Raw genomic sequence first — 72,089 nt, 5'->3', positions numbered from 1 at the left:
ATGGCGACACTACCTGTACGGTACCAGGTGCACGATTTACACCGATCACAGGAGTCTCGAGCATATTCTTAAGCAAAAGGATTTGAATATGCGTCAACGACGATGGGTTGAACTACTGAACGAATACGAATGCGCTATCAAGTACCATCCAGGCAAAGCCAATGTTGTGGCTGATGCCCTCAGTCGGAAAGACACTTTACCTCGGCGCGTGCGAGCGCTACAACTTACGATTCAGTCTAGCCTTCCTACACAGATACGAGATGCTCAGGTAGAAGCATTGAAACCTGAAAATGTCAAAGCTGAAGCCTTACGCGGCTCACGACAACGAATGGAACAGAAGGCAGACGGTGCCTACTATGTAACGGGGCGTATTTGGGTCCCACTTTATGGCGGTCTACGCGAACTTGTGATGGACGAAGCACACAAGTCTCGCTACTCGGTACACCCAGGGTCGGATAAAATGTACCACGACATCAGAACTACTTATTGGTGGCCTAGCATGAAGGCCCACATCGCTACTTATGTTGGCAAGTGCTTGACTTGTGCAAGAGTCAAGGTTGAATACCAGAAACCAGCGGGTCTACTACAGCAACCCAAGATACCGCAATGGAAATGGGAAGAAATTTCCATGGATTTCGTTACAGGCCTACCTAGATCCCAGCGGGGGAACGATACCATATGGGTGATCGTGGATCGACTCACCAAGTCTGCACACTTCCTGGCTATAAAGGAAACGGATAAGTTCTCCACTCTTGCAGACGTCTACCTCAAAGAAGTTGTTTCAAGGCACGGGGTGCCCACCTCCATCATTTCGGATCGCGATGCACGATAACGTCAGAACTATGGCAAGCGATGCACAAATCTTTCGGCTCACGATTAGACATGAGCACAGCATACCATCCTCAGACGGATGGGCAGTCTGAGCGAACGATTCAAACCCTTGAAGACATGCTTCGGGCATGCGTTATCGATTTCGGCAACGGCTGGGAAAAGCACCTCCCTTTGGTGGAGTTCTCATACAATAACAGTTATCACACCAGCATACAAGCCGCTCCATTCGAGGCATTGTACGGGCGTAAATGCCGGTCACCTCTCTGTTGGGCAGAGGTGGGGGATAGTCAGATCACGGGTCCAGAGATTGTAGTGGACGCCACAGAAAAGATAGCGCAGATACGACAACGCATGGCGGCAGCACGCGACCGTCAGAAAGCCTACGCGGATAAGCGTAGAAAGCCATTGGAATTTCAGGTTGGGGACCGGGTTTTACTAAAAGTCTCACCCTGGAAGGGTGTGGTTCGTTTGGGCAAACGGGGCAAACTAAATCCGCGGTATGTCGGACCGTTCGAGATCATTGAGAAGATTGGCAAAGTAGCATACAAGCTAAACCTACCAGCTGAACTCGGGGCAGTTCACAATGTCTTTCACGTGTCGAATCTGAAGAAGTGCCTATCAGATGAGACCCTTATCATTCCTTTCAAAGAACTCACTATCGACGAGCGGTTGCAGTTCGTCGAGGAACCAGTTGAAATCACGGACCGGGATGTGAAGGTCCTCAAAAACAAGAGAATCCCTCTTGTTCGAGTACGTTGGAACTCCAAACGTGGTCCAGAGTACACCTGGGAACGCGAAGACAGGATGACAGAAAAGTACCCCCAGTTATTCGGAACCAATACAACCACTACTGAGGCTGAAGCTACTACTGCGGAATTTCGGGACGAAATTCCAGATCAACGGGGGGAGGATGTGACACCCCAGGAAAATCAGTGAACGAATGATTGAACTTACCTAGCTTCCTCAGTGAGTGCGTACCAAATTTCGGGACGAAATTTCTTTTTAGTTGGGGATAATGTGACAACTCGTACTTTAGACTTATCTTGTGTAACGTCATATGCTTACGTGAACTATATTATTGATATGAATGCATGATATAAATGTTATGTGCTATATGTGTTACGTATATGTATGAATATTTATAAACAAACCAAACCGCACAACACTAGCTCATCGCACAAGCCCATTTGGGCTACACTTTGCATTCGGATCAGTGAGTAGCTGAGTTGGGCTCGGCCCACTCCCCTTTCGCGCAAACAAACACCCTTAGAGGGGGTTGTTCTCTCATTTGTTACAATTCTCATAACACACACACAAAACCCTAGACGACCTTCTCTCCCTCTCGTTTTGCTTGGAACCCGACGTCACAAGATCACCCTTTTGTTCGGATCATCCTTGTTCCTTCTCGAATCCGGTTAGTATGTTAAGTGTTTGTTGTTGTTGTTTGATGTTGTGTTATAGCTAATGTCAAGATGAATCGGCTTATATGTGTTTTGCAATAAAAATCGGATTGTTTGATATATGAAACCGAATGATTGTAATCGGCTGTGATATGAATGATAATTGATGGATAATCATGTGCTAGGATCTAGTATGTTCATGATCGGATGTTGTGGTTAGTAGGAATCATGCTCGAACTAAGGGTTTTGGGCCGATTGTTAATTGTGATAGATGCCATGTTGTCATTGTTCATATGATCATGTTAGAGTTCATACAAATTCATGAATTATTTGCTTGTTTTGATCGATATTAGATTAAGTTGGAAACAATTTGGATGTTAATTGGTGATCATAAAAATAGGGAATTGGTTAATTGTGTTGACCGAATAATTGATAATATGGAAACTATTAAATGGGTTGTAACTAATGTACATAATTTCCGGATTTGTTAACCGGTCGCACAAGACCCTTAGTCGCACAAGGGGTCTCTTCGCACAAGAGGACCCGAACGCACAAGCAGCCCTCAGTCGCACAAGATTGTTGGCTGATTTCTAATTTGGGCCGTATGTGTATCGGATCGCATAAGCTGCTTCACTGTTGGGCCTTAGGCCCAATCTCAACCCCAATCGCACAACGATCCGTTCGCACAAGAGGTTACCAGTCGCACAAAGGAACCTGACCGCACAAGTCATGATCAGTCGCACAATAGGGAATGTTGTTTAACTGTTTGGGCCAAATGATACGTTGGGCTGGTTAATTTAAGCAGATCGCACAAGCAACCCGGATCGGGCCAGCCCATCCGGATCGCACAAGATTGTTATTAGGTTAATGTATTGGGCTGTTATGTTATTGGGCTGTTATGTGTTATTATTTGGGCCGGTCATTGTGAATCGCACAACCCATTGAGGAGCGCACAAGCATGCAGATCGCACAATGGGTTGGGCCATTATCATTTGGGCTTCATGATATATTATTTGATTTCTAAGATGTTACCATGATCAATACGTGTTAGTAACGTGTTAACTTGTATGACTTATACGTGCATTACTTGAAGTCAAAACCTGACTTGTATGGTAACCCTGTTAGGACGTGGTTGACCTCGTTAGTTCAAGAACCTTATATTGTGTATCTGCCGAGCAAACCAAGGTGAGTTCACACAGCCAAGGCATGGGATTCCCGGGTTGGGAATTGGGTTGGAATGTTTGATATGGAATGACTACTCGTGCTTACGCAATCAGTAGACTATAGACCATCGTCCTCAGGATAGTCAGGACACTTACGTAAAACCTACGTAAACTAGTATCTACCATTGTCTCCCGGGTCGGGAGGACACTTACGTAAATCCTGCGTAACCTAACACCCACTACTGTCTTCCGGGTCGGAAGGACACTTACGTAAATCCTACGTAAACCCCACGCGTACCACTGTCCTCGGGGAAGGGCACTCACGTAAATCCTGCGTGACCTAGTACGTATTCCTGTTCTCGGTTTAAGTAGAACACATGGTTGCAAATAGTCTAGTAAGTACCAAAATGGGAAGCCCCCATTGTAAAGGATAAATGTGAGAATCCCTCACCAGTAGTATATACTTGTATGGGAATCCCCCACTAGATGAACATACGCATTATTAATACGAACTTACTTTCTGTGAACTCGCTCAACTAGTTTGTTGATTATTTGCTGCATGCCTTGCAGGACCTTAGGTACTTTATGGAGCTTGCACAAGGAGGAGCAGGTCGTTGTGGGCAAATGGATCGTGATTACTTATGTCATTTCATACATTAATACTTATGATTGGGTTTTTACATTAATGCTTCCGCTATACTTAACTATGTTGGTTTTGATAAACACCTTTCGTATTGATGGATAACTTTTACTATATATTTACATGTTCAATATGATTGGTGGCTTGATCCTGGTCAGTCACGCTCCCAAGCGGTGATACTCCGCAGGTGGATTTTGGGGGTGTGACAATAGGTAAAAAAATTCTCCATTCTATAAATTATATAAACACACGGTAAAAAATTTGGGATACCCCTAAATATTTCTTCTGGTTCCGCCACTGTCCTAAGTACCAGTTCGGTACTGACGTTTGGCGTTCCTAGTACCGGTTCGCTACCGGTTTTTACCTTCATATACCGATACCGTAACCGGTATTTTCGGTACCAATACCGATTCGGTATCAGTTGGCACCGAGCTCATCCCTACCCCTGAAACTAAAAAAAAGTTGTATGATACCGTTGGTGTTCGTACGGTACCCCTGATTAGGGATGAGCAAATGGTACTGGGTAGCAGTACCAAATTTCTCGAACTAAAAGATTATCAAACTCAATCCAGTATCGACTTTTGGCGTTTTATGTACCAGGCTGGTGCTGGTTTTTACCTTCATGTACCGATAATGAACCGGTATTTTCGATACAAGTACTGGTTAACACCAAACTTATCAGACTTAAAAAGTAAAGAAGATAACAATTATTATAATAATAAGATAATAAAAGTATAAAAAAACTGTATATAATATTTTATTATATTTATAGTTTACTGTTCATTTTTGCTTCACCTTTTAATATATAGGAGAACTAGGTTATCACCCGCGAACTTCGCGGGTTGAACCATTTAAATTTTATCAAACACAAGTGTATATACATTTGTAAAAGAGATATTGGATTAAATAACCTGAACTTTCATCAATTGGTCGATAACACTCTCAACTTTCAATTTGTACCACACCACTCTCAACTTTTAACCTATTAGCTGATAGCACTCCCAAACTAACCTAGTTTGCTAACATCATGGATTCAGATATTTAAAATTTGTTAAACACAACTGTATATATAATTTAAAAGGCATAGATATCAATAACATGTTTGATAGGAACATATGTTGAGAAATGATATGTTTTTTATTGTTTGAAAAAAAAAATTATAACGAACTGGAGTTCCCGATGAAAATACAACAAACCACCGTACTATAGATCTAAAATAACCGAAAAGATAAGTAAACGAAGGAAATACGTTTTTGTGGTTTGATATATAAATAGAAACCTATTGCTCTAGTACTTTTGGTTTTTGGAGCATTGCAACTAATAACCTCGCATTCGTTGTTGACCAATTGAAAAAACAATCATCACCTAACGAAATATGTTCGAGTTGAATCAAACCATATCATCCAATAACTTTAAAATACTAATTAGTATACAAAATTGAAAGTTTATTTGTAAACTTGTTAATCACTATCTAAGATATGATGTTATTTAGATATCGTGCGTCACATGTTTGATTTGTGGATTTAGTGTTTACATAGTTTGATACTAAACAACAAAAGGTCCAAGCATGTTAGATCTTCGCGCAAAATGCTTTACTTGGTGGTGTCGTAACACCTTCTTCCTTTGGTGACTCAAGGTGGAAACGAACGTTGATTTTTTTATGTGTCTATCATCTCCGCAAACCAAAAAACCTACATTTCAACCGGGCTCGCATAGTGCCTTTTACATCCAAAAGGAATACTGTCATCAACCATACATGACAGATTGTCTAAACCCATACATAACCATCTTAATTATTGTCTTCATACAAACAAACTTAAACCATCATTAAATACTTGAACATCATCAAACACCTGATCATTCTTGTCCTTGTATTAGAATTTAGAATATATGTTAACTATTTAAAAACAAAATACAAAAGCTTAAACCATCCAACTTATAAATTCGTTCTCAAATATAGTCATGGATGTTGGTGCACCTACGTCTGTCAACTACGTCTTACATCGAGTCTTAGAGATGAAGCGATCAGACATGGCACGGAATCCTAGAAATAGTGATTTGTATAGGTTCGCTTATGTATACATAGCCTAGGTTCGCTCATGTGTTATGTTTAGGTCTAGGTTCGCTTATTAGTACATTAACAGGATCGCTTATAGGTTAGTTCGCTTATATGGTCGTCCATATAAGCGAACCATGCACTAGTATATATAGTAGGTTGGTATAAGCGATCCATAGTGATTTGAAACACATAGTTGAAGGTGTTTGTTCCGGTATGCTGCCGAAGTGCTGTCAAATCTTGTAATCGAGTTCAAAATCAATACAACAGCAAGTTTAAAGTGTATACAGCTTCAATAGCACCGAATTATTAGTTTCCGCCTCTTAATTCGGATACGAACTTCTCTGAACGACTCAAACAGGGCCGAGAACGATCCTACAATTGGTATCAGAGCTCAGGAGGAGGAGTTCTTGCCATTTTAGCTGCATTTCTTCTGATTTTCTACACTTTCTTCACGTTTTTCAAAATTTTTTACGGTAAAACAAGCTCAAAATCACACAGTGCACTCGGAATTATGAATTAACAAATCCTTGAAGTTTTCAGATCTAAAATCGACATAGAAAGTTGATTTTTAGGGGGTTCGCTTTTACGTACTCGCACAAATAGTGACGTCATCACTCAGGACCGCTCCAAAATACCTATCTGGTTCGCTCCAAGGAACATTTTTGAGTTGGGTTCGCTCGAAATTTCAGCTTGGTCCGCTTTTAGTGACAGTTTCTGGTTCGCTCAAAGGTGCATCTGGTTCGCTTATTTGTAAATCAATTGGTCCGCTTATTCGGTAAATTGATCGGTTCGCTCGAAAGACAGTTCGCTCGAAGGGATTAGTTGTTTGGTCCGCTTATCTGGTCAAGTCTATTGGTTCGCTTATCTGACCAATAGTTGGTTTCGCTTTTGTGACAGTTTCGCTCTTTTGAACAGTTTGTATAAGATTTGGAATTTTTGTAATCTTTGGACATTTGAACGATGGATACTGAATTTTATAATGCTTTTGCTACTCCAACCTCGATTACTCAAAGTGCTTTGATCGACAATGAAACCGGAACATCTCAAAGACCACCTAAACTCATGGATATTGATGATTATAACGTGTGGTCGGAACGGTTCGGAAATTGGGTTGAAGCTTATCATCTAGATGCTTGGGAACATACTGAAGAGCCATATGTCAAACCCACAAAGAATGATGTTGTGAATGGTACTCCATTGACACTTAGAGAGATGAGTACTGCAGATAAAAAGAAATATCGCGATGAAAAGCTTATGGTGAGTCTGCTTCAGCAAGCTATAAAGGAAGATATCTTGATACTGCTTCAACATGACGGAACTGCATATTCAATGTGGACAGAATTGGAAGCAAAGTTTACGGGAAGTGATGATATGTTAAAAAACAAAATGTCTCTCATGAAGAAAGAATTTGATTTGTTTCGGGGATTGAAAAGTGAAAACACTAAGCAAATTATTGATAGATATTGTAACTTGGTTAGAAATATGACGAAACTTGGTGTTAAGAAAGATACTGATGAATTAATTGAAAAACTTGCAGATGCGCTTCCATATGAAACATGGGGAACATTTTTGATGATGCTAAGGTCCAACAAAGAGGAATATAAAAAGATGACACTAGGAGACTTCATAAAGCATCTGGAAGCTCAAGAGATGGAGCAGAGAAAGATCGCTAGGATGAAGAACTACGATGGAGAACAGGATATTAGTTTGTACTACAAGCATGGTGCTACTGATTCAACAAAGTATTCTCCTAAGATCGAAACTGCTTACAGTGTTAAAGATTCCCCTGAGAAGACAGCATCTCAAGGATCAAGCAACAGCACAAGATTGTCATCTTTTGATCCTAACATCTCTGTAACAAAGAATGGTAGAAAACTTCAGTGTAACATTGTGTTAAGCCTTGAAAATGATCAAGACTACACTGAAGATATTGCAAAAAATCAAATGTCTTTGTTAGGGATGATTTTAGAGTCTTATAGTTGTTTTGTTGCAGGAAAGATCGGTAATCCAATGCTCACAAAAGAGGATTACGATCAAATTGATGCTGAGGAAATGGAATTGATGGACATTAAATGGTGTATGGTAAGTGTGATGAGACGTGCTGAAAAGTTTAAACAAATTACTGGCCGTGATGATTTTCGTGATACAAACATTTCAGCTTTGGGTTTTGATAAATCTAAAGTTACGTGTTTTCGTTGTAGAGAGAAGGGGCATTTCAAGAGGGAGTGCAAAAATCGTGAAGCTACCGGTGCCCAGAATCCTTTCGGAAACAATGATTATCACAAAAAGGCCATTTATCATCAAATCACATCACCAGCACAGCAGCAGGCACAAACAGCTCATGGGAGAGATGTGATGGATAATTCGAAAAGAGCATGTGTTGTTAGTCAGGGAAAATATGATAATTTTACCTGGGAAAAGTATCTTCCGAAAGACAGCAAAGTGTGCTTAGCTGAACAAGATGATGAGAAGTTGGTAGAAGGCTTTACTTGGGATGATTTTTGTCCAGATCAAAATCTTATGGCCAAAGAGATGTCCAAAAATACTTCTCATGCTTTCTTTGCTAATGCTTATGATTTGAAATGTGCAGAAAGGTGCAGAAAAGTCATGGAAGCGGCTGAAGAAAAACGAAGAAGGAATAAAGAAGAGGCAGAAGAGGAAGAGAGATTGAAGGAAGAAGCAAAAGCTGAGAAAAGAAGAAGAGCTGAGTTTTTATAACCGAGTAGAAATGTCAAAGAAATTCCAGAATATGAAGTGAAGATTGATGCAGAATAAGTTGAAGTTACTGAAAAGTGCTTAAACTGTGATTCGCTGATTAAGCAGAACAATGAGCTGCTGCACAATATTCACAAGTTGAAAGAATCGTATGATACTATGAACAGAGAAATCAATAAATATACAGATTCTGATGGTGAACAAGCTGAAGCTATGAATACTTTGAAGATAGCTTATTTGAGACAGCTTGATACGGCGAACTTTAACATAAAGAAATGTGCAGATCTCGAGCTGGAATTGGCAACACAAAAGATAGAAACTGAGAAAGTTAAGAAATTATTAGATAGTTACTCATGTTCTACTTTTGTGGTTGACAGGATTTATCCGGTGGTGAAGGATTTGAAGACATTCAAAGAAGATGAGACATCGGATGAAGAAAAGTGTGTGACAAATATTGAAGAAAAGTTGAAAGCTTCTGGTAAGAAACCGAGTGTATCCTACAATAGATGTCCGCCCCCGGTCGAAAATGGATATTCACCTCGAAAACCAAATTCAGAAAGAGACAATAAAGCGATCAATTTGAAATGGGAGTCTGGGTCGTCGGATAACTTACCAGAAAGTATTGATGTCACATATACGTCATCAGACACTGATCATGAGTCAAAGTTGATAAAAAGTATGGTCGATCAGGTGTTAGACAGCGATGACAATGAGAAGCCAAAACCGGAGTCCAAACCCGAGTCAAAGTCTGGGTTAAATACGTCAAAGCCGACAAATAAAAAGGACAAACGGGTTTATGATAAAGAGTTTTTACTTTCGAAATCTAATTTGAATGATGAATCGGTCAAAGTGGCATATACTTTGAAAGGTTCTGACAAATTATATTCAGATGAAAGTTTTCCAATAAGAAGTGTCAGACTTGAAATGATTCAAAAGGCTTTCAAAATAACAGAAATTAATATTTCTGAAATAAAAGATTTAAATCTTAATGGAAAACCCAAACAATACACTTCAAGAGATCAACAGAGAATCAACAAGAAAATGGGTTACAATTGTGGTTATAGTTTCCAAAAGAAACCAAACCATAATCGTAATTACAAAAAGAAAGGTCTTGGTTTTGTTCCACAGAAAAACTATAAAAATGAAAAAGTTTATAAACCAAAAACAATGTTTGTTGCAGGAAAAACAACAGAAGCTGAAAAAGAAAAAACATTCAGAAATCAGACGAATCAAGAATTCCTTGCTAAGAAGCAAGAGGACATGAAGAAGAAGGAAGATCCGAATAAGGTTGAAAAGAGATCTTGTTTTCAGTGTAAAGCTGTGGGTCATGTTGCGAAAGATTGTCCAAAGACATTTCGACCAAAACAAGAAGTTTCAAGAAAAATGAAAGAAAAAATTGTTGAGAAGACTGAACTGTCAACCCGGAAGTTCACAGGTTTTGAGAATTCAACTTATGAAAAAGGAGAATGTTCAAAGAGTGCTTCCAAAAGAATAGACAATGCTACAAATCAGAAATGGGTTGTAAAAGGTTCAGATAAAAAGTCTGGTAATGATTCTGATTCCATAAAATCAGAGGAGCCACATGTTGAGAAAGAAATTGTAAGAAAAATTCCGAAAGTGGACGATGAGAATTTTCCGCCACTGAATGCTAAAAATTACAAATCTAAAATTGGAAAGGTTGAAATTTCAAATCAATTTTATTCTGACAAGAAGAAAATTGATGTTGAAAAAACTTTCAACGGAAATGTAAAACGCATCTTTGGAAAAATGGTCAGTGGTAAGGCCCAAAGCATTAAGGATTTTTATGCTTCCAAAGGATGGGTTTACAAGTCGGTTGAAAGGAATGATGAAAACAATGAGGTTACACCCAAGGAAGGTCAGGTTTGGGTGGATATATTTTTTCAAGAATAAAATCCTGACTTGCCGGAGATCCCAAGATGGTATCGTGGATCATGAATCGGCATCTTTCTAAATCTGTTTGTGAGGTTTTTGCAGGACTTGCCGGAACTCCCAGGTTTGTAAGCGAGGAGTAGGAATCGGCACCTTGAGAATTCAACCAAAAGATGGTAATTGGTTGAAAAACAGGTTTGAAATGTTTTATTGCAAAACCTACAAGTGGTTGTATGGTTGTGATTGTTGTAAATCTTACATATAGTTAAATCAAGGTCATTAAATTGAACTTGACATTAACTATCATTCATGAAATTGGTAAACAATGTGATGATTTTGCCCCAATTTTATAAAAGATAAAAGCATCTAAACTTATTTTCCGGAAAAACCATTCTGGTTAAAACAAACTTAAGTGTTTTGAAATCATTATGGGAAAATAGTTTTGTTGTGAGGGGGAGTTCTGATTGTTTAAGCCAAATGGATGGAGAATTGAAGTGTTTCGATATCAGTTGTCATGTTCTGTACAGTTTGTTTTCAATTTTCTTTAGATGTATTTGAATTTTAGGGGGAGTAAGAATTTTTTAAGAAAATCCAAAAACATCAGAAAATTTGAAAAAGACAAAAACATGATAAAACTGAAAAATGAGTTTTTGTTGCATAAAAGAGGAAATGATAGTACATCAGTGGACTATCACAGCACGCTAAAGAATTGTAAAGCCAAAATGTGATAAACGATCTTACTGCGGATATGCCAGTAGATTTTCGCACATTTAGTAAATTGAAACGAGATATAAACCTAAATCAAACTTGCTTGATTCGTGGGTAACTATTCTTGAATATATGGGTAACCCCCGAAATCTTGTTTGAAAGGTCCAGTATTCTGAGATACTAGGTCTTTATGCTCAGTGATATCTGGGGTATTATTCTAGGACTTCTGCTGTATGGAAATACTGACCTAGTCCCCGAATAATACTTTCTGCTAAAAGCTTTGTAATACAAGCTCGCCCTCAGCAATCTGATTAAACAATAAAATTGATAATCTTTGCTGTTGTAAAAAAAAGATCCTCTAAAGGGGACCCACCAAAAGTCGAGCCGTCATCTCTCTGCTGAACGGAAGTTCTGACCTGAGCTCTCACGGTTTCGCATTTACCCCTTTACAGATATCATCTGTGGTATATTCACCTGTAAGACTGAATATTTGGGATCTGGATACGGGAGTATATTCAAGTGGAGTGATACACAATTAAGTTTAAGTATCTAAAACATTAATATCGTATCTCGAATCAATTGAAATCTGTGTGAAAATTTAAGTGGACAAACATACTGACAATCTAGGTAAATTGTTTAGAACTTAATATGTAATCAAGCTTAACGGTGTTGGTGATACGTCTCAGAAACTGATATGATCCTCTTGCACAAACTCACAAAAATATTGTCTGTAAATAGTTGTCTTCTGCTTTTCTACTTCTAATTCTGAAAATCCAAAAAGAGTTTTGGTGTGTTTTAGCATAAATTTTGAAAAATCATAAAGATTTTCGACAATTGGTGTTGAGATGTTGATTTTCGAAATTCAAAGTGCTAGACTTGAAGAACTGGTTTGGGGAGTGTTTGTGTGTAGATGGTAAAGTTATTTTGATTAGAACCAGTAATAAATTCTTGAATGCAAAATCATTATTGTTTTGGTTCAACATAGGTTCTAAATTGTTGAAAAGTTTTAATCTTTGAAGAAACTTATAGTTGGGTAGAGATTGTGCAGGACTTGAGCCAGATATTGATCCTGAGAGAGAATGGAGCCAGGTATCGATCTGAAACCTGATGGGAGCCTGTTAACAATCTTAGAACGAGTGAAAGTTTGAATTCCAAACTTCGATCCCAGCTGTGTGAGAGGGGGAGTCTGAAGACACCATATCAACAGTCGAGAGAGAGGAGTTTGGTGATGATGAAGATAGAGAACGAGGATTCTTGGAATGACAGATATTTCAGAAGCAGATTGTCGACTGATAAAGATTGTAGTTTGACATGTGCGAAGACTCTATGAAGACTCCGTCAACATCCGAGGGGGAGTCTGTTGGTGCACCTACGTCTGTCAACTACGTCTTACATCGAGTCTTAGAGATGAAGCGATCAGACATGGCACAGAATCCTAGAAATAGTGATTTGTATAGGTTCGCTTATGTATACATAGCCTAGGTTCGCTCATGTGTTATGTTTAGGTCTAGGTTCGCTTATTAGTACATTAACAGGATCGCTTATAGGTCAGTTCGCTTATATGGTCGTCCATATAAGCGAACCATGCACTAGTATATAGTAGGTTGGTATAAGCGATCCATAGTGAGTTGAAACACATAGTTGAAGGTGTTTGTTCCGGTATGCTGCCGAAGTGCTGTCAAATCTTGTAATCGAGTTCAAAATCAATACAACAGCAAGTTTAAAGTGTATACAGCTTCAATAGCACCGAATTATTAGTTTCCGCCTCTTAATTCGGATACGAACTTCTCTGAACGACTCAAACAGGGCCGAGAATGATCCTACAATGGAAACATGTTAAAACAATAACATAACTTTCATAAAAGTAAACCTGGGCCATTACGTACCAAAATTCCTTTTGTCTTCACCAGAAACCCTTTTGAGTACATTAGATTATCAAACAACTTACTAAAAAATCACTAAATCTACTACCCATCTACAAATAAGACAATAATATCAAAGAAAATCTATTTTCTCCGGCGATAACCCAAGCCACATACTAAACAACCAACAAACCTCCATTTACACCATAAATCTTCATATCCATACAACAAAAAAAAACAATATCATGAAATTAAGGTTCGCTTCGAAAGCCCTCCATTACACAAATTAGCAGTGTTGCCATAAAACCTTAAAACCTTAACTAAAAAATGGAGTTAAAGATTAGAACTTGAAATTGCAAATAATTAAAGCATCAACATGTAGCAACTTCAAACAGAAAAGAGAGAAGAACTCACCCGGAAATTTTCCGGGTAGGAAAATTTAATTTAAAACAAATAAAAGTATAAAAATAACATTTTTAACCTCTAAAGTATCCTCTTTCCCTTTTCTCCACCATAAATTTTTTATTCGGTTTGTAAACTTTTTCTTGTTGTAAACTTCATATCGCTATTATACTATTTCCAATACACAAATATTAAAATTTTTATTTCATAAAAAAAACAAAACAATGGAAACGTCAAAAAAGTATTCCTCATAGCCGATGAAACCATCATAATTATTTAAATTAAACCATGTTGTTGTCATCGTTCCACTTCAGGCCACCACTACCATCATCATATTCCTCATAGCCGATGAAACCGTCAAAATTTTAGAAATAATTGAGGTGATGAAACGAAAAAAAAAAGTATAAATTCAATATCAACCATACTTTAAGAATCATCAACCGGAGCTTTAATTCATCGAACATATCTAAGTTACTGTTCTACCATTTACAAATCACAAAAAAAATAACAACTTTCAACATCAAGATTTACCAGAAATGTACTCAAACACAAACGATATAATCAAGAAACTACCAAACCCACATAAGAATGTAGGAAATTTCCCATATGAGTTTTCAAGATATGAATCTACCGTTCTAAATTTCTCAAAAGTGATCAACTTTATGGATCTTCTGAAAATAATAAGAGTGATTTCAAATATGATGATCAAATATAAGCCTATTACCACAATTAACAAATCACAAAAAAATATATAACAATTTGCAGCATCAAGATTTATCAGTAATGTAGCTCAAGCACATAAATCAATAGATAATCAAACACGCCCAAATAGGATTTCAAGAAAATGTCAAGATTTATCAGTAATGCAACTTAAACACATGCAACATGATCAAGAAACTACCTAACCGACATAAGATTTAATAAAAATTCCCAAATGGGTATCCAAAAAATGGCTAGGAATTGAGCATTTAAAAATGCATTAAATGCAGTATTACCGAGCAACATGGATCTACGGGTAATTCCTTGATAAGTCCTGAGAATGCCTGAAATTTTAAAATGCAATAATCGATTAATACTCAAAAGATAATATGTATTTAGATATTTCACAGTTATACTACTTATATACAGCTAAGGTTTAAAGAAACAAAAGAATGTAACACCAAATTTAGACCACCTTAAGTGGTTGCTTGCATATGCTGCTTTTTTCAGGTTAATATTTGGAAATTTATTTAAAATCAAATTAAATTAATAATAAATAAATATAAGTAAAATTACTAGGTATGCCCTCCCATACAAGAAAACATAGACTGTAAGAACTGTCATTTGCATCCAGAAAAAGAAAGTCGAATCATAAAATAATGAGGACAAACGGACACAAATAATAATTTAATAAGATTAAGGAAGAAATATCATACCATTGTGCATACATAGTAACCAACTGTGGTAAAGTAGAAAGTGAGCATTCTAAAAAAGTCAAAGAGTTGACCAACTCTATACATATCTCTGCTTAAAACTTGCTCCCCAATTCCCACCAGCAACTTTACCTTCAAACAAACAGGGCAATTTGATTTAAACCCACATTTCTTCCTTTCCCCACCTATAGATATGGAAAGATTTAGGCATTTATTTAAAAACGTTTAATATTAAAAATATTCAAAAGATTTATTATAACCTACCTGAATGTATTCATGGTGTGTGATGTTACCCTGTCTCAATGGAATTGAACCCTGCATATATATCTTCGCTAATATTAATAACACGTGATGCCTTACTTATTCCACCTCGAGAAATATGAAATATTCGGTCAAAGACATCGTGATGTCCATAATGCATTCGCACTCTGCAATATAAACCAATAAATTGAAATATTAGAATATCACTTTCATTAACTGAAATTTTTAAGAGACAAAAATACACAGATGGTCCCTGTGGACTGTGGTTAACTAAATTTTAAATTTGGCCCCTCGCTTTTCAAAAGTATACGAATGGTCACTGTGGTTCGCACTTTGAACTCATTTAGTCCTTGCTAACAACTCTAAAGGTTTTAGTATGTCTAAGTTAGGGACTAAATGCGTTACAAAGTGCAAACTACAGGGACCATCCGCGTACTTTTAGCAAGAAATAAGTAATAAAAACATGCATTTGACAGCATACCCTAGCTCAGATGACAGGAGATTGTGAGTTACTACATCATATAACTCATACATAGCTTTCGCAGCTCCTTTTGCAAGCTGAGGAGTTTCATCCATGATCTGATACAACAATTTGAAGTGAACAACGTCACATGATATACACCTTACCAGCTATAAAGATTATGAGAAATGGGATTTAGTTGATATAAGAAATGCTATAAATATCAATCCTCCGTTAACCTGGAATAAAAAGAAAAAGATAAAAATAAATTATAAATTAAATAAATACTCACACAGGATTGCACCATAATAAGTAAGATCATACAAATCTAAAATAGGATTAGAACTCACCTTGCCATTTCATACAGAAGGCCATCAATACATCAACTTTTAAAATTTACACTCAAACAAAAAAAAATTATAATATTAAGGATTTATCAAACTAAATAGATAAATTATTAGGAAACATACCACCTCAAGTTGATATTTGTCAGCTCAAATATAAGGACCGTAAATGTGTAAGGCTAGTCTTCCCCATGTAAACATGGAATATGCTACTAACAGCTGGAAATAAACAATTTGCAAAACAGAACAATTAAAATTTAACAACAATAATACCATAAATGCCCCCCAATAAAAGAAACACACAACATTAAAAATTAAGAGTTCATGAAAACACAAAGTATATATGAATGTACATTTTCTCTTTTCATTGGTCAATGTATAACAGTAAGTAACTAACTAATTACGTAATCTCTTTAATATTTAACTTGTTTTCCTCATGTGAAGTGATATATTAGCATCATGGAACAAATTTTATCACATTTGAGTTCAACCACTCGTCTAACTAATGTACAGGTAATACACCATTACATAATGCAATCTTAGTTTCAAGATTTTTAAGAATTTTACCTTATGTTGCTAGCACATGAAACCAATATCATATATGTTTAATGCATACCTATTTGCCTTATGTTGCTAGCACATGAAACGAATATCATACATGTTTAATAATCCCAGCAAACAAACCAATATCAAATCAGAACTCATCATCAGCAAAAAAGATACCTGTGTACCAGCAAATAGTAATCGTTTCCTACAACCAGTGAATAGACTTGCCCAACAGGTCCATTAAGACTCAACTAGACAGAAGTTTGCACAATCCACGCCTATGACGTTGCAGTAACAATAACAACAGTAAGATAATCAGAACATAAATTGATGCATAAATGACACCAACGGGCTTACATTGACAAGGTTTGACAGACCCACAAACATCCATGGGCCTTCACTAAGCATGCAACCCACTTCACCACCCACTTTAATAACCCCTGCACACTGCAACCAAACCAAAAGACCGCGATAAATAACAAAATCGAGAGTTCCCGTACCTCTTAAACTAGTTCGAAGCACTTGGGTCTAACCCTAGTTTGGACAATCATATCACCGTATCTCCCTGTTTGGCTATGGCAGGATTCAAATAAAGAGGCTACACGAAGAAATTTAAGGCCTGCTTCTATAAAAAGAGCTCGACTTTCGAGGCTTGATCCAACATTCTACAAATACTTTCTGCAATTACGAAAACCATTATGGAAGACAACAAATATAAAAAAGGAATTAAAGCAAAATAATGAAGCAAAACATGAGTATGACCTTAACACGATCAGCCATATGCTTAAGATTAGTCGCCTCTCTTAACGCATTTGTTATATCTTGATTAGATACTTATTAGTGCTAAATTATTAGCTGAAAATTTTGATATGATCTTATTCAAGAAGTTAAACACAACACGAACTGACCCGTTACTAAGTAAATGAAATTAAGCTATGAATGAAACAAATGAAATTAAACTATGAGTAAAACAACTAAACCATCCTCATCCTTACCTGTGCTTGTGCCGTCTCAATCTGCCACCTCGCAAACAGAAGAAACTGCTGCAAAAGCGCACCGACAATCAGCTTTGCCGCACTCCAATCCTTCATCCTCGCATAAACCCCCAAAATTAGGTATTAGTTTCACCTTCTTCTACCTTAACTACACACTTCTCACTTCATAACCAAAATTATGATCTTGGAAATCAATCAACAACATCAATTCTACAATTAAAGCATGCCATAATAAAAAAAAAATTTAAAAACCCCAATTATTCATAAACCTAATAAAGTACCTTCAAAGGCCCAAAAATAAGAGCTTATACATTCTGTTGAAACATCAATGCTGCTGCAACTGAATCTCACATTCGATATAAAAAATTAACAAACAAAAGAACTATATGTATCATAAGTGAAACATAAATGAGAATTCATACAATTATCGGTTATGATTCACAAAACTAATTTGAATAAATACGACGAAATTCTGAAATCATACCAAGTCAATTGATTTCAACAGCAAAGTCAAGATAAGAAATCGGTGCAGACTTCAACTGAAACTGTAGGAACTGTAGAACAAACATTTTGTGCTAAAAAAACATGACAAAGGAAAAAATATATGAGATGATTTGTTTTTTTTTTAGAATGAAGCTTGAGCAAATAGTGGAAATCTGAAAACACAAAATCGTTATATTATGTATCGGATCGAGAACTGACCTGTTCTAATTAGGGCTTCGAATAGCAACAACATGATAAAGCCGTGAATAACGAAGATTGATGGACGAAATAGTTGCAGAGATTGAGCAAAGATGGCACTAAGGTACCCTACTTGTAAGCTGCCGCTGGTTACATCTCGTTGCAATTGACGAAAAAAACAAATCGATGTCCAAAAAATAGCCTGTGCGCCTGTGCACCTACAACCAAATTCCTTCGGCTGCTGGAAGCCCATAAAAAGCAAGTTAATCCACCATGTTCCAGTTAATATTACACTTCACAACCTTCTCCTGAACACACACCCACAATTCTTATTAACTTCAAAACAACCACAAGATGCACACACTATTAACCTAATTAGACTAACATCAACTTCAAAATCGATATCGTTGTTCAAAAATCATAAAAATGCAACCTCAAACTACTAAAAATAAATGAATTAGATCGATGAAAGAAGATTGCCATTAGTTCAAAAATTATAATAACATAAAATCACACTACTGGAAAAAAAAAACAAATCAGCTTGAAAAACGACAACGTTTTAAAAAAAAATCATAGCAATTAACCTCAAACTGCTGGAAAAGATGGAATCAACTTAAAAAACGACGTTGTTTATTCATAAAGCATAAAAACATAACATCAACCATTCAAGCTACCGGAAACAAATGAAAACACAAAACATATATCAATCTTACAATTAGAGCATATACAAATAATTCAAGATATATCAATATACATCGAGATTGGAAACAAAATCAACCTATTTGTTCATCTCCATGGGTTTCGATTAGCGACGTTCCGGACTACTAACATGTATGATCATGCAGCAATAACAACATATTTGAAGTGGCGACAATTAGGAAAGATTGTTAGGGTTTGCGACCAGAACCTAACAATCAGACCATATGCATTATCAAATCGGACAAACCCAATTAACATAGCCTCAAACTTAATCGTAACACAAAACAACAAAATAATCAAAACTTTGAAATAAAATATGTTAGGGTTTCAAAAAAAAAAAAAAACCTTGATGAAAAAAAAATCAAAAGAAATGTAAGCATTAAACGGATTGAAAAAAAAGAATAAGAAATATTAGAAGGATTGCTAACTTGATCATCTTCTTGAATCAGAACGGGTAAAGTAATACAATTAGATTTAGAGATATTCGATTTTACATAGCTGTGTTACCAATTGAAGAACTGTGAAGGGTTTATGAGATCAAAAACAAAAACAAAAAATATGATCAATACGATTAGATTCAGATAACAAAAACATCAAATATTAAAAACAAAGAACATACATGTGATGAACATTGACGAATCGCTGAAGGAAGAACATCATCTAAATAATCTCATAACGGTGATGAAGTTGTCTATTAGGGTTAAAGTGAGTGAAGAAAACACAGGGATGGATCCAGAAGAATGAAAGCGACGATGAAGTTGTCTATTAGGGTTTACAAAGAAAAAGGTGATAAAGTTGACTTTTATATGGATCCGAATTCATGGTAATGGATGACCCAAACTCAAACGGATCCCACGTCCAAATTTGTGTAGGTTAGAAATTTAGAATGATTTCCCTCCTAAACTCAACACAATTAGTTGCCACATCAGCAAAAATGGCCAAATTCAAATGCCACCTAGCTAGGGCTGTAAACGAACCGAACGTTCAGCGAACAGTTCGTGAACCGTTCGGCGGGAAGTTCGTTTATGTTCGTTCGTTTAATAAACGAACGAACACGAACAAGAAATTTCGTTCGATTAGTTAAATGAACGAACATGAACAAAGGTCTCGTTCGTTCAATTGTGTTCGTGAACGTTCGGTAAGGTGTCCGTGAACGTGTTCGTGAACATTCGTTCATTTGCGTTCGTTTATGTTCGCATGTTTGTCTTTTAATGAAAGATTTTTATACTCTCATATATTTTATCGATATTTTTTTTATATAATTAAACTTATATTAATTTTATTACCCTAAAAATTAAACTAAAAAAACCATATTTAACCTTGTTTATGCACCATTTCCCTTTCATTTCTTATTATTTACATCGACGAATACGATTGACAACCGTTCCACAATAAGGAATTCAAGTTCTAGTGCTACTCTCTAGGCCATCCACCTTTATCCTTCGTCACATTCGCCAAATTTATTTGTGTTCGTGAACCGTTCGCGAACACACTCATTTCCTTAATGAACGAACACGAACATAAATTCTCGTTCGGTAAGTATTCATGAACCGTTCGTGAATACGTTTATTTCCTTAACGAACGAACACGAACAAGGCCTTGTTCAGGTTCGTTCGGTTCGTTTACAGCCCTACCTAGCCCACATCACATCTCATTTATATATATATATATATATATATATATATATATATATATATCTTTCTATACTAATAAACAAAAATCTTTTTTAGACACGTGTCATTCTCTGGTAATTTCTCACCCTTATTTTTTTATTTATCTCTTTTATTAAATAATAATATTAAACATCAATTTAACTAAATCTATTTATCTCTTTTGTTTAATTGATTTCTTTTTTTAACTCTAGAGTTCCAGTCTTTGGCAATTTAAGTCTAAAGTTTCGATCTTTGGTATTAGAACCCCTTTGATTAATTTGATTTTTCACTTCTAATTCAAAAGTTTTCATCTTTTGCAATTTAACCCCTTTATTTTTTTTTACTTTCAATCGAAAGCTTTTCATCTTGTGTAATTTAATCTCAACATTTTTTTACTTTCAACTTTAGTCTCTTATATACTTTTCATCTTTCATAAGTTCTTCGTTTAACGTGTCATTTTAATAACTAGTAGAATCCCCCGCGCTTCACAGCGGGCATTTAGTCGGTAACGTTTCTGTTCGTAACGTAATGGCAATTGAAAGAGAAAACCCGAAAAGCAAAGCCGTGATATACCTAGTTATTAATAAGTATTAAAATTTGTAAAACTTTGTTTTGATTAGAACATCAATGCAAAACTCACAAATCGCCGTCAAAGATTAAAACAATGAAATTTAATGTGTGGTAGAAATAACAGAATGCAAGCTAAATGCAAATGTATGCAGGCTAGTGTTTAACCCCTGTGTTACGGGGCATAGGTCGTAAAACCGTGCTAAGTGGTAAGCAAACAATGATCAAAACCAGAAAAATCGTAAATCAAAAACACAAATTTGTGCAGAAAAAACAAACGCAAACTTATACCTTGAGTTATCGTAAAACGCAGAAAACATCAAATTTATAGCGAGAAATCTTTAAAGTAAAAAATACAAAACTTTAGAGCCAAAAATAAAACAAATAAAACATAGAAGCCTGAAGGACTAAAAACCAAATTCATTCATAAGACGAAGAATAAATAATATCTTGGTTGGATTTAATTATGTGAATGTATAATATGGCGTAAATCTTGTAGAGTTGGCAGACTAAACCAACAAAAAAGAATCACTACAAGACAAAACAAACAAAAAACCACACTCCTAAGTCTTACCATTCCGATCACCTAAGTTACAAAAGAGATGGAACTTAAAGATATGGTATTTTGGTAATTAAGTCTAAAATGATGACTTCTTCTTATACTGTAGCTAATATGCTACGTCAATTGTTATTATACTAGTAAATTCCCCGACACTTCGCGACGGGAATTTTGTCGTATCGGTCTATTTCGTAACAATATTGCTACGGTATCGACACTCGGTACAACAACTAAATGAGAAAATCTAAAAAGAAAAAGCCATGATTTTCCTGAAATGATGCCTACATATGTTTTATGTGTCACGATCGAAATTTATAAAAACAAATATTAATGAGGTTATAAATATATTACAACAAAGATACTATTTATATATATACACACACGCATAACTTCGGTTTCGTTATAAATATGTTGTATAAAGAAAACCAAATAAAAAGGTATTTGATTTGTTTTACTTCTTTCAAGTTATTAACTTGTTAAAAAATATATAATATTATAATATAATCATTAATTGTTTGACAATCATTTTCAAACAGCAACCAATGCATCTCTAGTCTCCTCTCTCCCTATTAGACCAAATAAAGAATGGCAGAAACGTAAATAAGATTCAAAGTTTGGATAATTGTTTTACTGTTTATAAGACGATACCCTAAATGTTAGTATAGATAATATATATATAATATAATATAATAGTAATTGGATAAGCAACATCCATTTTTACTTAATCTCCTTGCTAACATCAAAAGTCGACCTGATCAAAGTCGGTTAAAATGTTGCAATAAATAAGTAGGTTATGATCGACTAATATTCATAATTCAACTTCCCTCGTTAGATACAGGTATTATATTATTCTTCAATTTTTTTAATTACTTTATAAATCTAAAAATCTATATCTATATTATTATTATTATTATTATTATTATTATTATTATTATTATTATTATTATTATTATTATTACTATTATTATATAACCTTTGGGGGACACATGTCACATGTCACCCCCTGTTTCACCCCCGCCTAAACCAACCTCAAATCCGGATGACCCGATTACTAAATGGATATGCCCGAAATCAATTTTTAAGTTACCTAAAATACTGAATCGTACACCAGACTCTTCATTCTAACACTTAACCCTAATTATCATCCTTTCTCTCTCTCTCTCTGAAAGATCATCGACGAATGTTCTATTTCAAGATCGGCACTTGCCGTCACGGTTTCAGGCACAAAAAAGGATTGACAAAATGTTCTATTTCAAGATCGCTCTTCCTTTATTAGAGGGTGTTTGGGATTACGTTTTGAAGTGATTATTTGATTATTACGTTTGTAAAACATAAATAATCTAAAAAAGTGTTTGGATGAAAAAGTGATTATCTGCCTCCAAAATGCAGTTTTGGAGAAGCATGTACCTACATGCTTTTTCAAAACGCAGTTTTGAAAACGCAAAATCTATTTTGAAAACGCATAATCTATTTTGAAAACGCAACATCAAACACCCCCTTACTTGATACTAGGTATATTAATTCTTTATTTTTCAGATTCAGGTTCTACTTTGTATATTTCATATTAGGAGCCATGCCTCATCAACAAAACCCTAAATCGATTTTGTTGATGCAACAAATACAAGACCAACAATAGTGAGTAGTCTGGTTAGGCAAAAGACTTGGAGGGTTCCGGTTTACCTAACGCAGGTCGTGGGGTCCCCCCCCATGTTTGCAAGACGTGGAGAGAGGTTCACTAATTATGTTTGTTGATTGTTCAATATCTTCGGCTGAAGGATGTCCAGCCTCGGAAGCAAGAAATGAAGTGTCATTTGTTGATTGTGTGTGTTGAATGTGAAGAAAAGAGACTTGTATGGAACAAGTACTCGAGAAGGAAGATCAGAGATCCCAAGAGAATCAGAGCTGATTGGAATGTCCTGAATGCACTAAATGAAGTGTCATTTATAGAGGAAGAGATCACCCAAAGAGGAATCCTTGGACTAGTGAAAACTGCTTGCAGTGGAGGACTTACCCTTTTAGGGGTTGAAGCGTTTGGACCTGTGGATAAAAGACTACACTCTGTGCACACGCTCAGTTTTTACGGCTGAGAGAGTCGTCCAAGTAATCAGTGAAATGACTGATTACCGTACATGTGCTGCCTTAGCTCAGTTCCCGGGCTTTAAACCTTTGAACCTTTTAACCCTTCAAGCTGTCATGTATTCTTAGTCATTTTATTGAGGTTTGAGCTACCCCTGTCATGTCATCAGCCCCCCAAGTCAGAGGTTTTTTGGGTGTAAGCACAAATACTTCTGACTTTTTGTATATGTGTTTTACTTTGCTTGAAGGCTTCAAAGCTTCAAAGCTTGAAAGGTTGAAAGCGGTTGAGCTTTTTGATTTTTGAATTTTGACAAGACAGTTGATATAATTTCTGGCTGTTTCTTTTGTGTCAGGCGGCGGTTTTAATAACCTTTGTGTAATTATAACTGATGACGGGGGTAGCCCAAGACTAAATAAAGCGACTAAATATGCAAATGCTCGAATGGTTAAACGGTTCAATGGTTAAAAAGCTGTAAGATGGGAAAAGCGAGGAGGAAACAGTGGCCAGTCACATCCGGAGATCGCTTCACCAACCCATAGCCGCAAAAGCAAAGCAGGTCTGCACAATGCACGCTATTACCCAGGGGTCCAAAGCCTTTAACCCCCAAAAGGGGAAACCCTCCACTGCAAGCAAGGTTACTAGTCCAATACATTCTACTTCGGGAGATGTCTTCTCTTATAAATTGACACTTCATTTACTTCAGAAATCATCTCCTGGCCAGCTCTGATTCTCTAATCTCTGGTCATTCGTGTGGAGTACTTGCTCGTATACAAATCACTCCTTTTCACATTCAACACACACATTCTATTTGCCCACACTTCCGAATCTGAGTACATTTCAGAGAAGGAATCTCCAGCAAATAATAACAATAAACTAGTAAACCTCCTTCCACGTCTTGCAAACGTGGGGGGACCCCGCGACCTGCGTTAGGCAAAGTTGAACCCTTCAACCCTTTTGCCTAACCAACCCAGCTACTACCGTTGGTCTTGTATTTGTTGCATCAACAAGTTGGCGCCCACCGTGGGGCTACGCCGCTATTTCTTCTAAAAAAAAGACCTAGTAGTGTAGCTCTCTTCACTTACAGTCACCATGTCTGAAAGTGGATCCCCGGGAGAAGTAAATCAGATTCCAAACACTTCCACCCCGGGTAGTAGCCAAGCTCACGTGGCTATACCAGCGTCTTTCTCAACTCCGGGGAGCACACCCAAGTTCCTCACCTTCAACACGCCAACTCCGTCCAGATCCGGGGTTCCATCTCCCAATGTTGGTGTCTCTGACACCCCAGCACGTGTTGAACTCACCCCCGAGGGGGTTGCAAATAATTTCCTTGAATTAAGGTCACTTCTCAATCAGCATGTGAGTAAAGAAAGAGAAAAAGGTATAAGGATTCGTTTAGACTATGACGAACCCGAACCAACACTGTCTCCCGGATCACCCCTACCTCCTTTTACCACAAGAAGTGAGGCTGGTCCCAGCAACCCTCCAAACCCTCATCCTTACCTGTCCACTATGACAAATCCTACGGTGCATCCTATCTTCTCTTCACAACCGATTACTAGTGGTGCTCCTTTGGGACACGAGCTAACACTTGACCAGCTCCTACAGTCCCCAGTAACAAGTTATCCAGCTTCGGTAACAACCACATGGGAGCAAGCTCTGTCCGTGCCCCCTTTAGCACGAAGTGCTGTTATGAGCACCCCTCTCGGAATAAACTGCTCGGTTGGTCCAGGAAGCCTTCAAGGCTTCAACCTCGTACCCAATATGATGACCCAGATGATGGCCAACTTCCCGTGGCAACACTTCATTAATCAAGTGCTAGTCACTCAGGGGAATCACGGCAATGGCGACAATGTAGATGCAAGGGCTGAAGAAGACTTGGCTAAACCTTATAAGCCAAGTAACCTTTCATGCTTCTCAAGGCAGATAGCCGATTATGATTTCCAATAAAAGATTAAGATGCCGTCCCACATCAGAACGTATGATGGGACTGAGGATCCTGAGGACCATCTCCAGATCTTCACTGGTGCAGCCCGAATAGAGAAATGGTCAAACGCTGAATGTTGCCTAATGTTCATGCAAACTCTTGTTGGATCCGCCAGAATCTGGTTCAACGACCTACCTGCTCAAAGCATTCGAAGCTTTGACGACCTAAGCAGGGGTTGTTGATGCATATTTTGTCTATCGCCTTCGTCAATCCGAGTCGTAGTGAAAAGCCGGAAGGAATCAAGTGCATAACGTCATATTTAGTTAGAAATGGCAAGGTGGCAAACTTGTAATTAATGTGAACTTTCACTAAGTTGCCTTGACCATATAAATAGGAGATATGTTATGACTTTAGTTAGACTTTTAGATAGAGATTTTGGAGAAGACTTGGAGAAGACTTTCTAGAGAGAGAAAGTAGAGAGAGAAAGTAGTGTAAACGTGAGATCTTGTACCGGATTGTCAAATCTATCAATGAAATCACGTTAGAAGTACGTTATCGTGTGTTCGGTCACGTTCGTTCACGGATTCCGCACGTGAAACGTTCGTTACGCAATCGAACGGCGTCAAAACCGGTCCTACAAGTGGTATCAGAGCTAGGAGCTCGATTGCTTGATCAAACACGTTGTTTTCGTACTGATTTCAGCCGTTTCAAAGCAGATTCAGATCCAATTTCGTCGATTTTTCTTATTCTACTCGTTCTTTTCTGAAAAACGTTAAATTGAACAGGTAAATACGGTCCGTTTCGTCTGATTTTTGGATATGATGTGCGTTTAGACCCGATCTACAACCCTACCAATTTTCAGCTCGAAATTCCGAGCCGTTTAGGAGTTATTGCGAGTTTTCTGTTCGAATTTGCGTCACATTTCAGGTCTGGTTCGCTTTTACGAACATCGTGGATCGCTCGAAGGTATAGTCTGAATCGCTTTTGTGTCATAACTTTCTGGTTCGCTCCAAGAAATATCTGGATCGCTCAAAGATACAAGTCTGGTCCGCTCGTAAACAACATTGTGAACCGCTTATTGTGACAGTTTGGGAACCGCTCTTAAGTCAAGTTGTGAACCGCTTTTAGGACAACTTCTGAACCGCTCAAAGTGCTTTCTGTTTCACTTATGTGTCAGAGTGTGGTTCGCTTTTAGGTCGTCTTCTTCACGTGAACTGTCTGAACATTGCAGGTTGTTTGTTGTTGACTACATGTGAAGCTCTAAACCACTGATTGAATCAAAAACAATCAACATCACCGTCCCACTAAAATTTTGGACAAATAAAGGTTGAATGAATTAAATGTTGTCGGCAAGTGGGTTTTGAGGTTCAATCAGATTGTCGGTTTGTTAATTGGCCCAAGTGCACCGCCCCACTATTTGATAAAGGCCCAATCAACGCCTAGTATACTTGCCGCCCACTTCAGATAAAGTATCAATTTTGTTGTTTGTGCAATCCATGTGTTTTTGATTTGCACACTCAACCACCCAACCCATTTGACTGCCAATTTTAAGACCCAATCTAAAGTGCCGGTTATTTTTAATTGTTGATTTGTATCGGACAGTTTGGCCCAAGCCCACTGGTTTACACTGAAGTCCAGTACCACCATTTGAACATAAACACGTGTTGGATTTGGTTGTGCGAAAAATGACGATGGTATTTGACGAAAAGGAAAATGATTTTGTTGGAAAGATAAATGATTTTGGGAGATATCGTACGAGGATTTTCAATCAAGATGATAAACATGTTTGGACTCTTCGATTTGAAAATTTTGCTTGTCAACAGAATGAGAGTTTGAAAGAGATGGAAAAAAGATTCGATTACATGATAGAGAAGTTAAAATCATTTGATATAAATTTGACAGATACTGAGCAGACATTGAAGTTGGAGGCTGCTTTACCTGCTGAATGGGATGATGTTTTAAAGGAGTTAAAACAAAAACCTAAATTCTCGAAATTGCATCCATCTGATTTCATCAATAAACTTCAAAAACGTTATTATAAAAATCTCGATGAAAAGAAGATATTGATGAATAGAATAAAAGAGAATCTAGAAAAACTGAATCTGGGAAATTTAGATAAAATCAATTTGGATGTGATTACTGAGATTGATAAGAGAATCTGTATATGTTATGGTGCAAAACATAACATGAGATATGATTATAAAAGAGGATGTTATATTGATGAAAATTTAAAACCTCTTGATTTTGTAAAAATTGTTTGTGCAGGTACATACAAGAAGGAAACAAAGGATACTCCAAAGAATGAAGAATTTGTAAAGTCTGAGTATTCAAGTTCTGCATCAGCATGCTCAAAATGCGACAACTTCAAGACGGATAATGACAAACTTGTCAAAGACGCGGAAAGTTTGGCATTAGAAATCAAGAAGTTGAGAGAAGAGAAGCAGGCTGATGAAAAACAGATTCTTTTAATTCAAGAAAGTTGTGAGAAGTTGAAGGCAGAAAATGACAAACTGTTGGGTGGTTTGGACAGTTTGACATTTGAAAACAGGAAGTTGAAAGAAAATATAAAGGTTTTTGAAAACAAACAGAAATCGTCAGAAGATGAGGATTTCTGGATCAAGCTTGAAAACAAAAACCTGAAAGCCAGTGAATCAAAATTTCAAGAACAGATAAAAATTTTGGAAAATGAAAAGACTGTTCTTGAAAATTTGAAAAATGAAAATGAAAATTCAATCAAGTCTCATCTTGAAAGAATATCTAAGCTTGAAGACGAAGCTAAGAGTTCAAGGATCAAGATTGATGAACTTGAAAAGAAATTGATCAGTTTTGCGACTAAATCTGACAAGTTGAATATTCCTTGTCCAAAACCGATCAATTCAGTTCCAATAAGTGACGATGTCACAAACTTTGACTCTGTCAAAGTTGAAGATTGTGATGTAAAATCTGATGATGAACATGTTAAAATTGAAAAACAAAAATTGTTTTTAAATTTAAAAGAAAAATTTCAGAAAATTGTTCTACAATCGACTGAAAAAGGTGAATGTTCTAAACAGAAACCTTTAAAGAAGAAAGTGGAACAGAAACAAAAAGATAATAAAAGTTCATCTGATCGATCATCCAATCAAAAGAAAAAATTACAAAAAGTAAAAAATGAAAATTCAAAAATTGTTGGTAATAAGTGGTGCAGGTTGGACCACAGTGCTTCAAAGCCAAATCCAGCAAGTTTGAGAAAAGAATATCACCAAGCCAAACAATGCTTTGATCTGAGTGTTTGGACTAAAAATGGTGATAGGTACGATAACAGAATGTGCTACAGCTGCGGCTATCATGGACACATTGCTGTTAACTGCCGGAGTTGGAGTTATGAGACCAGAAGGTGCTACAACTGCAACATCAAAGGTCACATTGCCAGAGATTGCCCGAGGAAATCGAATGAAAGATTGAGGGTTAATTCTCAGAAAATGGCAAAGATTCCAGTCAAAGTCAAGCCCCAGGAACAGAAGGCTCGGAAACCTAAAGTTCCAGTACAGTCAACTCAAGAAAAGAAAGTAAAGCTTTCACAGGGGCAGAAAGACAGACTGAGGAAGAAAAGAAAGAAAGCAAGAGAGTATTTAGAGAAAATTTTGTCCTCGGGTTCACGGGACAAACAGATTAATAGTTCTGATGAATCTACTCCTTCATCTGCAAAGTCGAGCAAAAAGAATTCATCAGATACAAATCTGAGGACAAAAGAGGAGAAGAAGAAGGAAAAGGTCGGCGATGAATCTGACAGATCAAAGTCGGACAAGCCACCTGCAGGCAATGATTCTGGTATGGTAAAACCAGAGGAGCCATTGGTTGAGGTAAAAGTTGAGAATTCTAGTTTAGCAATGGATGATGCAAATTTTCCACCATTGTTGAGCAAGAATTCAAAATCACCCAAGGTCAGTCAGGCTTGGGTGAAATTGTTTAAATAGAAAAAACCTGACTTGCCGGAGATCCCAAGATGGTATCGTGGATCATGAATCGGCACATTTCTTGAGAAATTTCACTTTGGTGATTTTTCGCCTCATAAGTGGTAAATCAGGGACATTAATTTGTACTTGATTTTCTACTGATGGTTTATGATCAAACTGGAAATAATAAATCTTTAAAAGGTTTGAAGAAAACAAGATGAAGAGATAACCCCGAATCTACAAATGGTTGGAACACAAACTAATTTTTCCGGAAAAACCATTTTGATTGAAACAAACTTAAGTGTTTTGAAATCATTATGGGAAAATAGTTTGTTGTGAGGGGGAGTTCTGATTGTTTTTGCACGAGAATGGTGAATTGAGGTAATTCACATTGTGTTGTCAAGTTTCTTGTATAGTTTGTTTTCAATTTTTTCTTCAGAAAATCAAAATTGAAACATATTTTGATTTTAGGGGGAGTATTAAAATTTTGAAAAATTTAAAAAAATTGAAAAATGAAAATGAGTTTTGTTGCAAAAAGAGGAGATGATAGTACATCGGTGGACTATCACAGCATGCTAGAGATTTGTAAAGACAAAATTGTTTTTAAACAAGTCTTACTAATGATGTGTCAGTAGGCTTCACACAGTTAGTAGATTGTATTCGAGATATAAACATAAAATCAAAACTTACTTATTTTGTGGGGAACACTACTTGGATATATAGGTAACCCCTGAAATCTCGTTTGAAAGGTTTCTTATTCTGGAATACTAGGTTCTTGTACTCAATTGATGTCTGGGGTATTATTCCGGGACTTCTGCTGAACGGTAGTTCTGACCTAGTCCCTGGCTAATACTTTCTTCATATGCTTGAAACATAGCATAAAGCCCTCAGCTGATTAGACAATAAAATTGATGATCAGTTGTTGTAGCTGAAAAGATCCTCTAAAGGGGACCCACTGCTAAGTCGAAGCTGATATCTCTCTGCTGAACGGAAGTTCTGACCTGAGATCCCTCAGTTCTCGCATTTTTCCCCTAATTTATATACAGATATCATTTGTAGTTATACTTACCTGTAGATCAGAATATTGGGATCTGGATACGGGAGTATATTCAAGAGGTGGGACATTCAAATAAGTTTAAGTGCTAATACATTAAATACGTATCTTGAATCAATTGAAAATTTGTGTAGAGGTTTAAGTGGACAACAATACTGACAATCAGAAGTAAATTTTGTTTTTAACATTTGCTGATTAATCAAGATCAACGGTGTTGGTGATATGTCTCAAAGACCGATATGATCCTCTTGCACAATCTCTCAAAAATAGTGTTCATTTTTGTTTTTCTATAAATTCAAAAATCCAAAAATATTGTATTTTTGTTTGATATTTGAAAACTACAAAAAGATTTTCGACAACAGAGTGTGAAGAACTGATATTTGACATTTCAAGTGCTAAACATGTTGAACTTGTGGTTTGAGAGAGTATGTTAAATTGTGAAGATTTGAAATGCAAATTTGGTTCATTAACTTGATGAATAAGTTGAATGGTAACCTACAGTTTGATCTTCATAATTCTTCTTTTATGATTTGTTGATTCATTAAGTTGAATTGCAAATTGTATTAGTTTGTGATAGTGTATTTGAGTATTGCAGGTTTCTGATCCTGTTGCTACGGATAGCCAGGAGACACATCAGAACCAAAGAAGAGCTTAAACAGAGAAAGCCAGGAGTTGATTTCAATGGTGATAACGATTTCCAGACAGAGATCCCAGCATGATGATAGGGGGAGTCTGATGAAAGTTAGAGCCAGAGAAAGTTTCAGGCATATGATTCAAGGAGGAAGTTCCTGATAAAATTTGATTCCAGGCTGAGTTCCTGAAGAAGACCGAACAAGAGTGAAGAGCTGGAAATGATTGAAGACTCTCACTAAAGATTCCGTCAACATTCAAGGGGGAGTCTGTTGGTGCAGTTGTCTGTCGACTACATCTTCGTTCGAGTCTTAGAGAAAGAGAAAGACAAGTCGTTACGAGTTTCACTACGAGATTGACTATGGCAATATCCAAGGGGGAGATTGTTGATGCATATTTTGTCTATCGCCTTCGTCAATCCGAGTCGTAGTGAAAAGCCGGAAGGAATCAAGTGCATAACGTCATATTTAGTTAGAAATGGCAAGGTGGCAAACTTGTAATTAATGTGAACTTTCACTAAGTTGCCTTGACCATATAAATAGGAGATATGTTATGACTTTAGTTAGACTTTTAGATAGAGATTTTGGAGAAGACTTGGAGAAGACTTTCTAGAGAGAGAAAGTAGAGAGAGAAAGTAGTGTAAACGTGAGATCTTGTACCGGATTGTCAAATCTATCAATGAAATCACGTTAGAAGTACGTTATCGTGTGTTCGGTCACGTTCGTTCACGGATTCCGCACGTGAAACGTTCGTTACGCAATCGAACGGCGTCAAAACCGGTCCTAACGGCGTCAAAACCGGTCCTACAGGGGTTTTCTGGCAAACTTCTCCCAACAAAGGCGATATGTCAAAGACGCGACAATGATCTTCCAGATAAAACAACGTGATGATGAAAGTCTTCGAGCGTTCATTGAACGATACAAAAAGGAAGGTCTGACTTATGTAGGGGCAGACGAGAAAATGAGAGTGGCTGGTTTTATGAATGCCATAACCTCTAAATATCTCACAAGAGATTTCAACAAATCCCTGCCCAAAACCCTGGAAGAGGCCCTTGAAAGGGCCGAAGCTCACATCCGGGGAGAGGAGGCTGTAGACATTAAGGAACAAAGGAAAAGAGGATCCGGCTGGCGAAGCAATAGCCCAGCTAGAAAAAGGGGAAACTTCAACTCCAATGACAGGCGGCCAAAGGGTTCAGACCCTCGAAGGTCTGAAGTCCGGAACCCTTCAAGCAGAGAAAAAGGCATAAGTTTCACACCCCTCACAAAGACCCCTCAAGAAATCCTTGCAACAGAAGAAGTTAAACAAAACTTTCGGCCTCCCAGGCCTCTCCCCAAAAGCAGAAAAAACGAGAACTCCACCCAATACTGTGAGTTCCACGAAGAAAAAGGTCACCACACCAATGACTGCTTCCAACTCACGAAAAGAATAGAAGAGGCTGTCAAATCCGGAGAACTCGCTCATTTGGTAAAAGGAGTCCAAGACAAAATGGCTGAAGGAAAAGGGTAAGGAAGTCAATATGGTGAATTTCGATGGAAGGGTTCCTCATAAAAGACAGCGGTTGGAAGCTTGGGAGCTTCAGTGTGTCTGCTTCCCCCCTACGGAGAAGGACCCACTTTCTAGTCCTCTTGTGGTAGAAGCCACCGTGGGAACGCTGCAAACATGTAAGGCATACATAGATACTGGGGCAGCCACTGAAATCATGTTCGAAAAGTTCTTCAACCGTTTAAGCAATGAAGAACGTTCAAGGCTTCAACCTTCTGGAACCTCTATAAAAGGTATCGCTGACATACCCCTCAAACCTTTAGGGCAGCTGACCCTTAATGTTCGTTTCAGCGAAGGATTAAAAGAACGAACCCAACCATTAACCTTTGTGGTTATCAACATCCCCTCAAGCTATGACGTGATCATCGGGAGACCAGGACAGTGTGCATTTTACATGGCAGTGTCTGTTGGCCATGGCACGGTTAAATTTTCTACCGAAAGGGGCATAGCAACCCTTCAACCCTCTCAGGAAGCTTACATGATTGAGGGCGAAAACTCAAACAGCGAAGAAGGCAGGCAAAGGTTGGTCATAAACCCTAAGTACCCTGAACAACGGATAAGGGTCAATCCAAACCTTTCTCAAGAGACCCTTTCATACCTTGAAAAGCTGCTAACACATTACAGCGATGTATTCGCTTGGTGTCCAGAGGATATGACCGGGATCCCTCGGAACATTGTCGAGCATGAATTAAGAATACCACCGGATGTCAAGCCGGTGGTCCAAAAGAAAAGAAGCCTGGCACCCGAGAGAAGTCTGGCAGCCTGCCAAGAGGTTGAAAAGCTTGTGTTGGCCGGTATTCTCCGAGAAGTCAAGTACCAATCATGGGTTGCAAACCCGATTATGGTCAAAAAACCTGACAACTCTTGGAGAATGTGCATAGATTTCAAGGATCTTAACAAAGCTTGTCCTAAAGATTGTTACCCACTACCGGAAATTGATCTCAAGGTCGATTCCCTCACATGTTACTCGTTTAAATGCTTTCTTGATGCATACAAAGGCTATCACCAAATCCTCATGAAGAAAGAGGATGAGGAAAAAACAGCCTTTCACACGGACAAAGGGATCTTTTGTTATCAAAAGATGCCTTTTGGCCTAAAAAATGCAGGAGCTACCTATCAACGGCTCGTCGACAAAGCCTTCGAAAGCCAAATTGGCAAAAACATGGAGGCATACGTTGACGACTTGGTGATTAAAAGCAAGACGGAACATCAAATGCTTGACGATATTCAAGAAACTTTCAAGAACCTCAGAAAGGTCAACATGAAGCTTAATCCAGAAAAATGCTCATTTGGATTCGAGGAGGGAAAATTCTTGGGTCACATTGTTGGAAAGCAAAGCATCAAAGCCAACCCTAACAAAGTGAAAGCCGTCCTCGAAGCTAAACCACCAAGAACCAAGAAGGAGGTTGAAAGCTTAAACGGGAAGCTTGCAGCCTTGAAGCGTTTTACCTCAAAATTGGCCGAAAGATCTCTGCCCTTCTACAAAACGCTCAAGAACTGCTCAGACAAGAAGGATTTCAAATGGACTGAAGAAGCTGAAGAAGCTTTCAACCAAATGAAGCAACATTTAGCTTCCCTACCAGATATCGCAGCACCAAAAACCGGGGAGTTAATATCGGTGTCCCTCTCAATCGCTGACGAGGCCATCAGTGCAGTCCTCACCATTGAGCGAGACAAGGCCCAGGTACCCGTTTATTTTTTCAGCAAAACTCTAAAATTAGCTGAAACAAAATATCATCCCCTTGAAAAACTCGCCCTAGCCCTAGTTCAAACAGGTAGAAGGCTTCGAAGGTATTTCCAAGCACACCCCATACAAGTGGTCACCGACCAACCTATTAAGAGTGTGCTTGAAAAACCTGAAAACTCGGGGCGATTAGCCAAATGGGCCATAGAACTGGGTGAGCATAACATCACCTATGTCCCGAGAAAAGCTATCAAGGCACAAGTCTTAGCCGATTTCATTGTGGAAGTCCCAAACCAGACAATCATTGAAGTGAATGCTACCACTACTGAACCCTCCAACCCTGAAGCCTGGAAGCTTTTTACTGATGGGGCTTCAAGCGTTGAAGGGTCAGGAGCTGGGCTAATTTTAATCAACCCAGAAGGGCTGGAATTCACATATGCTCTCCGTTTTAATTTTCAGACCACCAATAACGAAGCTGAATACGAGGCACTAATAGCTGGCTTAAGGCTAGCTAAAGAGATGAAAATCGAAAAGCTTGAAGTGTTCACAGATTTGTTGCTGGTTTCAAGCCAAGTGAATGATAGCTACATAGCTAAGGAACCTGATGACGAGGGTAGCCCGAGACCAAATAAAATGACCAAGTATGAAAGCACCTAAAAGGTTAAAAGGTTCAACGCTTGAAAAAGCTGAGGAGATGGAGTAAAACAACACGGGAACAGTGAACAAGTCACATCCCCAAACAGTCTCACCAACCACAGCCGTAAAAGCAACGCAGGTCCACAGAATGCACGCTATTACCCGGGGGTCAAAAGGCTTCAACCCCCGAAAGGGTATGCCCCTCACTGCAAGCGGGTTCATTAGTCAAATGTATACTCCTTCGGGACATGTCTTCCCCTATATAATGACACTTCATTTACTAACAAAGACATCCCAGATCAGACTTACTCTCTCAAACTCTGGTCCCTCACTTCGTACATTCACTTCACTCAAAGTGTCCCTCACTCAAAGTGACATTACACTTATTCTTTCTGTTCCTCAATCCATTTCTGAACCATACTTCAGAACTGGATCGTCAAACAAGAAACATAAACTAGTGAACCTCCTTCCACGTCTTGCAAACGTGGGGGGACCCCACGACCTGCGTTAGGCAAGGTTAAACCCTTTAACCCATCTGCCTAACCACCCCTGACACTATCCTCGGTCTATATTTTGTTGTCTCAACAAGTTGGCGCCCACCGTGGGGCTACGCCGCTTACTTTATCTTAAAGACCCGTTGTGTAGCTCCATTTCTCTTTACATCATGTCTGAAAGCGAGTCTCTCGGTCAGGTACATCAGGTTCCTAACAACACCGATTTAACACCAAGTTCCGGTCGGATCTCACCGGTCAAATCTACATTTCTTTCTACTCCCGGAAGTACTCCATCGGGATATGTTCCCGGAGTTCACTTCTTTTCAAACACCAACCCCTTCTCGGTCAGGGGTTGCACTTACTCAAATCGATGCAATGCATACGCCGGAACGCATAGATCTAACACCCGAGGGAGTAGCTAGAAATTTCTTACAACTGAGATTTCTTCTCAACTAGCATGTGAGCTTAGAAAGGGAAAAAAGGGTGAGAATAAGACTAAATTATGAGGAGTCTAAACCCTCATTATCACCTGGCCGTCCATCTCTTCCTTTTAGCAGCTCACGTTCAGCCACATCTTACCTTGAAGCTGGTCCTAGTGTGACAGACCAACCACTCAAGCCTTTAAGGCTTTGGGAGGCCAAGTACAACCGTTTTTCCCTTATTTACCTCCCAACCCATTACAACCGGTGCACCTATGGGGCATAAAACCACTCTTGAACAATTATGGAAGTCACCAGCTTCAAGTGTTCCCCCTCCCATTGCTACTTCGTGAAAACAAGCCATGGCCACCCTTCCTTTGGCTCGAGGTGCGGTCATGAGGACATACATGGGAACGACTTATACAGTAAGCCTTTAAGGCTTTAACCTTATGACACAGATAATGGCATCTTTTATGAGTACCATCAAAAAGCCTTTAGGGCTTTAACCTTATGCCCTAGCTCATGACACAGATGATGGCACAATTTCCTTCGTAGCACATGAAAGCTGGATGATGACACAGAAAGCCTTCAAGGCTTTAACCTTAACTTCATCAACCAAGTGCCAATCACTCACCAGGGTACCTCAAACGGTAACCCAGCTTCAAGGGTAGTAAAATACCTCTCAAAACCTTACAAGCCCAACAACTTGTCTTGCTTCTTCTAATAAATTGTTGAGTATGGATTTTAAACCCAGATAAAGATGCCATCACGATACTAAAGACTACCTCCAAATCTTCGCCGGGACTGCAAGAATTGAAAAATGACCCAACTCCGAATGTTGTCTCATGTTCATGCAAACCCTTGAAGGGCCTTCTGGCATATGGTTCAATGACCTTCATGGACGAAGCGTTCAGACCTTTGACGATCTTAGCAAAAGTTCCCTATAACAACAGAGGCATGTCAATGATGCCACGGTAATCTTCCAGACCAAACAACGTGATGATGAAAGTCTTAGAGACTTCATCAAAAGTTACAAGAAGGAAGGTTTAACTTACGCCGATGAAAAAATTAGGGTCGCAGGGTTCATGAATGCTAAATTCCAAATATCTCACAAGAGACTTCAATAAATGCCTGCCCAAAACCCTTGAAGAAGCACTCAAAAGGGCTAAAGCCCACATTCGAGGAGAATAAGCTGTATATATCAAAAAAATAAATAAAAAATAAAAAAAAACCTCTTAACTAGAGCTTCAGTATGGCTCTTATGACAAACGGTTCAAAGGTTCAGATTCCAGAAGGCCTGAAGGCCGGAACCCTCCAAGCCGAGAATAATCATAAACTTTACAGCCTTAACCAAGACTCCGCACAAGATCTTGGCAACCGAAGAGGTAAAACATAGCTTCCGCCCTCCTCAACCTTTGTCAAAAAAAAAACAAAAGTTTAGAAAAATCAAGCTAGTATTGTGAGTTTCACGAATAGAAAGGTCACCATACCAATGATTGCTTCCAACTCAAAATGAGGATCGAATTGGTCGTTAAGTCCGAATTGGCTCACTTGGTTGAAGGGGTCAAGGGCAAGATGGTTGAAAAATAAAAAGTAGGAAGTGAACACGGTCGACCTTGAAAACAAAGCTTCCCACAAACGCCATCATGGGAACGTCAATATGTTTGCTTCCCACCACCAGAAGGAGAGTTGCTTTCAAACCCTCTGGTGATGGAATCCAACATAGGAACCATCAAGACACAAAAGGCTTACATTGACACCGGTGCAACCACCAAAATCATGTTTGAGAAAGGCTTTAACCCTCTCAGCGACGATGAACGTTCAAAGCTTCAACAGTCTGAATCCCCCATCGAAGGTATCGCAGACATACCTATCAAGCCTTTAGGCCAAATAACCCATTATGTTTGTTCAACGAGAGAACAAAGGGACGAACCGAACAACTCACTTTTGCGGTGATCAATATCCCTTCCAACTATGATATCATCATAGGAAGGCCAGGGCAAGGTGTGTTCGGAATGGCAGTTTTAGTTGGTCAAGGCACTATGAAGTTTCCCACTGAAAAAGGGATATCAACCCTTCAACCTACCCAAGAAGCTTTTATGGTTGAAGGGGAAAGCTCAAGAAAGGACGAAGACGATGAATAAGGGTTGAACATAAACCCAAAATATCCTCAACAGGGGATAAGGGTAAAAACTAACCTTTACAATGAAATCCTCTCATACCTTGAAAGGTTGCTCTTGCACTACGTCTTTGCTTGGTGCCCGGAATATATGACCGGCACCCCCCGTAGCATTATTGAAACATGAGATATGGATACTGATGACGGGGGTAGCTCAAACCTTAATAAACTGATTAGAGACACAACTGCTTAAAAGGTTAAAAGGTTAAAAGGTTCGGAAAATTTCCAACGGTCATGAACAGTAAAAAGGACAAGCACAGTGTCCGGTCACATCAACACTTAACGTGTGAAACCTCCTGCCCAGCTGCAACCAGACCATGTGGGAGAGCACACCCTTTTGTCCACAGGTCCAAACCCTTCAACCCCCAAAATGGGCAAACCGCTCACTGCAAGCACAGATTCACTAGTCACGGGTTTCTCCTTTGAGAAACACCATCCCCTATAAAATGCAGGCCATTTCACCATACAAAACACCCCAGGATCAGCAGATATCAGCCTAACTCTCTGATTCTCCTTCTCCCTCTTGAGAACTAGCTTCATGCTTGCTTCTCTTCTTCACACTAAATAATTCATCTTCTCCAACGATCGCTTTCTGGGTTGATTTCTAATTAGCCCAAGATCTAAGGAGGATAAAAACAATACTAGTGAACCTCTCTCCACGTCTTGCAAACGTGGGGGGACCCCACGACCTGCGTTAGGCTAATCTAACCCCTGAACCCTTTTACCCAGAGATATCGCTACAGGCCTTGGTCTTGTATTTGTTGCATCAACAAGTTGGCGCCCACCGTGGGGCTATGCCGTTTACTTTATCTTAAAGACCAGTTGTGTAGCTCCATTTTCTCTTTACATCATGTCTGAAAGCGAGTCTCTCGGTCAGGTAAATCAGGTTCCTAACAACACCGATTTAACACCAAGTTCCGGTCGGATCTCACCGGTCAAATCTACATTTCTTTCTACTCCCGGAAGTACTCCACCGGGATATTTTCCCGGAGTTCCCTTCTTTTCAAACACCAACCCCTTCTCGGTCAGGGGTTGCACTTACTCAAATCGATGCAATGCATACGCCGGAACGCATAGATCTAACACCCGAGGGAGTAGCTAGAAATTTATTACAACTGAGATTTCTTCTCAACTAGCATGTGAGCTTAGAAAGGGAAAAAAGGGTGAGAATAAGACTAAATTATGAGGAGTCTAAACCCTCATTATCACATGGCCGTCCATCTCTTCCTTTTAGCAGCTCACGTTCAGCCACATCTTACCTTGAAGCTGGTCCTAGTGTGACAGACCAACCACTCAAGCCTTTAAGGCTTTGGGAGGCCAAGTCCAACCGTTTTCCCTTATTTACCTCCCAACCCATTACAACCGGTGCACCTATGGGGCATAAAACCACTCTTGATCAATTATGGCAGTCACCAGCTTCAAGTGTTCCCCCTCCCATTGCTACTTCGTGAAAACAAGCCATGGCCACCCTTCCTTTGGCTCGAGGTGCGGTCATGAGGACATACATGGGAACGACTTATACAGTAAGCCTTTAATGCTTTAACCATATGACATAGATAATGGCATCTTTTATGAGTACCATCAAAAAGCCTTTAAGGCTTTAACCTTATGCCCTAGCTCATGACACAGGTGATGGCACAATTTCCTTTGCAGCACATGAAAGCTGGATGATGACACAGAAAGCCTTCAAGGCTTTAACCTTAACTTCATCAACCAAGTGCAATCACTCACCAGGGTACCTCAAACGGTAACCCAGCTTCAAGGGTAGTAAAATACCTCTCAAAACCTTACAAGCCCAACAACTTGTCTTGCTTCTTCCAACAAATTGTTGAGTACGGATTTTAAACCCAGATAAAGATGCCATCACGGTACTAAAGACTACCTCCAAATCTTCGCCGGGACTACAAGAATTGAAAAATGACCCAACTCCGAATGTTGTCTCATGTTCATGCAAACCCTTGAAGGGCCTTCTGGCATATGGTTCAATGACCTTCATGGACGAAGCGTTCAGACCTTTGACGATCTTAGCAAAAGTTCCCTATAACAACAGAGGCATGTCAATGATGCCACGGTAATCTTCCAGACCAAACAACGTGATGATGAAAGTCTCAGAGACTTCGTCAAAAGTTACAAGAAGGAAGGTTTAACTTACGCCGATGAAAAAATTAGGGTCGCAGGGTTCATGAATGCTAAATTCCAAATATCTCACAAGAGACTTCAATAAATGCCTGCCCAAAACCCTTGAAGAAGCACTCAAAAGGGCTAAAGCCCACATTCGAGGAGAATAAGCTGTATATATCAAAAAAGTAAATAAAAAATAAAAAAAACCTCTTAACTAGAGCTTCCAGTATGGCTCTTATGACAAACGGTTCAAAGGTTCAGATTCCAGAAGGCCTGAAGGCCGGAACCCTCCAAGCCGAGAAAAATCATAAACTTTACAGCCTTAACCAAGACTCCGCACAAGATCTTGGCAACCGAAGAGGTAAAACATAGCTTCCGCCCTCCTCAACCTTTGTCAAAAAAAAAACAAAAGTTTAGAAAAATCAAGCTAGTATTGTGAGTTTCACGAATAGAAAGGTCACCATACCAATGATTGCTTCCAACTCAAAATGAGGATCGAATTGGTCGTTAAGTCCGAATTGGCTCACTTGGTTGAAGGGGTCAAGGGCAAGATGGTTGAAAAATAAAAAGTAGGAAGTGAACACGGTCGACCTTGAAAACAAAGCTTCCCACAAACGCCATCATGGGAACGTCAATATGTTTGCTTCCCACCACCAGAAGGAGAGTTGCTTTCAAACCCTCTGGTGATGGAATCCAACATAGGAACCATCAAGACACAAAAGGCTTACATTGACACCGGTGCAACCACCAAAATCATGTTTGAGAAAGGCTTTAACCCTCTCAGCGACGATGAACGTTCAAAGCTTCAACAGTCTGAATCCCCCATCGAAGGTATCGCAGACATACCTATCAAGCCTTTAGGCCAAATAACCCATTATGTTTGTTCAACGAGAGAACAAAGGGACGAACCGAACAACTCACTTTTGCGGTGATCAATATCCCTTCCAACTATGATATCATCATAGGAAGGCCAGGGCAAGGTGTGTTCGGAATGGCAGTTTTAGTTGGTCAAGGCACTATGAAGTTTCCCACTGAAAAAGGGATATCAACCCTTCAACCTACCCAAGAAGCTTTTATGGTTGAAGGGGAAAGCTCAAGAAAGGACGAAGACGATGAATAAGGGTTGAACATAAACCCAAAATATCCTCAACAGGGGATAAGGGTAAAAACTAACCTTTACAATGAAATCCTCTCATACCTTGAAAGGTTGCTCTTGCACTACGTCTTTGCTTGGTGCCCGGAATATATGACCGGCACCCCCCGTAGAATTATTGAAACATGAGATATGAATACCATCTTATAATAAACTCATTATACAAAAGATGGAAAAGCTTGTTCTAGCCGGAATCCTTCGAGAAGGTTAAGTATCAATCATGGGTGACCAATCCCATAATAGTTCGAAAACCCGACAAGTCTTGGAGAATGTATATTGATTTTAAAAGACTTGAACAAAGCATGCCCAAAGGATTGCTACTCGCTGCCCGAGATAGACCTCAAGGATAACTCGCTCACAGGCTTCCTATTCAGGTGTTTTCTTGACGCCTAAAAGGGTTACCATCAGATCCTAATAAAAAAATGAAGAAAAAACCACATTCCACACTGATAAAGGTATATCTTGCTATCAAAAAATGCTTTTTGGTTTAAGAAATGCAGGTACCACTTATCCACGTCTGGTTAACAAAGCGTTTGCCGGACAAATCAGCAAGAACATTAAAGCTTATGTTGACGATTTGATTATCAAGAGCAAAACGGAATACCAAATGCTCGATGACATACAAGAAACCTACCAAAACTCGAGAAAGATCAACATAAAGCTTAATCCAGTCAAGTGCGTGTCTCTAGGGCACATCATGAGGAAACAAAGCATAAAAGCCAACCCTCAAGGGATGTGCTAACAAGAAAGACTTTCGATGGAAAGCTTACAGCTTTGAAGCGTTTTACTCCAAAAGGAAGCCTTCAACCAAAGGAAGCAACACTTGGCTTCACTCCCAGCCATTTTGGCTCCGAAAATAGGAGGAACAACCTCTATCTACCTTTTGATTGCTGAAAATGCCATAAATACGGCTCTTATCATTGAACGAAACAATGTTCAGATACCGGGTTACTTTTTCAAAACTTCAAAATTAGCAGAAATCAAATATTCTTCTTTGGAAAAACTTGCTCTAGCCCTAGTTCAAACGGCTAGAAGGCTTCGAAGGTATCTTCAGGCACACCTAATACAAGTAGTCATTGATCAATCTATCAGGAATGTGCTTGAAAAACCAGAAATATTTGGACGGCTAGCCAAATGGGCTGTTGAACTAGGTGAACATAAAATCACTTATGCTCCAAGAAAAGCTCTCAAAGCTCAAATCTTGGCTTACTCACCTTGTAAGTCCCTAAAGAAACCACAACAGAAGTTAATACAACCACCGCTGAACCCTTCAACCCTGATACCTGGAAGCTTTTTACCAACGAGGCTTCCAGTATCGAAGGTTCAGGGGCTGGTTGTGACACCCCAGGAAAATCAGTAAACGATACAACTTACCTAGCTTCCTCAGTAACCGCATGCTAAATTTCGGGACAAAATTTCTTTTAAGTTGGGGATAATGTGACAACTCGAATTTCCAAGATTTCTATTTCGCATTTATTGCACGTTCATTTATTGTTTAGTTGTTTATTTGCGCAATTAGTTGCTATGGAATTGTATACGTTTTGATACAATGAAGTGTATTGTGTGTTTGGGCATGGTTGTTTGTTATTTGTGATAGACTTGTCAAGTATGTGAACTTGGTGGTGAAACTGTGAAATTGTTGTGAGATGGTGTGCTTGTGTAAAATATAATAATTCAGGGTGTATAGAGTAATTAGTGAAAATTTAATTATACTTAACCCTAATCCTTCACTAAACCACACACAAAAATCCAAGCACGTAGTTCACATTCTCTGGCAATCATCACCAAATCATTGGCAAGACATTCATCACCTTGTTTCCGCATTCTCTCTAGAATCATTCAAGGTAATTGTTTATTGATTATTGTGATACTTGTAAACCCTAATTGATTGATTGATTGTATCAATTATTGATTCTTGTAATACTTGAAAAACCCTAGCTTTCATATGATGGTTCTGTGTTCTGGTTGATTCTTGGTTATTGTGTTATGATGATGATTAGTCGTGAAATCACTTGCTTGTACGATGATGATATTTGTTGATTTGATTTGTGCCATGTATTGTACGAATTAGGGTTTCTGGGTCGTAGAAAAATGAAAACGTAACTGTTACGATGCAAAGAACGACTGACTGAAATGCTACTCAGAGTTTTGTGAATGCATATGTAATTGTCTGAGTTTAGAAATAGAGATGTTGTCCAACCTTTAAGCATTGAAAAGGATCCGAGTTTATAAGTTAAGCATGGGTCCGAGTATTATACTTTGTATCTCGTCCGATGTATATGCACATCACATGCTATCCGAGTTTTTTTTACATGTTGTTAGGTCCGACCTTTATTATGCTATAGGGGTCCGAGTTTTGAGGCTTTAAGCCTTGTCCGAATGGTACACATTATAAGGTCCGAGTTTCACAAGATGTTACCAGGTCCGAGTTTCACAAGATGTTACCAGGTCCGAGTTTCTTTGACAAGTGTTGGTCCGACTTTGTTTAAGAGCATGGGAGGTCCGAGTTTTGCATGAAAGGGGAGGGGTTGTCCGAACTTTAACCCCCATCCCCCATGGTCCGAATTTTAATGCTATGCCATATCTAGTCCGAGTTTTTGTAGTAAGGGATGCCCTTGTCTGACTTTCATGGTTTAGCTAAAGGTCCGACCTTTGTATGGACACAAGGCCCAATCTTCTAATGCTAATCATGTCTAAACTTTTAAAATGCTTATTGTATATGATCTGAGTTGCTGTTAACTGTAAAGTTATTAAGTGTTTAACACTTTTAGTATGTTGATTATGCGTAGCCTATCAATACTGGAGGGGATATCATTTCTGTCACGCATGTTAACTGAGTTAAACTATGCTTGTAACCTTGTTGAAATGTAACACCGTTATATATATGATAATCCAATTAAGTTTATTAACTCGGTTAAGTATACTAGTGGATAAAGATATTAGAATGAACTGTGAAAGACTCTGATGAGAAGCCTGAATGACATGAACTGACTGTGTGTAAATGCATTACCATAGGCCTTGACTGATTGATTGATTGTTTACGAGCACATAGATAGCATACCGAGCAAACCAAGGTGAGTTCACACTCTTACTAAGGCATGGGATTCCCAGGGCACGGGAATTGGGATTGAAGGATTGAGATTGAATAGAACTGTACTTACACTGTTACTAGACTACCATACCATCGTCCTCGGTTGTGCAGGACACATACGTAAAACCTACGTATACTTGTATTGCTCACTGTCCTCAGGTTGCGAAGGACACTCACGTAAAACCTACGTGAACTTATACTCACTACTGCCTCGGTTGTGTCAGGCACTTACGTAAAACCTACGTAAACCCCCGCGTACCCCTATCCTCGGTTGTGAAGGATTACTTACGTAAAACCTACGTAAACTTGTACGTGTTACTGTTCTCGGGATATGTAGAACACTTATGGTTACGAATAGTCTAGTGGATATACAACATGGGAAGCCCCCACCAATAAAACGTACTATCGGCCCAGTAGAGCCACATGTTACAAACGAATATACTATTACGCATTTACTTTCTGTGAACTCGCTCAACTAGTTATTGATCCTCTGTTACATGCCTTGTAGGTCGTTAGATACATGGAGCTTGCACAGGGAGGAGCTGGTCGTTGTGGGCTTGGATCGTGATTATCTTGTTAAACACTTATGATATTTGATACTGTATTACGATGGGTTTTATTTATACGCTTCCGCTAAACAACGATAACTTACTTATGTTTTGGAACACCTTTCATATGGATTTGGTTTGGTTTAAATGGCAATTACTTTTACTATATATATTGTTCGATATGATTGGTGGCTTGATCATGGTCAGTCACGCTCCTAAGCGGTGATACTCCGCAGGTGGATTTTGGGGGTGTGACAGATTGGTATCAGAGCCATTGGTTATAGAGAACTTGGTTTTAATATGGGAAAACGTGTTTATTAAAACCAGACTATAACCAGAACAGTGCTCTCAACGATCCACAACGACGCTTCGCTCCACGTGCAAGACTCAACATCCTAGGTAATAAGGTTTATGTTTATTGCCTACATGCTAGAATTGCATAGAACTTTGCTCGTAGTATGCTTAGATTACATTGCTCATTACTTGTTATTGCTTGAGAACACTTGTGTGCTTACACTCTTCTGTCATCGCACTCTTCGCGAACCTTTCTCACTTATGTTGCCTTTGATGTGAAGATCAATGGCCGGACGAATTAACATGACACAAGCCCAGCTGACGGCTTTCGTTAATGAACAAGTTGCTGCGGCACTTGCAGCTGCTCAAGCAGGTAGTATACCCTGCAGTTTAGACTCACACTAGGATCTTTAGATCCTACATTAACTCTTGTGTTTAACCTTGTCCTATTCGTACACAATAGGTCAACACGCTCAGCAGCCCGTCTGCACTTTCAAGAACTTTATGGATTGTCGTCCTAGCACATTTAGTGGCACTGAAGGAGCGGTTGGACTCCTCCACTGGTTTGAAAAGCTCGAGTCTGTGTTCGAGATGTGTGAATGCCCTGAGGCTCGCAGGGTCAAATATGCCACTGGTACTTTAGAGGGGATTGCACTAACTTGGTGGAACGCACAAGTGCAGATCTTAGGGTTGGCAGCTGCTAACGCCACCCCTTGGAATGATTTCAAGGAACTGATTAAACGTGAATACTGCACTCGGGAAGACATCCACAAGCTGGAGGATGAATTTTATCATTTGAAAATGGTTGGGTCAGATATTGAAGCTTATACCAAAAGGTCAAACGAGCTGGCCGTGCTGTGCCCAACTATGGTGGACCCTCCAGTTAAGCGTATTGAGTTGTATCTCAAGGGTTTGGCGCCAGAAATTCAGAGCCATGTGACATCGGATAATCTTGACAACATCCAGGCTATTCAACGCCTCGCTCATCGTATCACAGATCAGGCAGTGGATCAGAACAAACTGCCTAAACGTATCAGCGCTATTGCTACCGCTACTACTTCTGCTACACTTGCTACCCCCAGTGACAACAAGAGAAAATGGGATGGGGATTCTAGCAAGGGATCAGCTTCAGTTCAATCACAGGTTCAGCAGCGAAAGACTGACAGTTATCAGAGTCCCAGTCAGCATTCCTCAGGCAGCCACAGGCAGGGTGGATATCGAGGGAACCTCCCAAAGTGTAACAACTGCAACAGACACCACAGTGGCCAGTGTAACAAGGGTCGCTGTCAAAGATGCCTCAAGATGGGTCATGAGGCCAAAGATTGTAGAAGCCCTCGGCCTGCGAACCAGAATCAGCAGCAGCCTCAAGCACAACAGAACCAACAGCAGGGCAACAAAGGGTGTTTTCATTGTGGTGCAGAAGGTCACTTCAAAAGGCACTGTCCTCAGCTAAACAGGAACCAGAACAACAACAACAATAACAACAATCAGGGAAATGGCAACAACAACAACAACGGTGGGAACAACAATGGCAATGAAGCAAGGGGTCGTGCATTTGTGTTGGGGCAGGGTGATGCCAGAAATGATCCCAACGTCGTTATGGGTAAGTTTCTTCTCGACGATATTTACGTTACTGTTTTGTTTGATTCGGGTGCGGATATGAGTTATATGTCTTTGAAAATGAGTAAATTGTTAAAACGTACACCAACACCCCTAAACACCAAACATGTCGTAGAACTAGCAAATGGTAAAAGGGTAGAAGCCACGCATGTAGTCAAGGGTTGTAACATCGTTCTAGCGGGTCAGACCTTCTCAATTGATCTTATTCCAATAGTTCTGGGTAGTTTCGACATCGTCATCGGCATGGATTGGTTTTCCAAGCAGCAAGCAGAGATCTTATGTAAGGAGAAGATCATTCGTATTCCTCGTTCGGCTAAAGAACCTCTTGAAGTTCAAGGTGACAAGAGTGGTGCTGTGGTTGGCATCATCTCTTTCTTGAAGGCCCAGAAATGTTTACGAAAGGGTCATACTGCCATTTTGGCACTTGTTACTGATGCATCGACGAAAGAGAAAAGAATAGAGGATATTCCAGTTGTACGCGAATTTCCTCAAGTGTTTCCCGAAGATTTACCTGGTTTACCGCCTCATCGTCAGGTCGAATTTCAAGTCGAGCTAGCCCCAGGAGCAGCACCTATAGCTCGCGCACCGTACCGTTTAGCTCCAACCGAACTGGAAGAACTGTCTAAGCAACTACAAGAGCTCTTGGATAAGGGCTTCATTCGTCCAAGCTCTTCGCCTTGGGGAGCTCCAGTACTATTCGTGAAAAAGAAGGATGGCACATTCAGGATGTGCATCGATTACCGCGAACTGAACAAAGTCATAGTGAAGAACCGCTATCCTCTTCCTCGTATTGACGACTTATTCGACCAGTTGCAAGGGTCGAGTTACTATTCCAAGATTGATCTAAGGTCAGGGTATCATCAGCTGAGAGTCCGGGATGAGGACGTCTCCAAGACAGCATTCAGAACTCGCTACGGCCATTACGAGTTTCTAGTCATGCCTTTCGGGCTTACGAACGCGCCTGCAATTTTCATGGATCTTATGAACAGGGTGTGCAAACCCTATCTAGATAAGTTCGTCATTGTTTTCATCGACGACATCCTGATCTACTCCAAGAGTCAGGAGGAACACGAGCAGCACTTACGTCTTATCTTGGAACTTCTTCGAAAGGAGCAACTGTACGCCAAGTTTTCTAAATGCGACTTCTGGCTTCGTGAAGTCCACTTCTTAGGCCATGTGGTGAACAGGGATGGGATCCATGTCGATCCATCCAAGGTAGATTCGATCAGGAACTGGCCTGCACCGCGTTCACCAACGGAAATACGCCAATTCTTGGGTTTGGCGGGGTATTACAGACGATTTATTAAAGACTTCTCCAAGATCGCACAACCGCTTACTATGTTGACACAGAAAGGTGTCACCTATCGTTGGGGTAATACACAAGAAACGACTTTTCAGTACTTGAAGGATAGACTATGCAGCGCACCTATTCTCTCATTGCCAGAGGGCACAGATGATTTTGTGGTCTATTGTGACGCATCGATACAGGGGCTTGGTTGTGTGTTGATGCAGCGGGATAAAGTTATTGCCTACGCCTCTCGTCAACTCAAAGTTCATGAACGGAACTACACGACGCACGATTTAGAGCTGGGAGCTGTTGTTTCGCGCTTAAGATATGGCGACACTACCTGTACGGTACCAAGTCCACTATTTACACCGATCACAGGAGTCTCGAGCATATCTTCAAGCAGAAGGAATTGAATATGCGTCAACGACGATGGGTCGAGTTACTTAATGATTACGAATGTGCCATCAAGTACCATCCAGGCAAAGCCAATGTTGTGGCTGACGCTCTCAGTCGAAAAGACACCTTACCTAGGCGTGTACGAGCTTTACAGCTCACCATTCAGTCTGATCTTCCTGCACAAATACGAGATGCTCAGGTGGAAGCATTGAAACCAGAAAACGTAAAGGCTGAAGCTTTGCGTGGCTCAAGGCAACGATTAGAACATAAGGAAGACGGCGCCTACTATGTAACAGGACGCATTTGGGTCCCACTATATGGCGGTTTACGAGAACTTGTAATGGATGAAGCTCACAAGTCTCGCTACTCGGTACATCCAGGTTCGGATAAAATGTACCACGACATCAGAACAACTTACTGGTGGCCTAGCATGAAAGCCCTCATCGCAACATACGTCGGCAAATGTTTGACTTGTGCGAGAGTCAAGACAGAGTACCAGAAACCCTCAGGCCTACTGCAACAACCCAGAATACCACAGTGGAAATGGGAAGAAATTTCCATGGATTTTGTTACTGGCCTGCCTAGATCTCAGCGTGGAAATGATACTATATGGGTGATCATGGACCGACTCACCAAGTCTGCACACTTCCTGGCTATTAAGGAAACGGATAAGTTCTCCACCCTCGCAGACGTTTATCTTAAAGAAGTTGTTTCGAGGCACGGGGTGCCCACCTCCATCATTTCGGATCGGGATGCACGATTCACCTCAGAACCTTGGCAAGCGATGCACAAAGCGTTTGGCTCTCGTTTAGACATGAGTACAGCTTATCACCCTCAGACGGATGGGCAGTCTGAGCGCACGATTCAAACTCTAGAAGACATGCTTCGGGCGTGTGTTATCGATTTCGGCAACAGCTGGGAAAAAACACCTCCCTTTAGTGGAGTTTTCATACAATAACAGTTACCACACCAGCATACAAGCCGCTCCATTCGAGGCATTGTACGGACGTAAATGCCGGTCACCTCTCTATTGGGCAGAGGTGGGGGATAGTCAGATTACAGGTCCAGAAATGGTAGTTGACGCTACTGAACGAATAGCTCAGATACGACAACGGATGGCGGCAGCTCGTGATCGCCAGAAAAGCTACGCTGATTTGCGCAAAAAACCGCTCGAGTTCCAAGTTGGGGATCGAGTGCTACTCAAAGTCTCACCCTGGAAGGGTGTGGTTCGATTTGGTAAACGAGACAAGCTCAATCCACGGTATGTTGGACCGTTCGAAATCACTGAAAGAATAGGCAAGGTAGCCTACAGACTAAACCTACCAGCTGAACTCGGTGCAGTTCACAATGTATTTCACGTGTCGAATCTGAAGAAGTGCCTGTCAGATGAGACCCTCATAGTTCCTTTTAAGGAACTCACTATCGACGAGCGGTTGCAGTTTGTCGAGGAGCCAGTTGAAATCACGGATCGGGATGTTAAGGTCCTCAAAAGCAAGAGAATCCCTCTTGTTCGAGTTCGTTGGAACTCCAAACGTGGCCCAGAGTACACCTGGGAACGCGAAGACCAGATGACAGAAAAGTACCCCCAGTTATTCGAAAACCGTGCAACCACTACTGAGACTGAAGCTACTACTGCGGAATTTCGGGACGAAATTCCAAATCAACGGGGGGATGATGTGACACCCCAGGGAAATCAGTAAACGATACAACTTACCTAGCTTCCTCAGTAACCGCATGCTAAATTTCGGGACGAAATTTCTTTTAAGTTGGGGATAATGTGACAACTCGAATTTCCAAGATTTCTATTTCGCATTTATTGCACGTTCATTTATTGTTTAGTTGTTTATTTGCACAATTAGTTGCTATGGAATTGTATACGTTTTGATACAATGAAGTGTATTGTGTGTTTGGGCATGGTTGTTTGTTATTTGTGATAGACTTGTCAAGTATGTGAACTTGGTGGTGAAACTGTGAAATTGTTGTGAGATGGTGTGCTTGTGTAAAATATAATAATTCAGGGTGTATAGAGTAATTAGTGAAAATTTAATTATACTTAACCCTAATCCTTCACTAAACCACACACAAAAATCCAAGCACGTAGTTCACATTCTCTGGCAATCATCACCAAATCATTGGCAAGACATTCATCACCTTGTTTCCGCATTCTCTCTAGAATCATTCAAGGTAATTGTTTATTGATTATTGTGATACTTGTAAACCCTAATTGATTGATTGATTGTATCAATTCTTGATTCTTGTAATACTTGAAAAACCCTAGCTTTCATATGATGGTTCTGTGTTCTGGTTGATTCTTGGTTATTGTGTTATGATGATGATTAGTCGTGAAATCACTTGCTTGTACGATGATGATATTTGTTGATTTGATTTGTGCCATGTATTGTACGAATTAGGGTTTCTGGGTCGTAGAAAAATGAAAACGTAACTGTTACGATGCAAAGAACGACTGACTGAAATGCTTCTCAGAGTTTTGTGAATGAATATGTAATTGTCTGAGTTTAGAAATAGAGATGTTGTCCGGCCTTTAAGCATTGAAAAGGATCCGAGTTTATAAGTTAAGCATGGGTCCGAGTATTATACTTTGTATCTCGTCCGATGTTTATGCACATCACATGCTATCCGAGTTTTTTTTACATGTTGTTAGGTCCGACCTTTATTATGCTATAGGGGTCCGAGTTTTGAGTCTTTAAGCCTTGTCCGAATGTTACACATTATAAGGTCCGAGTTTCACAAGATGTTACCAGGTTCGAGTTTCACAAGATGTTACCAGGTCCGAGTTTCTTTGACAAGTGTTGGTCCGACTTTGTTTAAGAGCATGGGAGGTCCGAGTTTTGCATGAAAGGGGAGGGGTTGTCCGAACTTTAACCCCCATCCCCCATGGTCCGAATTTTAATGCTATGGCATATCTAGTCCGAGTTTTTGTAGTAAGGGATGCCTTTGTCTGACTTTCATGGTTTAGCTAAAGGTCCGACCTTTGTATGGACACAAGGCCCAATCTTCTAATGCTAATCATGTCTAAACTTTTAAAATGCTTATTGTATATGATCTGAGTTGCTGTTAACTGTCAAGTTATTAAGTGTTTAACACTTTTAGTATGTTGATTATGCGTAGCCTATCAATACTGGAGGGGATATCGTTTCTGTCACGCATGTTAATTGAGTTAAACTATGCTTGTAACCTTGTTGAAATGTAACACCGTTATATATATGATAATCCAGTTAAGTTTATTAACTCGGTTAAGTATACTAGTGGATAAAGATATTAGAATGAACTGTGAAAGACTCTGATGAGAAGCCTGAATGACATGAACTGACTGTGTGTAAATGCATTACCATAGGCCTTGACTGATTGATTGATTGTTTACGAGCACATAGATAGCATACCGAGCAAACCAAGGTGAGTTCACACTCTTACTAAGGCATGGGATTCCCAGGGCACGGGAATTGGGATTGAAGGATTGAGATTGAATAGAACTGTACTTACACTGTTACTAGACTACCATACCATCGTCCTCGGTTGTGCAGGACACATACGTAAAACCTACGTATACTTGTATTGCTCACTGTCCTCAGGTTGCGAAGGACACTCACGTAAAACCTACGTGAACTTATACTCACTACTGCCTCGGTTGTGTCAGGCACTTACGTAAAACCTACGTAAACCCCCGCGTACCCCTATCCTCGGTTGTGAAGGATTACTTACGTAAAACCTACGTAAACTTGTACGTGTTACTGTTCTCGGGATATGTAGAACACTTATGGTTACGAATAGTCTAGTGGATATACAACATGGGAAGCCCCCACCAATAAAACGTACTATCGGCCTAGTAGAGCCACATGTTACAAACGAATATACTATTACGCATTTACTTTCTGTGAACTCGCTCAACTAGTTGTTGATCCTCTGTTACATGCCTTGCAGGTCGTTAGATACATGGAGCTTGCACAGGGAGGAGCTGGTCGTTGTGGGCTTGGATCGTGATTATCTTGTTAAACACTTATGATATTTGATACTCTATTACGATGGGTTTTATTTATACGCTTCCGCTAAACAACGATAACTTACTTATGTTTTGGAACACCTTTCATATGGGTTTGGTTTGGTTTAAATGGCAATTACTTTTACTATATATATTGTTCGATATGATTGGTGGCTTGATCCTAGTCAGTCACGCTCCTAAGCGGTGATACTCCGCAGTTGGATTTTGGGGGTGTGACACTGGTCTGGTTTTAATCAACCCTGATGGGTTAGAATTTACATATGCTATTCGACTTGAACTTCGTACCACCAACAATGAAGCTGAGTACGAAGCATTGATCGCTAGGCTAAGACTAGACAAAGAAATAGGGGTACAAAAGCTTCAAGCCATCACAGAGTCCTTACTTATCTAAAGAAAATGACAGCCACAAAGAAATACCATGATAAATCAAAGGAACTGATGAATACATTCCAAACATGTACCATCAAACAAGTTCCAAGATCCCAAAACAAGAGAGCTGATGCCTTAAGCAACCTTACATCTCTCACATTCGCCCATCTCACCAAGAAGGTACTAGTCGAAATATTGAAAACCTCATCAATTCAAGAACTTGAGGTTCAAGATGTGATCACTGAAGAAGGGCCAAATTGGATGACTCCAATTGAAAATTTTCTCAAAAATGGTGAATTACCCAATGACCAGATAGAGGTTGAAAGGGTTCACATCAAATCATGGCAGTATGTGTTGCAAGGAGAAATTATTTACAAAAAGGTTACCTTGCACCACTACTCCGATGTGCTAGCCCAAAATAAAGCCAACATCTGATCAAGGAAGTACACGAGGGAATATGCGGAGCTCATTATGGTCCAAGATCTATGAACCTTAAATACTTATGACCCTCTATGCACCAAGATACCACTGAACAATTATGAATATGTGAATACTGCCAGATACACGCACCGGTACCCAAAAGTCCTAAACACGATCTCGTTCCCATCCCTCAGCTTGGCCACTCCACAAATGGGAAATGGATATTGTTGGTCCATTCCCACCGACCAAAGGAGGAGTGAAATTTTTATTGGTCGCCGTAGATTATTTCACAAAGTGGCTAGAAGTCAAGCCGCTAGGAAAAATCTCGGGCAAACAAGTCATTGACTTTGTATGGAAAAACATCACTTGCCGCTTTGGGCTTCCAAGGGTACTTATCGCAGATAATGGCAAACAGTTTGTCGAGAAGCCTTTTAGCTCATGGTGCAAAGAGTTCAGAATCACACAAGCGTTTAGCTCAGTGGCCTATCCCCAATCAAACGACCAGATTGAAAGAACAAACCGAAACATTGTGAAGGGGATACAAACAAGATAGGGAAGACATGATACTCAGTGCTTGAAGAGCTTCCCAAAGACTTGTGGGCAATTCAAACAACCGAAAAAACAAGCCACAAGAAAACACTTTATAGCTTGGTATTTGGGTCAGAAGCTTTCATCCCGACAGAAATAGCAGCTACAACACAACGAACACTCAACGTTAACCTTGAGGCAAAACAGGCTAAAACCATGCTAAACCTGGAACTCCTAGAAGAAGCCCGTGACCAAGCCACTATAAAGGAAGCCAAATATAAGCAAAAGATGGAAGCTTATCACAACACTAGAAGTAAAACATGAACGATTCAAACCCGGAGACTTGGTCCTCCACAACAACGAAGCAAGGAAGAAAGAAAATCAAGCCAAACTTGGTCCCAAATGAGAAGGACCATACACCATTCTCGAAAAAGCACAAAAGAGGATCATACAAGCTTGCCGATACACAAGGCAAAAAGCTTCCTTGCCACCGTAATGGCAAAAACCTTAAAAGATTCCATGTGTGGACAGAATGTTCTATGTTCCATCTTTCCTTCATTATCAAAGTGCACCTTTTATAAATAAATTACGATTTTTCTATCAAAAATTTGTCTTTTCTATCCTATAATTAGGTTGAGAACCTAGCAAAACACTCCATGGCAAGGGCCATGTAAGGGGATGAGCTCCCAGGCCACATCGCTCAATAGGTTCAAGGGTTGAATTGACCTATATACGGGGTGAGTTCCTAAATCAATCCAACTCCATGAGACCATTGAACAACTCTAACTTGTCTCATAGACGGGTCTAAACAGCCTTCACCAAATGTTCCTTAAGCCTTAGAAAGTTTTCCTAAAAAGCAGATCATAACCAACAGGCTTACGAACCAAGATCAAACTAAGGAAAATGATAAATAGGATAAGTGCTATGTCTTATTGTTAAAAATACCAAGGCTAAGTGACTGCAGCACTGAACCCTTCAAGGTATAAATAACATAAAGACAACACAAAACCAACAAAGACAATTCCCTAGACATAAACACAATAATACAAGGTTGTATGCAACTTGGTGACCAAAGTACAAAGCAAAACACCAAGTCACAAACATCAAACGACAACCGGAAGCCTCGAAGGCTTTAAGCTACAAGTATCTAACCAAGCTATCTTACAAAAACATACAGCAACATTAAAAAATCATCAACACATAAGGAAAGAGTGGAATAAAGCACTAAACACATCGGTTTTAAACACAAGGCCTTAAAGGCCATAAACTTAACATATTGATCAAAAGCCTTGAAGGCTACCAACTACCAAAGGAAACCTTAAGGGTTCCCCTAAAACCTACTTGTGCACAACACATCACATAACATTGTTTAAGGTGCTAAGGAAGCTACAAATAAAGTCAAAGTGTTTTTAGCTAGCAGCATCAGAAACGACAGTCTTTGCTGCACCAGCTTCACCACACTTAGACTTTTTGGCGTTCTTCTTTTTCATCCCACCTTTACCTGCTATCTCAGAAGCTTCAAGGCTTGTATCCTTCAAGCCTTCACCACAATCAGAGAACGTCTCTTCACTATCATCAGAGCATGAGCGCTTCTTGGAAAGAGAGTTCAACACTTTACCACACACAGCCTCATTAAGGCCAGTGGGTTACAACTCCTGCAAGACAGAAAGAGGCTTATCAAAACACTTGGAAACCTCACCCACATAAGGGTAAGTCAAGTGTTCCATCTTCAAAACAGTTTCTTTGAATACATCAAAGGCCTTGGGATGAAAAAGAGAAGACTTTTGCTGAGTTTATCCGGATTCACATGCCTTAAAACCAACAAATAAACCTTGGTGCCTTCCATGAGCAAGAAGCTGGCTGTACGAATCACCCAAGGCACTATTGAACTCTGATGAATGAAGAAGATATGTAACCACTTGCTGGAATCCATGTTCAATTAACCATTTGTTATCACTAGTCGCATGGGCGAGTGAAGCTTTCAACCTATCTTTCTCTTCCAAGAAAGCCTACTTCTGAACCTCCAAAGCAGCCCAATCAACCCTGACTTAAACCCTGTCAGCTTCCAAGCGTTTTTCCAACTCAACCATCTCAGTCTTGTGCTGGGAAGAAAGCTCATCAATCCTGGATACACCCTCTGGAAGCAAGGCAACAAGGTTACAAGCACCCATTACCATTTTTCAAAATCATCAGGTCATCATCCATAGATGAGCAAGAACCTCGAACAACAGGAGAATCAAAGTGGGTAAGAACATCCTCACAAATGGATGAAGGCTTGAAGCTGTCACCAACTGTGACCTTCCAATCCGGCACATAAACCTCCCCTGGATTAACATTGGTGGAACCTTCACCACCCTTCCCGGAACCCTTCAAGCTCACAGCCTTTTTACCCGCCAAACCGCCAAGGGCCGTCCCTTGTCCTTTTTTGATTTTCCCCAACCCCAACTTCTAAATCATCTGAAGCCTCTATGTCATTATTTAGTTCCACCGGCTCAGAAGCCGATGGTTGGTCATCAGTCTTTATCAAACAACAGCTCGAACGACGAGTAGAGACTTTGGAAGCAACAACTTTGGTGAAACCCTTGACATTGGGAACGTTCACATAGCCTGAACCCTCGAACCTATGTTCAGTGCCCCTAACAACAACATCTTCGTCTGACGTAGCCTCGGAATCTCCAAACACAACGTTAGATGTGTCATCGCTCTTGATAAAGTCTAAGGCAAACATAACTGCAACAAATAAAATATAACATAAGCAGAAAATACAAAATATCATACCTTGATCATCTCTCACGAGCACAGGGTCACGATCCGGCTTGTCCCACAACTTACTAACATCCATCAGCACTAAAAGATGTTCGGGAAAGGGATAAAGCCTGGAAGGACACCCCCTAATAAACTTCAACAACCATCTATCTCGTGTTTGAAAGGTTCAAGCTCATTCAAAACAGCATAAGGATGCCTCCAAACAAGCCTGAAAGGAACAATGGACTCAGAAATCCAGAAAAATCGGTACTTCCAAGAACCAAAGGTAGTAACCATGGACGAAATTAAACACACATCAACCTGAGATGTTTCAAAGGTAAAACAATCGCCGTTCTTGGCTAACTGGAAGAAACGGCGGAACAACAACAATGATGGGTCATAAAACATCAAAGTGTAAAACCCTAGCAAGACCTTAAGGGTGTAACTGACCAAACGACACACGATAATACTCTAAAACATTCAGAACAAAGACTGAAAACGGATGACACAAGTTGGAATACTCAGCAATAAAGAGCAATGGAACCAACGGGACACTAATCGATCGATTTGCCAAAACCCAGAGCCACCGGATTAAACTTTAGATCGATCCCCCATTCTTTACAAAAAGCCTCAACTTCCTCTTGAGTGAGACAAGTTGAATCCTTTAAGCCTTCAAGCCGTAAAGCCTTCAAGCCTTAAAACCTTGAAGCCTATCACATCTACTATCATTCTGAAATTCAAATCTCAAAACTCAAACGCCTTAAAGCCTTGAAGCCTTTAAGCAATAAAAAATAATGTGTAAAAGTCAAAAGCATTTGAGCTTACATCCCAAATACCCCTGACTTGGGGGGCTGATGACGGGGGTAGCCCGAGACCAAATAAAATGACCAAGTATGAAAGCACCTAAAAGGTTAAAAGGTTCAACGCTTGAAAAAGCTGAGGAGATGGAGTAAAGCAACACGGGAACAGTGAACAAGTCACATCCCCAAACAGTCTCACCAACCACAGCCGTAAAGGCAACGCAGGTCCACAGAATGCACGCTATTACCCGGGGGTCAAAAGGCTTCAACCCCCGAAAGGGTAAGCCCCTCACTGCAAGCTGGTTCACTAGTCAAATGTATACTCCTTCGGGACATGTCTTCCCCTATATAATGACACTTCATTTACTAACAAAGACATCCCGGATCAGACTTACTCTCTCAAATTCTGGTCCCTCACTTCGTACATTCACTTCACTCAAATTGTCCCTCACTCAAAGTGACATTACACTTATTCTTTCTGTTCCTCAATCCATTTCTGAACCATACTTCAGAACTGGATCCTCAAACAAGAAACATAAACTAGTGAACCTCCTTCCACGTCTTGCAAACGTGGGGGGACCCCACGACCTGCGTTAGGCAAGGTTAAACCCTTTAACCCTTCTGCCTAACCACCCCTGACACTATCCTCGGTCTATATTTTGTTGTCTCAACAGCACCCAACATGAAAAAATACAAAGAAAAATCCAAGGAACTGATGAGTACCTTCAAGGCATGCAACATCAAACAGATCCCCAGATCTCAAAACAAAAAGGCTGATGCCCTAAGTAAGCTTGAATCTCTCACTTTTGCCCACCTTACCAAGAAGGTGCTGGTAGAAGTGTTGAAGGCCCCATCGATCGATGAATTGGAAATCCAAGACGTAGTTACTGAAGAAAATCCAAACTGGATGACCCCCATCAAAAAGTTCCTTAAAAACGGTGAATTGCCAAATGATCAAGCAGAAGCTAAAAGGGTTGAAATCAAGGTAAGGCAGTACGAGCTACAGGGAGAAACCCTTTACAAAAAGAGTTACCTTGCCCCCTTGTTAAGATGTGTCGGTCCGGAACAAAGCAAGTACTTGATCAAAGAAATTCATGAAGGTGTGTCCGGAGCTCACTTTGGAGCTAGGTCGGTGGTTGCAAAGCTCATGAACCTCGGATATTTCTGGCCATCAATGCATCGTGATACAACCGAAGAATTGAAGAAATGTGACGCTTGTCAAATTCATGCACCAATTTCAAGAAGTCCCAAGCATGACTTAGTCCCAATAACTTCGGCATGGCCATTCCATAAATGGGGAATGGACATTGTTGGTCCATTTCCCCCAAGCAAAGGGGGAGTAAAATTCTTACTGGTGGCAGTAGATTATTTCACCAAATGGCTAGAAGTCAAACCACTTGCCAAAATCACGGGAAAGCAAGTCATTGACTTTGTTTGGGAAAACATCATTTGCCGTTATGGGTTGCCGGGAGTACTGGTCACTGACAACGGAAGACAGTTTGCTGAGAAGCCCTTCAGCACTTGGTGGAAGGAATACAAAATCGATCAGATCTTTAGCTCAGTGGCTTATCCACAAATAGAAGCATAGTGGAAGGCATCAAGACAAGATTGGGAAGATACGAAAACAACTGGCTTGAAGAATTACCTAGTGTTCTATGGGCAATTAGAACAACCGAAAAAACAAGCCATAAGAAAACACCTTCTAGCCTGGTATTCGGATCCGAAGATGTGATCCCCGCTGAGATAGGAGTTGTAACCCAAAGAATTGTCAACATGAATCCCGAAACGAACCAAAAAGAGATCATGTTGAACTTACAACTCCTAGAGGAAGCAAGAGATCAAGCCGCAATTCAAGAGGCCAAATACAAGCAACAAATGGAACCTTTTTACAACAAAAAAGTCAAGAACGAACGTTTCAAGCCAGGGGACCTGGTCCTCAGAAACAACGAAGCCAGCAAGAAAGAAAATCAAGGAAAGCTTGGCCCAAAATGGGAAGGCCCATACACCATCCTTGAAGCACACAAAGGAGGATCCTACAAGCTGGCTGACTCAGAAGGCAAAAAGCTTCCAAGGCATTGGAACGGCAAAACCTTAAAAAGGTTCCATGTTTAAACAAGAAAGCTTGGTTTGTATCAAAGTGTATTCAAAGTAAAATTATGAACATCTTTTGTAAAAAGCAAGTATTGCTGAAATGAATGACGTTGCTTTATCAAACTTGTCTTTCTATCCTGAAATCAGGTTGAGAACCTAGCAAAAAACTCCATGGCAAGGGCTATGTAAGGGGATGAGCTCCCAGGCCACATCGCTCAATAGGTTCAAGGGTTGAATGAACCTATATAAGGGGTGAGTTCCTAAAATCAATACAACTCCATAAGACTTGTTAAGAAAACCTAAAATTGTCTCATAGACGGGTGTGAACAGCCTACACCAAATGTTCCCTAAGCCTTAAAAATATAATCAACAAAAAGGCTTAAAATATTCAAGTAAAAACCAAGGAAATAATAAAAAGGATAGGTGCTAGATCTTCTTGTTAAAAATACCAAGGCTAAGTGTCTGCAGCACTGAACCCTTCTAGGTGTGACAAACATAAGAGCAGCACACACTGGACAAAGACAAAGTTGCAAAAAGACAAAGAGAATCTGAAAGAACAAAAACACGTGGACAAAAAACAAAAAGATACAAACCAAGTCAGGCCCCAAGTCTAAGAAGCCTTCAAGGCTTCAAGCCACTCAAGCAATAACCCGAAACCTTAAAGGCTTCAACATACTAACAGACAGCCAAAAGGCTTGGAAAGTTAAAGCCAAACAGACTTCCTTAACAAAAACAGACACAAGTCTAGAAACATAAGATAAATAAGAAAGTTAAGACATCATACCATATAAAAGAAAGCCCTAAAGGACTTCCAAGCATAAGTTAAAGCAAGTCCTAGTAACTTGCAAACCTAATAATTGTTCAAATGGCCACACAGGCCTTCAACACAACCAACAGGAACCTTAAGGGTCCCTGAAAACCTAATATTGTTTTAAGAGTTACAAAACATAAATTGTTTTTAGTGCTAAGAAAGCTACGAATTAAGAGTCAACAGACTTAGAAACTCCGGAACCTTCGCCCTTGGTCTTCTTCGTTTTCTTCAGCTTCTTAGTCTTTAAACCTCCATCACCACCCACCGCTGAAGCCTCCAAGCTTGCATCCTTAGGAACATCCGTCTGACCTGAAAGGGTATCATCACTATCCCCCGAATAGGATCTCTTCCTTGAAAGAGAACCCAAGATTTCGGCACAAACTTTTTCATTTAAGCCCTCCGGTTTCAAGTCCTGCAACACAGTAAGAGGCTTACCAAAACAACCAGAAACTTGATGGATGTAAGGATAGGTCAGTTTCTCCATTTGCTCAACTGAGCCTTTAAAAACATCAGAAGCCTCGGGACGAAATTGAGGTGACTTCTCCAAAGGATGACCGGATTCATGAAGCTTGTAACCAGCAATGAGGCCTTGGTGTTTCCCCAGGTTGAGAAGCTTAGTATAAACATCACCAAGGGAAGAATTGAACTCCTTGGAATGTAAAAGATATGTAACAACCTGCTGGAAACCATGCTCAATTAACCACTGATTGTCAGCGGTAGCACGAGCAACTGAAGCCTTCAACCCCTCTTTCTCCTCGCGAAAAGCCAGTTGCTGAACAGCCAAAGTCTCCCGGTCAGCCTTTAACTTCAATAAGTTAGCCTCAAAACTTTTTTTTCAAATCACCCATCTCAATCTCATGCATCTTCTTCAAGTCACTAACCTCCTTCTGCCATGCTGCTTCTTTCTCGGCAAAACCAGCTATCTCCTTTTTCATCAAGGCCATGGAGGATTTCATCTTATCCTTCTTCTTGGAAAATTCCTCATACTCCTGCATCCTTTGACGAAAACGAGCAATACCTTGAGGAAGCATAGCAGCAAGGTTGCAAGTACGCAAAACCATCCGAGACAACATCAAGTCATAATCCATCCCAGCAATGGTCTTGTGCACAGAAGGAGGAGCAAGGTGACTAAGAGCATCCTCACAAATAGCAGCATCTTTGAAGGTGTCGTCATTCTTCACTAACCAAGCAGGCACATAAGTCCCTTCAGGATCTAACCCTTCAACGTCCCTGCTTGAAGACTCCTGAACAGGGGTAGCAACAACCTTCTTGCCTGGAACCTTTTTACCATGAACGACTAATTCCTTATCCTTCTCAGCACCTGCTTCACCACCTTGATCTTCCGAAACTTCAATATCATCACTCAAGTCCACTGGTTCAGTAGAAGTGGATTGAGGACCAGCTTTCAACAAACGACGAGAAGATCGACGGGTTGAAGACTTGGGAACGTTGGACTTAGAAAAACCCTTGACATTGGCAACACTAGCATAACCTGTGCCCTCAAACCTTTGCTCAGCAGTCCTAACCACAACATTCTCACCACAACATCAGAAGTATCATCACTTTTGATAAAATCCAAAGCAGACATGACTACAAAGAACAAAACAAAAGCAAATAAGTCATAAGTCAAAAGAAATGCAAAAAGGGCAAGAAGGGAAAATGCATACCCACGCCATTTCTCATTAGTACCGGATCCCGATCGGCTTTCCCCCAAATGTTACTAACCCCTAAAAGAACTAACAAATGTTCAGGGAAGGGACGAACCCTCGAAGGGCACCCCCGAATGGCTGTAAGAAAAGCATCATTCAATTCAGATTCAGAGGGCTCCGGATCATTAAGAACAGCATCCGGATGCCTCCACACCATCTTGAAGGGAACAATAGACTCGGAAACCCAAAAAAAGCGATCCTTCCAGGTCCCAAGTGTTGTAACCATGGACGAGATGAGGCAAGTGTCAACCTTTGATGTTTCAAAGGTGAACCAGTCACCATTCTTGGCCAAACGGAAAAACCGCCGGAAAAGCAACAAGGAAGGATCATATCTAAGAGCACGACACAAAACCTCAAAATGCAAAACCCTAGCCATCCCCTTCGGATGAACTTGCCCAAAAGAAACCTGATAATACTCCAACAAGTTCAAAACAAAAAATGAAAAGGGATAACGAAGATTCGACCACTGAAAATGACGACAATAAAGAGCAATCGAACCAGGGTTCGGTTTATCAACAGGAACATCGCAAGCAGGAGCAGTTGGGTTAAATTTTCTATCAATACCATATTCCATACAAATTAAATCTACCTCCTCTTGTGTTAACCGAGAAAATGATTTTGCTAAGTCCTTACGAGCACCCATTTGTGAAAAAACAGAAAACGAAGAATGCAAGGTGTAAAGGAAACTAACCTTAGAGAAGGAAGGTAACTGGCAGAAACTTGGAAAGAATATGAATAATATGGATAGAGTTTGCAGATATAAAATAAATGAAAACCCACAATAGGGGTAATAATGGCAAATAGTAATTTCTGCAAGACCGCCACCCTATCAACTGCCACACATCAATCAAATCAACTGTCAGTTATTTAAAACTCAAATTCAAATATTAACTGCCTTCAGCCTTTCAAGCAATCAAGCAACGAACCCTTGAAACCTTCAGGCGATAAAATACATGCATAAAAGTCAGAAGTCTTTGAGCATACTACCCAAAAACCTCTGACTTGGGGGGCTGATGACGGAGGTAGCCCAAGACTAAATAAAGCGACTAAATATGCAAATACTCGAATGGTTAAACGGTTCAATGGTTAAAAAGCTGTAAGATGGGAAAAGCGAGGAGGAAACAGTGGCCAGTCACATCCGGAGATCGCTTCACCAACCCATAGCTGCAAAAGCAAAGCAGGTCTGCACAATGCACGCTATTACCCAGGGGTCCAAAGCCTTTAACCCCCAAAAGGGGAAACCCTCCACTACAAGCAAGGTTACTAGTCCAATACATTCTACTTCGGGAGATGTCTTCTCTTATAAATTGACACTTCATTTACTTCAGAAATCATCTCCTGGCCAGCTCTGATTCTCTAATCTCTGGTCATTCGTGTGGAGTACTTGCTCGTATACAAGTCACTCCTTTTCACATTCAACACAAACATTCTATTTGCCCACACTTCCGAATATGAGTACATTTCAGAGAAGGAATCTTCAGCAAATAATAACAATAAACTAGTAAACCTCCTTCCACGTCTTGCAAACGTGGGGGGACCCCGCGACCTGCGTTAGGCAAAGTTGAACCCTTCAACCCTTTTGCCTAACAAACCCAGCTACTACCGTTGGTCTTGTATTTGTTGCATCAACAATAACATTTTTCCTTTCATTAATTTACATTTATCCTTTAGAAGAGAAATAATTACTCACACATTTTCTCTCAAGTTTCCTTTCCTTTTCTCCTTCCAGGTTAGTTCCGATTCCATATCTTTGGTAATTTTCTTATAGCATGGGTGCTCGTAAAGATCTAACAAAATTGTTTTCTCGATTAACCCAAGAGGAAGTAGAAAACTTTTGTGTGGAATGGGGGATCGGGTTGAGGTTTAAACCGGTTGCTCCGGGATGTGAGGTTTCGATCGATCAATGTCCCCTGGTTCCGTCGCTCTCTATTGTCGTTATTTTGAATTTTCAAACCTCCGTCATCCTTTTTTGAACTTTGTTTTGAACATCCTAGAGTATTATCGTGTGTCATTTGGCCAGATTCACCCTCAGGGTCTAGCTAGGGTTTTTCACTTTGAAGTATTGTGCCGGGCTTTCGGATATGATCCCACCCTTTTATCCTTCCGTTGCTTTTTCCGGTTGGCCAAGAATGGTGATTGGTTTACATTCGAAACATCTCAGGTTGACACTTGTTTAATTTCGTGTATGGTTTCTAGTCTTGGTGTTTGGAAAGACCGGTTTTTCTAGGTTTTCGATGAAATTGTTCCTTTTAAACTTGTTTGGAGGCATCCAGATGTCGTTTTAAATGAACTTGAACCCTCTGCTTCTAAGATAAATACCCATTTTCTTGAAACTCTCAGGGAGTGCCCTTTGAGGCTTCGTCCCTTTCCTGAGCACTTACTGGTGTTGTTGGGTCTTAGTAAGTTGTGGGACAAACTTGATCGAGATCCAGTGCTTATGAGAGACGGGCAGGGTATGCATTTATCCTGTTGTTCTATTATGTTCCTATTTTTGTTTGCTTATACATTTATTTTTGTTTATTTTGTAGTTATGTCTGCACTTGATTTTATTAAGAGTGACGATACTTCCGATGTTGTGTTTGGGGATGCTGCGGCTACTCCGGGTGAAGATGCTGTTGTTAGGGGATCTGAACATAGGTTCGAGCGTTCTGGTTATGTGAGTGTTCCTAATGTCAAAGGTTTTACAAAGGCTCCGGGTTCCAAGGTTTCTGTCCGTCATTCAAATCGTCGGTTGAAAGGTGCTGATCAACCTTCTGGCTCAGAAGCCGTTGACATTAGTGATGATATTCAGGTATCTGCGGAACAGGTTCCTGAGGTTGATGTGGGGAAGGGCAAGGAGAAAAAGTTGGTTGTTTCCGGGAAGAATAAGAAGCTAGTTAAGAAGGGTGTCACTCCTGTCATCCAGGGTTCATCGGGCAAACCCGTTGAGAGCTTCGAGGGTCCTGAAGATGAAGAGGTTTATGTTCCCAACTGGTATGTGAAGGTTGGGGATAGCTTTAAGGATCAAGCTGTTTATGTTGAGGTGTTGGCCCATTTTGCTCCCCCTAGTGTCCAGAGTGCAATTTCTGAGATGGAAGCTGATCATTTTATTTCAAGATTGATGCTGAGTTCCTGCAACCTTTCGGCCCCGTTGGCTGAGGGTGTTACCCGTTTTACAAAGGGTATGCAGGAGTATGAGGAAGCTACCAAGAAGAAGGATAAAATAAAAGCTTCTGTGGCTGCGATGAAGAAGGAGGTTGAGGGGTTCTCTAAGAAAGAGGAGGCTTGGGTGAAGAAGGTTGGGGAGTTGACAAGGAGACATGAGATTGATTTGAACGATCTCAAGAAAAGTTTTGAGGTTGACCGGTTGAAGCTGAAGGCTGATAAGGAAGCCTTAGATGTTCAGTAGAAGGCCTTTGACGGAGAGAAGGAAGGCTTGAAGGCTTTGGTTGCTTAAGCCACTAGTGATAACCAGTGGCTCATTGAGCAAGGCTTTCACCAAGTTGTTTCCTATCTCCTTCACTCCAAGGAATTCAACTCTGCTCTTGGAGAAGTCTACACCAAACTGCTAAACTTGGGGAAACATTAGGGTCTTATTGCTAGTTATAAACATCATGAATCTGGTTAGCCCTTGGAACAGTCTCCCATGTACCGTCCTTAAGCTTCTGAGGTTTTTAAAGAGTCCGTTCAGTAGATGGAGAGGTTGACTTACCCATATGTAAGTCAGGTTGTAACTTGTTTTGGTAAACCTCTTTCTGTCTTATAGGAGCTGAAGCCGGATAGGCTTAATGAAAAGGTTTGTGCTGAAGTGCTTGACTCCCTTTCGAGGAAGCGTTCTCATTCGGGGGATAGTGAGGAGACCTTTTTAGGAGAACCTGATGCTTCCAAGGATGCACAGTTGGTGATGATGGTGGTTCGAAAGCCAAGAAGTCGAAGAAAGCCAAGAAGTCGAAGAAGGCCAAGAAGGCTAAAGGTAATGGTTCTGGGGCTTCTAAGCCTCCTTCTGATGTTTGAACAATATTCGTAGCTTTCTTAGCACCCTAAAACAATTTGATGGTTTGTATGTTTCTTTGAACAATTTAGGTTTTGCAGAAACCCTTAAGGTTTCTGTTGATGGTTGTTAGCCTTGGTGGCTAACTTGAACATATGCTATGTTTACAAACCGTTAAGGTTTGTTTTGACTTGCTTGAACATCTGGAAGCCTTTAAGGCTTGTTATTTTATGTTATTAACTTTCTACTACTTGCCTTGTGTTATGGTTTTTTAGATGTGGTTGTATACTTTGTAAAGCGGCTTTGTGGGATGCTTGTAGCTTGAAGCCTTCGAGGCTTCCGACTGTTACCTTGTTTTGATGCCTTGGTTTGTATTTCTGTTTTTGGGTTGTATACAACCTTTGTTGTGATGTTGTGTTGTGTTGTCCCTTTAATTATTTTTATGTTTGTGGCCTTGTCTTTGTTGGGTTTGTGTTGTCTTTATGTTTTTTATACCTTAAAGGGTTCAGTGCTGCAGTCACTTAGCCTTGGTATTTTTAACAAGAAGACATAACACCTATCCTATTTATCACTTTCCTTAGTTTGATTTTGGTTCGTAAGCCTGTTGATAATAATTTGTTTTTTTATAAGTTTTCTAAGGCTTAAGGAACATTTGGTGAAGGCTGTTCAGACCCGTCTATGAGACAAGTTTATTTTCTTTGATAATTTTACAAGTCTCATGGAGTAGTATTGATTTAGGAACTCACCCCTTAAATAGGTTCATTCAATCCCTTGAACCTATTGAGCGATATGGCCTGGGAGCTCATCCCCTTACATGGCCCTTGCCATGGAGTTTTTTGCAAGGTTCTCAACCTGATCTTAGGATTGAAAGACAAATTTGATAAAACATCATCATTCATTCAAGAGATATTGTTTTACAAAAAGTGGGTATGGGACAACTCTTGAAATACTATTCTTGAAATACAAACTAAACTTTCTTGATTAGACATGGAACCTTTTAAGGGTCTTGCCATTCCAATGTCTGGGAAGCTTTTTGCCTTCCGCGTTGGCCAGTTTATAGGATCCACCCTTATGTGCTTCAAGGATTGTGTATGACCCTTCCCACTTTGGGCCCAGTTTTCCTTGGTTCTCTTTTTTACTAGCCTCATTGTTTCTTAGTACGAGGTCTCCTGGCTTGAAGCGTTCGTGCTTCACTCTCGTGTTGTAATAAGCTTCCATCTTTTATTTGTACTTGGCTTCTTGAATGGCAACTTGATCGCGTGTTTCTTCGACGAGTTGCAAGTTCAACATGGTCTCTTTGTTGTTTGCTTCGGGATCCATGTTGAGTGTTCTTTGAGTCACAACTCCTATTTTAGCTGGGATCACGGCTTCTGATCCGAACACCAAGCTGTAGGGTGTTCTTTTGTAGCTTGTTTTTTCCGTTGTTCGTATAGCCCATAGAACATTTGGCAACTCTTCAAGCCAATTGCTTTCATGCCTTCCTAATCTCATTTTGATTCCTTCAACAATGCTCCGATTCTTTCTTTCAACTTGGTCGTTTGATTGTGGGTATGCAACTGAGCTGAATATCTGCGTTATTCTAAATTCTTTGCACCAAGTGCTAAAAGGCTTCTCAGCGAATTGTTTCCCATTATCTGTGACCAACACTCCCGGCAGCCCATAGCGACAAATGATGTTTTCCCAAACGAAGTTAATGACTTGTTTGCCTGTGATTTTTGCAAGTGGTTTAACTTCAGGCCACTTGGTAAAGTAATCTATGGCCACCAATAAAAATTTTACTCCACCCTTGGCTGGTGGGAATGGACCAACAATATCCATTCCCTATTTGTGAAATGGCCAAGCTGAAGCTATCAGGACAAGATCGTGTTTGGGGCTCTTGGGCACCGGTGCATGTATTTGACAAGCTTCACATTTTCTTAATTGTTCGGTGGTGTCTCGGTGCATTGAAGGCCAAAAATACCCGAGATTCATTAGTTTAGCAACCACCGTTCTTGCTCCAAAATGGGCTCCACATATCCCCTCGTGAACCTCTTTAACCAGGTATTGGCTTTGTTCCGGGCCAACACATCTCAGTAAAGGTGCAAGGTAACCCTTTTTGTAGAGGATCTCATCTTGCAACACATACTGCCTGGATTTGATTTTAACCCTTTCAGCCTTTATTTGATCAGTAGGTAACTCACCATTTTTGAGGAATTTTTTAATAGGAGTCATCCAATTGGGGCCTTCTTCGGTGATTACATCTTGAACCTCCAATTCTTGAATCGAAGGAGTTTTCAACACCTCCACCAATACCTTTTTGGTAAGATGGGTAAAGTTGAGAGAGGCAAGTTTGCTCAAGGCATCGGTTTTCTTGTTTTGAGACCTTGGGATTTGCTTGATGGTACATGTTTGGAATGTGTTCATCAACTCTTTAGAATTTTCTTTGTACCTCTTCATGTTGGGCTCCTTTGCAACATAGCTGTCATTGACTTGACTTGATACAAGCAACGAGTCTGTGAAGACTTGAAGCTTTTGAACCTCCATTTCCTTGGCTATCTTTAAGCGAGCTATCAAAGCTTCGTAGTCAGCTTCATTGTTGGTGGTCTAAAATTAAAGTCGGAGAGCATATGTAAATTCTAACCCTTCAGGGTTGATTAGAATGAGTCCAACCCCTGACCCTTCAACGCTTGAAGCCCCATCGGTAAAGAGCTTCCAAGCTTCAAGGTCAGAGGGTTCAGCGGTAGTTGTATTAACTTCTGAAGTGGCTTGTTTTGGGACTTCCACAATGAAGTCAGCCAAGACTTGGGCTTTGATAGCTTTTCTCGGAACATAGGTGATTTTGTGTTCACCTAGTTCCACAGCCCATTTGGCTAACCGTCCCGAGTTTTCTGGTTTTTTAAGCACACTCTTAATGGGTTGGTCGGTGACCACTTGTATAGGGTGTGCTTGGAAATACCTTCGAAGCCTTCTAGCCGTTTGGACTAGGGCTAGAGCAAGCTTCTCCAGGGGGGGATACTTGATCTCTGCCAATTTTAAGGTTTTGCTGAAGAAATAAACGGGTACCTGAACTTTGTCTCGTTCGATGGTTAAGACCGCACTTATTGCTTCTTTAGCAATTGAAAGGTAGACAGAGATCAGCTCTCCTGTTTCTGGGGCTGCAATATCTGGGAGTGAAGCCAAGTGCTGCTTCATCTGGTTGAAGGCTTCTTCTGCCTCTTCAGTCCATTTGAAATCCTTTTTGTCAGAGCATCCCTTAAGCGTTTTAAAGAAGGGTAAGGATTTTTCAGCCAGTTTTGAGGTAAAACGCTTCAGGGCTGCAAGCTTTCCATTCAGACTTTCCACCTCCTTTTTGCTTCGTGGTGGTTTAGTTTCAAGAACAACTTTGACTTTGTTTGGGTTGGCCTTTATACTTTGTTTTCCCACAATATACCCCAGAAATTTGCCTTCTTCAAACCTAAACGAACATTTCTCAGGGTTGAGTTTCATGTTGACCTTCCTTAGGTTCTTGAAAGTTTCTTGTATGTCATCAAGCATTTGGTATTCTGTTTTGCTTTGATTACCAAATCGTCGACATACGCTTCATTGTTTCTACCAATTTGACTAGCAAAAGCTTTGTCAACCAGGCATTGGTAGGTTGCACCTGCATTTTTGAGGCCAAAAGGCATCTTTTGATAGCAAAAGATACCCTTATCCGTGTGGAAAGCGGTATTCTCTTCATCCTCTTCTTTCATAAGGATTTGATGATAACACTTGTAGGCATCAAGAAAACATATGAAAGGGTAACCAGTAAGGGAATCAACCTTAAGGTCGATTTCCGGCAACGGGTAACAATCTTTGGGACAAGCCTTGTTCAAGTACTTGAAGTCGATGCACATTCTCCACGAATTGTCAGGCTTTCGAACCCTGACTGGGTTTGCAACCCAGGATTGATACTTGACTTCCCAGAGAATTCCAGTTGAGACAAGCTTTTCTATTTCTTGGCATGCTGCCAAGCTTCTTTCGGGTTCTAGACTTCGTTTCTTTTGGACAACATGCTTGACATCAGGTGGTATCTTCTGCTCATGTTCAGCAATGCTTCGAGGGATACCCGTCATGTCTTCCGAGCACCAAGCAAAGACATCGCTATAGTGCACTAGCAGTTCTTCGAGGTATGAGAGGGTTTCTTGAGAAAGGCTTGGATTAACCCTTATCCTTTGTTCAGGATATTTGGGGTTTATGATCAGCCCTTGCTTGTCGCCTTCATTTTTTTTGAACTTTCTCCCTCAACCATGTAAGCTTCTTGAGTGGGTTGAAGGGTTGCAATCCCTCTCTCGGTAAGGAACTTCACTGTGCCATGACCAACTGAAACAACCATATAGAATGCACACTGCCCTGGCCTTCCTATGATGACATCATAGTTGGAAGGTATATTGATAACCACAAAAGTGAGAGGTTGAACTCTTTCCATCTTGCCTTCACTGAAACGGACATCAAGGGTTAGTTGCCCTAAAGGCTTGAGGGGTATATCCGCAATACCTTTTATAGAGGTTCCGGATGGTTGAAGCTTTGAACGTTCCTCATTGCTCAAACAATTTAAGAACTTTTCAAACATGATTTCAGTAGCTGTTCCGGTGTCTATGTAGGCTCTGCTTGTCTTTAATGTACCCACAGTTGCTTCAACCACAAGAGGGTTTAAGAGTGGGTCCCTTTCTGTTGGCAGGAAGCAGACACACTGAAGCTCCCAAGCTTCCAACCGTTGCCTTTTGCGGGGAACCTTACCATCGAAATTCACCATGTTAACCTCCTTGCATTTTCCTTCGGCTATCTTGTCCCTTACAACCTTAACGAAGTGGGCAAGCTCTCCGGACTTGACGGCCTCCTCAATCCTCTTTTTGAGTTGAAAGCAATCGTTAGTATGGTGACCCTTCTCCTCATGAAATTCACAGAACTGGGTGGGATTTTCATTTCTTTTGCTTTTAGGGAGAGGTCTAGGAGGTCGGAAGCTTTGTTTCACTTCCTCTGTAGCAAGGATCTCTTGGGGGGGGGGGGGGTTGTAAGGGCTGTAAAGTTCATGGCTTTCTCCCTGCTTGGAGGGTTCTAGCCTTCAGATCTTCATTGCTCTAAGCCCCTTTGACATCTGTCATAGGAATGAAGATTTCCCTTCTTTCTAGCTGGACTGTTGCCTCGCCAGCTAGATCCCTTTTTTCTTTGTTCCTTTATGTATACTACCTCCTCTCCTCTAATGTGGGCTTCAGCCCTCTCGAGAGCTTCTTCCAAGGTCTTTGGCAGGGACTTGTTGAAATCCCTTGTAAGGTATTTGGAGGTGATGGCGTTCATAAAACCAGCCACTCTCATCTTTTAATCTGCACCCACATATGTTAGACCTTCCTTTTTATACATTTCTATGAACTCTCAAAGGCTTTCATCATCTCTTTGTTTTATCTGGAAGATCATCGTGGCATCTTTAATGTACCGCCTTTGCTGTGAGAAATTAGCCAGAAACCCCTTGCTCAGGTGATTAAAGCTTCGAACACTTCTGGCAGGTAAATCATTGAACCATATTCTGGCTGACCCAACGAGGGTTTGCATGAACATGAGGCAGCATTAAGCGTTAGACCACTTCTCGATCCCAGCAGCACCGGTAAAGATCTGGAGGTGATCCTCTGGATCTTCAGTCCCATCATATGTTTTGATATGGGATGGCATCTTGATCTTTGTTTGGAAATCATAATCAATGAT

At 40.1% G+C, this 72,089-nt stretch overlaps 2 protein-coding genes and 1 long non-coding RNA gene across 13 annotated transcripts; 2 read left to right on the top strand and 1 right to left on the bottom strand.

Annotated features, from left to right (window-relative positions):
* Window positions 1-14,399: 14,399 nt before the first annotated feature.
* On the bottom strand, window positions 14,400-19,850 carry LOC110865607. 11 transcript variants are annotated; one of them, XR_004861523.1, is made up of 12 exons: window positions 19,688-19,850; window positions 18,391-18,677; window positions 18,173-18,263; window positions 17,689-18,028; window positions 17,227-17,371; window positions 17,051-17,140; window positions 16,871-16,971; window positions 16,154-16,366; window positions 15,825-16,042; window positions 15,347-15,510; window positions 15,086-15,267; window positions 14,400-14,713 (listed from the first exon to the last, which is right to left on the bottom strand). It is a non-coding gene; the product is annotated as an uncharacterized LOC110865607 (long non-coding RNA). The 11 variants fall into 11 exon arrangements; XR_004861524.1 differs by having other exon boundaries at window positions 16,274-16,366; XR_004861528.1 differs by having other exon boundaries at window positions 15,825-15,922; window positions 16,274-16,366.
* A 12,477-nt stretch (window positions 19,851-32,327) lies between these two features.
* On the top strand, window positions 32,328-32,972 carry LOC110944846. The gene has a single exon (XM_022186490.1). The coding sequence runs from the start codon at window positions 32,328-32,330 to the stop codon at window positions 32,970-32,972; it is 645 nt and encodes a 214-aa protein (XP_022042182.1).
* A 20,373-nt stretch (window positions 32,973-53,345) lies between these two features.
* LOC110944845 lies at window positions 53,346-53,753 on the top strand. Its single transcript, XM_022186489.1, has one exon. The coding sequence runs from the start codon at window positions 53,346-53,348 to the stop codon at window positions 53,751-53,753; it is 408 nt and encodes a 135-aa protein (XP_022042181.1).
* Window positions 53,754-72,089: the final 18,336 nt, after the last annotated feature.

This window comes from Helianthus annuus, chromosome 6 (assembly GCF_002127325.2).
Source record: "Helianthus annuus cultivar XRQ/B chromosome 6, HanXRQr2.0-SUNRISE, whole genome shotgun sequence".
In the NCBI taxonomy this organism is placed as follows: domain Eukaryota; kingdom Viridiplantae; phylum Streptophyta; class Magnoliopsida; order Asterales; family Asteraceae; genus Helianthus; species Helianthus annuus.
This window is presented reverse-complemented; position numbering and strand designations above follow the sequence as displayed.

Excerpts from the sequence above, each read along its gene's own strand:
- LOC110944846 (XM_022186490.1), top strand. The coding sequence starts at position 32,328 with ATGATCTTCCAGATAAAACAACGTGATGATGAAAGTCTTCGAGCGTTC.
- LOC110944845 (XM_022186489.1), top strand. The coding sequence starts at position 53,346 with ATGACAGCCACAAAGAAATACCATGATAAATCAAAGGAACTGATGAAT.